The 53,394-nt window shown below is 46.3% G+C and overlaps 1 protein-coding gene across 9 annotated transcripts; it reads left to right on the forward strand.

The window, feature by feature from the left end:
* Positions 1 to 890: 890 nt before the first annotated feature.
* Positions 891 to 46,941, forward strand: RNF152 (ring finger protein 152). 9 transcript variants are annotated; one of them, XM_074576127.1, is made up of 4 exons: positions 1,750 to 1,846; positions 2,602 to 2,640; positions 42,369 to 42,500; positions 45,708 to 46,531. In XM_074576127.1, the coding sequence occupies exon 4, from the start codon at positions 45,903 to 45,905 to the stop codon at positions 46,512 to 46,514; it is 612 nt and encodes a 203-aa protein (XP_074432228.1). In that variant the 5' UTR covers positions 1,750 to 1,846; positions 2,602 to 2,640; positions 42,369 to 42,500; positions 45,708 to 45,902; the 3' UTR covers positions 46,515 to 46,531. The 9 variants fall into 9 exon arrangements, with proteins under 9 accessions (XP_074432232.1, XP_074432228.1, XP_074432225.1 ...); XM_074576133.1 differs by lacking the exon at positions 1,750 to 1,846 and adding an exon at positions 1,962 to 2,335 and having other exon boundaries at positions 45,708 to 45,904; XM_074576124.1 differs by lacking the exon at positions 42,369 to 42,500 and having other exon boundaries at positions 1,753 to 1,846; positions 45,708 to 46,941.
* Positions 46,942 to 53,394: the final 6,453 nt, after the last annotated feature.

Raw genomic sequence — 53,394 nt, forward strand, 5'->3', positions numbered from 1 at the left:
TTACACAAGTACCAAATGTGAATTTGGCGTAAGGATCTCCTTAAATTGTAAAAACAACCGCGCAGCCCCATCCCCAGCATCTCAAAGGCTTTTTCTGAACAAAACCTGGAGAACCGTGAGTGGCTGGGGTGGGATGCTGTGGGTCGGGGCACATGCCATGGGTCATGGCCCGTTCCCAAGAGTTGAGGGGGGGTGGCAGGCAGCCCCGTCCCCCTGCCCAGCTGAGGGAAGCCTCTGGAGAAGCATTTAGTGTTTGCTCTTCAGATTAATCAGCTGGGCAGGGGGAGGGGAGAGCAGCAAAATCTTTCACACAGACCTTCTAGCCGATCAGCAGAGAAGCGAAAGTCAGCTGCATGTGCGAAAATGATGCCTGTGGTGTAAAATACATCGTGAGAGGTCAGAGATGGTAGCGAGTAATACTTCAGAGGCAGACATGAAGGAGGAACCAGACTCAAACTGGTGGCTGAAATTTGGCCTATTTTGCTTCTGTCTTATCTCAATTATTTGATTAGGAAGGTTTGAACCAAGAAACACTGTGGGATGTGAAAATCTGCTTTGAATGTTCATTCTGAAAGTGGTAATTGAGTTTTAAATATTTATGGCAGAACCTGGAGTTGCACCAGTGAATGCACTGTAGTCTCTCCGGAGTGATAAGCCTGGCTTGCTGGAGACCCTGCTCTGCAAATAGCCCCATTGCAGAGGAGAGGGGGGAGAAGGAAGGGGAGGAAACCAAGTAGACTTTTGTGAAACTGCTTTTTTTTGCTGACTATAGAGGCCTTGCTCCTCCACAGGCAATGCTTTCAGCGTGGAGCTGCAGAAGCTGGGGAGGAGAGGGCTCTTCTAACCAAAGCCAGCACCTGGATAACCTTCATGTCTGCTTTCACACCTGTTTGCCCCAAAACAATGCTGGCTCTGCAGAAAGACGAGGCAGTGAGGAGTGGAAGGACGCATGTCTGCCCTTGCCATTTGTAGCTCTTGCTCTTTGCCATCACTGATCCCGTGTGAGGCACTAGGAGGTACATATGCATTTTTTTTCTTTCACCGCTGATGTAAATAGGATTGTTTTCTCTGCAGGCAGCGCAGAAACAAGTCCGTGGTCCTATGCTCTGTAGCAGGCATAGGCCATGGTGCAATGAATAAAAGGGAGGCCTTATTCCCTCACCCAGCTCTGGGTCTGCTATGGTCAGACAACGGCTGCTACGCCCAGACAACATGCCACATGTACCTACTACTTGCTCTAACGTGCAGCAGTAACACAGATCTAAGCCTCCAGCTGGGAACGAAGGTCTTCAGGGCTGGAAGGCACCAGTTACTCCAGCCTGGGAACCTGCCTTGCGTGGGGTCTTTAACAGCCCCCTGTACCTGGTGGCGGCAGCTCTGGTGGGTGTGTGGGATGTGCTCGGGTGCGGTTACCCCTCGCCCTGTGCCGACAGGCAGAACACGCTGCATTTTACAGCCGCAGAGCCCTTCCCAACCACAGAGCTGCCCCCCGACCGCCGCATCTTCCCTCTCCCGGCCGCCGGGACCGGGGTGTCCCGGGCTGTGGCCTCTCCCCGCCCGGTTCGGCGGGGGGAGTGTGGGGGGTGTGTCTCGGCCCCGCCGCTCTCCGACGGGCAGCCGCGCTCCCACCCGGAGCTCCCACCCGGGCAGAGAGCGGGGCAGCGCACCGGGCTGCGGGGCGGCTCCGCCGCCTCGGCCCCGCACCCCGGCGGGGCGGGGGTGGGGACGGACGGACGGACGGACGGGGACGGGGGGCGGCGCCGGCTGGCGGGGCGAGGGCGCCGGCTGCGGCGGGCGCGGGGCTGCCACCCCGCGGGCAGGCACGGCGGCGGCGGATGGCGGCAAGGTCAGTGGGCGCCCGCTCCCCGCCGGCGGGGCTCCCCTCCCGGCCGGCCCCCTCGGGGTGCGTGTGTGGGGGCAGCGGGCGATGCTCGTCTGCGGTAGATCCAGCGGGTGGTTTTCCCTCCTCCCCGCCGCGGGCGCGGATGCCCCCCACCATCCCGCCCGCCCGGGCGAGGGGGAGACGCGGGTTTCGTAACCGCCTGCCCTGCCCGGCCCCGCCGCGCACGGCTCCGCTGCGGGCAGAGCGGGGGCTCCGCCGCCGCTTCCTGGCTCCGGCACCCGCCTTTCCCGCGGCGCCGGTCCCCCCCCGCCCCCGCCGCGGGGAGGACGAAGGCGGGCGAGGTGCGGGAGATCGGGCGGAGGGAGGGTGCGCGGTGCTGCCCGGGAGGGCGGCGGGGCGCGAAGGGTACTTTGAAAGCCGGCAGGGTCGCGCCTGCATCGCATCAGCGCGGGCTTCAAGCGGAGGAGGGTTATCCCTGTGCTTCGTGAGCAAGTAAATTCGGATAACTTATAGAAGGGTGGGGTTTTATTTTTTTTGGAGGGGGGGTGGGGGGTGTCCTTTGTTTCTGTTGGAGGTTTGGTGTTGGTTTTAGGTTGATTTTTTTTTTTTTTTTGTTAATTTCCCCTCCCTTACGCTGGCAGTTAGCGGAGAAGATATGCGGTAACTCGGGTGCTGTCATGAAGTGCTAGACATCTCGCCGGGTTTTTTGAAAAAGGCTTTAATTTTCTTTTTTTTTTTTTTTTTTTTTTTTAAACCAGACAAGAGGAGAGGCGTGAACCCCCCCCTCCCCTGGCCAGGTAGGATCCCCGTTCCGCAGAGTTTGTTACGGCGTTAGGTGCTGCCTCCCGGCTGAGGTCGAGCTGCAAAAAATGTGATTTACGAACCCTGCTGACATCCATCTCCCGAGCGCTTTGTTCCGACATGCCGTCCGGTGGAGGGACTTCTTCGGAAACAGCTCTCTGCCTCTTCTGAAATGTGCATACGCTTAAGATGTGTGCCACAGGCTGTGAGCTGGGGAGGCATTAAGGGTGGGTGTTTGTGTAATAGGTATCTACAAAAAAAAAAAAAAAGCAAACAGGCTTTTGATAAGGTCCCATTATTTGAAGTATAAACATAGTGATTCCTCTGTTCTTGTTTTCTCGCTGAAACTCTTTTCCTCCCTCTCACCGATATGGTTTGTTTGGGTTTTTTCTTTGGTTTTTTTTTTTTTTTTTTAATAGTACGTTTCAGAAATGTTTTCTTGTGATACGGATTTGCTTAGGTTTTGGGTCTGATTGAGGCCATTGGAAAATATTTGTAACCTCCCAGCTCCTGATGTATGTGAAGGTCCTGTTTCTAGCCTTTCTGTACCCAGGCTGGGGTCACGGGCCTTTTTCAAATGCCCACTGAGTCTGAACTAATGCAGAGCTCATGGGATGATAATAATAGCAACTTGGGAAAAAAAAGCTTCTGCTGGAAACGCCGTTCTTGGCTATGTAGCGGTTCGCAACTGGATTTCTGCTTCTTGTTAATTGCATGAAAGGCAAAACGTAAAAGTAGCCCTGGCCGAGGACTACGGAGCTGGGACAGCCTTGTGCTGCTGCTGTCCCCGTGGCACTGGTGGCACTGGTGTGTCCGTGACTGTCGGGACCGGGCTGTGTGGAAAATTCCCGCCACGCACATGCTTTTTTTGGCAGTGTAGTTACAAAGCCCAAACCTCTGGTTCAAACCTGTCGGAGGGTTTGGACAGCTTGCCAGGTATGTGAAGGCAAATGACAAAGGTGTTTGTTTTCTGCTGCTTGTCTGGGGGGAGGAAAGTTGGTTGGGTCACACCTGATAGAAGTTTTATACGCGTGTTATGAAGCGTCTTTGACAGTGCTGTGGAATATCCAGATTAGAAATGCCAGCAGGACAATAAATATTATTTCGGCCTTAACATAGTGTGCTTAAATTATACATGCAAATGTAATAACTCAGAACGAGCCGCTCACCCAGAGATATGCTATGGCTTAGCAGAGCGTGCAGGGAACGGGCAGGTAGATGTTTCTGGGTGCTGGTCACCCTTCCCTAAGTGACTCACTTGGGCCTCCAGCTTTGCCAAAATCCCTGCGTATGTTTTTGTCGTACCTGTTCCTGGCTTCTGTTCAGGGTTCTCACCTTGACCCCTCGATGAACTGGAGCAAGAGCTCCATCAGTCAGAATCTGACTGAGGCTTCAGCACAGTTTTAACTTTGGTCATGTGTGTTGTACCAGTGAAATTAAAAAGGGATACTCACAAGCAAACTTGCATGCAGAGGTTTTAAGCTCGGGGCTGCCTCTCGTAAGCTTTCCGGGATGTGAACTACACACCTTTTTTACTTGCGTGGTGCTGAGAACAAATGCCATATCGTGTTTGGGTTCCGTACGGAAGAGCTGACCTTACCTAGGACCAATACTGACAGAGTAGGAGCAGTAGTGCTTCTCTGCTGGAGTTTTAAGGAAGATTAGTTTGCGGTTGGGACCTGAAGTCTTCCTGGAGGCTAATGAAGCTTATACTCTTAAATGCTCAAGCCATCCTTTCAAGCAAAACTTAGTTTTCTAAGTCAGTGAAATATTTTTCAGACTGTGACCCTCATCAGTTGATGGTGCCTGGTGAGGATACAGGTCTAGAGGGATGCATGTGATCTAGATGATGCCCTGAGCAGCTGGCACGACTCCACCAAAGACCCAGTGATTTGTGGGTTTGACCACATGGCCGTTGATTTCGGGACCTGGCCGAGGGCACCAGCCTTTTAAAAGGGTGGTCTTACATTGCCTTCTGTATACTTGTATTTATTTGTCAGCCAGTTCTGCGGCCATTCTGTGCATCAAGTGGCAGTTATTCAGGCAAGTAATTCCAGTGGCTTGAGCCTGGTTATTCAGCTGAGTAAATGGTGTGCAATCCAAGTTCAAGGCAGTAGATTTTGTGCATTAGTGCTCTCTTTTTGTGGAGAACGTGGGAAACTAATTCCCGGAGTCTGGGATCCTGGCATGCCTTAAATTCTCTCCTGTTCTTATGTTTTGCCTCTATCCGGTGGATGGGTGGGCTGGAAGTGGGATGGGAGGCTGGACTTTCCTGCCCTTTGCTCTTCCAGAGAAATTCCACAGCTGTTTCTGAGTCCGTTTCTGAGTCTGTCCGGAGTTGCCTGCTTGCTTTGCCGATGCTATTTTCTACACAAATAGGTTTTCTGCTGCTGTGCTGGGCTCTGGGAAGGGAGCAGAGGAGCCCTTGGAACCGATGTAGCTCTGTAGCACGGTCTGTCAAACCAAGCGGCGTTAGAGGAAACCCTCCCAGCCCTCATCAGTGCAAGCTGATGCTGCAGCATCCCCCCATGTCCTGGGTTGGCCAAGGGCTCAGCATTTGCTGGTCCGACTGCTGCAAAATGGACCCCTGCCAAGGCACCCTCTTGGTGCAGGTGGCCAAGCGCCAGCAGCATGGGCTGGGGGACGCCAGGGATGGCGAGGAGAGAGATTCTGAAATCTCTGGGATGAGATCACATCCAGGGCTGGGGCTTCTGAAGGAGAGAGGAGCCCCAGCAGCTTCCACGGTTTAAGCTGTGTAACAGCCCTTCAGCTCTGACAAGGCATTTCACCCCTTTCAGATGCAAATGACACTGCCCTCCCTGTCTTCCTGCTGCAGAAATTGCCCCTTCAGACTAACAGGGCAGATAGATGTAAATGAGTTTGTAATTTGCCCCTTCCTGCTCCAGATGCACAAAACCCAGGCAGTTAGAGAGCTTCACTGCAGTGTGTGCTGTGCAGCTCGCTTGATTGAGCAAGGCGACAGAACAAATCATGGAAACGCCACTAATCAAGCACACCACAGTTTTCATCTGGTTTTGCTTTATTTCATTTTAACTTTGTTTCCCCAGGAAACGAGTGCTGTCTGTCTCCTGCCCTTTTCGTTTTGCCAGTTTCAACCAGATTGCACCAATGGTTGGCAGTCTTGGAAGACCATTAATTTCCCACTTGTTTTTGTGTAAGATCAGTGGCTGGCTGGGAAATGTTTAAAGCAGTGCTCTCTGAAGAGAAGGAGATGGGTTTCAGTCGTTCCCCGTTCTGCCTGCCAGCAGCTGCCCGGCCTGGCATCACGTGTATGGTGGTGAAACATGCAGCACCTTTGTAGCCCTGGCCACCTCGCGAGGTGTGCGTGGTCTCCAGGGCAGGGGTTGGTGTGGGGTGATGTTGGAGGGAGCTGCAGTGGCTGTGATGGAGGGGCAGGAGGGCAGAGGAGACATATCTCCAGCAGATGGGGCCTTCTTGTTATGCCTCCTTGCAGAGCGGCTACCCTTTTATTTGTCAAGCTAAAGCCACTTGAGATTTAGGAAGGCTGGCAGGCTGACAGCCATAGCTTGGAGCCTGCTTTCCTTGACCTCCAGGACACCTTGGGCTGAACGGAGGTGAGCATCGGAGCAGATGGGAACGTGCAGCCTGGGCAGGACTTATGCAGAGGTGTGTGTGTGTGCACAAACTTGCACGTGTGCTACGGCAGCGTGATTATCTGGGTGTTCACTGGCGTCATCCTGTTGAATTCAATGCTAATTTGACACTGATGAAAAGATGATGTTCAGCGTCAGACGTTTCTCCCCAAAATAGCTTCCATGAGCGAATACAGTCTCCCATTCCCATGCAGCCCACTCCCCATGGTTACTTTAGGCAGGTGTGTACCTGGGCTGATGCAGTGCTGTGACATGTCAGGGACACGCTTCCGTATTGCTGAGCACCCCGGCGTAGCTGCTGCTGGTCTGGCATGGGGGTCTTGGGTGGTCTGCCTTGGAAATCTGGGCAAAACTATACTAGGAAAAGCAGTCTTAACTTTCACCCAGGCTGTGCTTGAGTTAGACAGCTTTTCAGTATAGCTGTGCGGTGGGCACATTTCTTCCCGACCTGGACTGAAGGAAAAGTCAGGCATCTGTTCAGGCAGCGATGTAAGAAATAAGAGGGTCAGGGTGTCAAGGAGCACATGTGGGATGCACATGCAATTCCTCAGCCAGTGCATGTTTTGTTACCCTCTCTGCTGCTGCTGCTCTTCAGACGATGCATGCCTGTTGTCCTGGGGCCTAGAGCGTGGCTCTTCAGAGATCACCAGTGTCACTCTCTAATGTCAAAATATTAAGTGTCACCCCAGAGGGCCTAGAGAGTTGAATCTCAAACACCCGTATGCCACTTGTTTTCAGACAGCCTGTGATGCAGCTAAGATCAGATGCATCTGTCAAGGTGAGATGAAGGGAAGAACTGTGTAGCTGGCTCCCCATCGTGGGTTATGCAGGATGTGGAGCACCAAGCCGTGCCAGCAGGGCAAAGGAGGATGCTGTTCTCTCCCCCCGCCCCCCTCCCCCAACTCTACCTGCCGGAGACAGGGCTGGGCACCTCCGGCATCCGAGCATGCTGCTAGAGATGTGGCACTTAGTGAAGGAGAACGTTTCTTGCACCCCTTCCTTTCCCTTCCATGGGCACCAATGCATACCACTGTCAGCTTGGCACATTAGATGGCTGGTAGCTAAGAATGGGCTCTTGGCTCGGACCAGACAAGGTCCCTCCTCTGACGGTGCTTTGGTGTGAGAAATCCTGAAAGAAGCAGTTGTGGGCCAAAATGTTGCTGCTGTAATATTTCTGCCTGTTCTTAACCGTATCGTGCTAACTATCTACATTTAGCGATGATGTACTGCTTTCTCTGTTAGGTTTTAAACCAAAGCGAGCAGGTTGCAGGTTCCACCACCACGACGGACTTTTTTCCAAAAGATGTGCACGGGAGAGGGCTGGTGTGGCCCGAGCGCCTGGGTCGCTGCAGGCTCTGACTGGCTGCACCTCAGGGGCTTGATAGCGCCGGGTTTTGCAAGCTCTGCTCTCTGAGCATGGGGAAAGATGGAAGCGAAGCGTGCTTTGTTAGGAACAAAAGAGCGTCTAAGCTTGTGATAGTAGCTGCCAGCACCCGTTAGACGATGTAAAAAATACTACTTAAAAGAAAAGGGGTGTGTGTGTCTTTGTTAATGGGGGCATACAAAGACAAATAAGACTTTTTAAAAAGCATGAAGGCTACATAGCGAGCATGCTGTCAGGCGCGCTGCCTCTTGCCAGCTAATATCATCCACAAATAAAACAAGTTAGGTTGTTGCTGTTGCAGCTGCTTTCCCTCATGAAGCAGGGTGAGCCAGACTCGTCTGACTCTGAGAAATGCCTTGGCAATTTGCCTGAAGTCCGAGGCGCGCAGGGTAATTTACTTAAAAAACCCAATATAACAGTTATCCGGGATGAACACATGCAACCCTAACGTTTGCTTGCAGTTGTATTTTCTCTGACACGCTCTCAGAAGTTGCTCCTTGACTGCATTTACCGGCAAACACAGCCTGGAGGAGATCGGCTTCTTCCCTGACCTGCAGTTAAAGGCAATAATTATACTTAAAGCAAGTTTTAATGTGGGAGGTAGGAGGGATTCGGCGGCTTTGGGCAGAAGGCTGTCAGTGGGGTCATTTGGGACCCAGGCCTTGGGAGCTTTCCTTCTGACCTTGGGCGAAGCACATCAGCTGCTCAGTGCCTCCGCTCTTTAAATTTGATCCGTTATGATTCGTTTCAGACCAGCTGATTGATATTGGCCCTGCTTTCCTCCTCTGAAACAACCCCAAAACCCCCAGATGTTTGTGCACGGAATTGAAGTTTAAATAATAGCCTCCCTCTCTCCTCCCTGCTCTTTACCTTGGATAGAGGTGGAAGGAAAAGAATCGTTCACAGCCATCTGCTGGAGGCATCAATCACGCTGGGAGCAGGGTCTGCCAGTTGTTCCACATGTTATTAATGATGAAAAGATATAAACATATGAGCTCATAATTATGCTGCGTTTAAATTACTTACAAAATAATGACATTAGGAGAACAATGGGGTTACAAAATCAGGCGGACAAAAGCAAGGAAGTGCCAGGACTAACGTTGCATAGCTCCCCTTTGCATCTGCATCATGATATAATCTTTAATTCTATAATTGCATCATTTTTCCCCTTTCACAGAGTCCCTCTTTCAGTGGATAGGTAATTACTGCATAATTCATTGTCTCGTCCTCACATTTACTTTCTGCATGTGTCTCCACATCTCTCCATTTTACACCCCACCCAAACCTTGAACTGAGCAGCGCTGCTAATTCCTTCCCGGGGGCTTTGCAGACGGGGAAGTTCTTATTCTTGCAACATCTCAGGTACAGGTACTGTCTTCATTTTCATAGCTGAGGAACGGAGGCGATGAGCATATGAACCTCAAATGACTGAAACACCTTCAATTTTGGCTGCCTCAAAGAGATGCTTAGGGATGATTTTAATTTTCACTCACCCTAGAATACCTGGCATGATGTAGTAGTTCATCTGCTGGAAGCACAGGGATGATTGACCTTGGCTGTAAAGTCTCTGCACTCTTGCAGGTTAGCTCTAGAAGTCTTGGCTTTGCAGAGGGTGGGGACTGCCCCCTTAGGGGTCACCTGAAGAAAAACTGGTTTCAGGGACTTGCTGAGCATCTTACAAAGGTTGTGGGGCCAAGAAAGAGGAAATTCCTGCCTGCAGGTGGTGTGTCCAGCTTCCTCAAGCAAGGTGGTTCTGTCTCTTCTCTTGCTGCGTTGCCTCGTTCACTGATCTTTCTGACCTCCACAGAGTGAGGCAGCCGTCACTTTTGTCGCACAACCCCGTTTTTTTCCTGAAGCAGTTGATTTCCAGGACACAAATGATTTATGACCACTATTGGAGACAGAATCAGTGCAGATCTATCCAGGAGCTGAATGGAGGCTGTATGAACAGTCTTCATTATGGTACCTCTTTATTTTGGGCTGCTCAAGTTTGCAGTCTTTGTATTAAAAATTTAACATAGCTAGGTTTTAATGTAATGTACAAGGGGAAAAGGGAGAGAAAACAAAAAAATTAGTCTTCTCACCTGAAACTGCAGTGACCTGGGTCATCCAGAGGGTGAGGACCATTGGGCTGTAGCGTTAATTTCTAACCCATGGGATAACAGCCTGCTTAGGAGCACTGTTTGGCTGTGGATGGTCATAGTCACCAGAGCAGGGTGACATGCTCAGCCCGTCATCTGCTCCTGTATTGGGGTTTCACAGCCCTGAGCCAGCATTCCCTCAGATCCCGTTTAAGAATGGAGTGGGCTGAACTCTGGTGCTTCCTGAACTCGTCTCTGACTTGCCTGTGTCCATCCTGCGCTTCCCTCTGTGGCAGCCGAGTTTCTCATCCCCTTAAACTCACCCTCCACAGCTCCCTATCCTTCCCCTCTGTCCCTGTGCATCCCTAACAAATGCCACCTGCTTCTTTCTCCCCTTGCTCTCTGGTACCATCTCTGTAGCCTCTGCCCATCTTTTGTTTTACTGCCAGTGCCACCTACAGTTTTGCAGAGGTTGCAGATCTAGATAACCTGGTAGGGTTGTGTGCAATCTTGATTCCAATTTAAATGTGCAATTTTTGCATGTTCAAACTGTAGATAAAGACCAGCGCCAATACCTTTGAATAAAGCATTTTAGGGGATTCATCTTCCTGCCTTTTAGTCTAGAGCCATTACTGTGGGCATCCCCTTGGATCAGACAGTGGGTAAGCAGCTGCTTTAGGCCAAGTCTATAAAAATAGTTTACACCTAAAGAATATGCTGCGTTCTGCCCTGTTTCTCAGTGTTTTATTGTATGCAGTCTTGCTTGATCCCACCTACCTTCCACAATTAAGCGTAAGTGGATGTGCCATTTTATGGGGTTGAATATGAGATTGAAATTACATCAGTTCATTAAGAGTGATGGTGCTTTTTTTTTTGTTTTCTGGGGATGAATAGAGACATGACAGTGCAAGCAAGAGTATGCAGGTTCTAGAGGCTTCCAGCCTGAAATGCAAGTTGGTGCGACTCAGCTGCTTCCTGGAGAAGTGATGTCTGTAGTCTCAGCAAGCCATTAGATGCTTTTGGCCTGCATGTCAGTCTTCTGACCAATTTACAGTGAATTTCTTCCTACAGCTTTGTTTGGAGGAGGGGAGGGTGGTTAGTATAAACCTCATACTGCAGTCAGAGAGGAGGAAGCAGAAATTTCTGATTATGCTCAAATGAGCATAACAATTGGCTTTCTTTATGTATTTTGGGCTTTTTTTTTTTTTTTCATTAAACTAAATGAGGAAAAGTGGATGATACCAGCAAACAAAATGCAGTTGCCAACAGAGTCTGGTCTTGGAGTGGACCAGACTGACCTGCAATGAAGCAGTCGGGGTGAGGATGATTTTAAAGTCAGACTTGTGTTCTTGGGAGTTTGTGATATAAATCATGGCCATGATAGACATAAACCATGCCAAACTAGGTTAATAAAATAATGACAGAACAGAGCATCTTAGAAAGTTTTGGATGACTCAACGGCTTGTAAACCTTTACAAAGTAATTAATAAGCCAGATGCTAAAAACTTGCACCAAATAATTCTCCCTGCATTACCACTGTGTTGAATAAATGCAGTAAATACTCAATTAGCATTTCAGTAATGAACTTCACGTATTCAAAAAGAAGAGAAATGCTAAAAGGAGCATGGGGCTAGTTTTCAGCTTTGGTCTGCAGGTACTTTGGGTCAAGGAGGTTGTCTAGTCTGGGAAAGGTAACTGAGAGAAATGGCTTGTATCAATAGAGAGATCGACACCCAAAAAAAAAAAAGGTTTTGCAAATCAAAAAAAGCTTGCACATCACTGGCCTAGCCTTCTCCAGCGTGGAAGGTGGCATTGAGCCTGTGTACCTAGGATTTGATCTGAGTTTGCAGTAGGGCTTGTGCGTTGGCTTCAGTCAATCCCTGACACAACCTTGTTCTCTGTAATTTCTGCGTGTGTTTATCTTCCGAGGGAAGCGTATTTGGGCAGATCTTCAGGCATCGTAAGCTGCCGTAGCTCCCTGGGGACAGATGCAGCTCCTGTATGGGGTGGCCCCTGTGCCGGGTGTGCCCCGCTGGCCTCTTCCCACCCCGCCTTCTGCCTCCCCCTCTCCTCTTCCTCACAGGGCCCGTGGTCGGATGCTGAGAGGCAGGGACAGGGCCTCGAAAAAGCTGGCTCAGCAGAAGAGGTGGAGAGCCAGCTGATGCCAGTATTAATATTCTTTCAAAATTGATGGATGAGACGATTATAAAATTGCAGAGGGAAGTGAAACTTAACAGAATCCATGTTTTAATTGCATTCTGGATTTTTTTCAGCAGCCAGCTTCTGAGGGGCAGGACAGAGCGAGCATTTTTCGTGTGGATGTTGATGTAGACTGCACAATGCATTGGTTTTTAAAGGAAGGAAAAAAACCAGCTTGGGCCAGTCTGTTTTCCACGCTCCGGTGCTCTCAGTCTTCTTCAGTTGCACCGCGTGGTACCATGCTGTGTCTAGACAGTAAATCAGATCTGAAATACTGTCCCGATGCAGCTGAAGGGAAAAAAAAGTCTGTCACAAGCAGCTCCAGATCTACCTGTAGCGCTGAGACACCCAAACGTGCGAGGGGTACGTAGGTCCTGGACTGGTAATTTCCCCTGTGTCCTTCATCCCCGCGGGGAGGAGTGAGGTCGGTGGAGCCATTTGGCTTGCGGTGACTGGCAGCGTGGGTCTGTGTTTCCTCCACGCTGCATGCCAGCCTGCCGGCACTGACACCCGCTTGCCTCTAACCTGGGGAAGATCCTTTTTCAGCTGAAGAAACCCCCGGGCTCAGCCTGCGAGTAGCACTCCGAAATGGATATGACCTGCCTTGCAATGGGAGCTTTCTTCCACTTCAGTTTATACCCTGCCTTCTCGTTTTCCTTATTATTACTCCTGTCACTGCTGTGAGGAATGCCTTCCCGGCCCCAGGGAGGGTCTGCACTGCACATCGGGTGCCGGCACAGGTTGTCCATGAACAGGGGTGGAGGCTGCACCTGTGCCTGCACCCGTTGGGGCCGCTTCTGCCCCTGTTGGGGCTGTCGCTGGGCTGTTGTCACTGAGTTTGGCTTTTGAACCCCGCAGTGTGCAGTGAAGGTGCAGCAAGCATGCAGTGAAGTGTGCTTGTAGGCTCGGCATGAGACAGCGTTTCCTTTTTTATATTTGACGGCTTTCCCAGATTTGTTCAATAATTTTGGTAGGCTGGCTTGCGTGGCTAGAGTGTGTCTGTGCCATGTTTTGTGCAGTCCTGGTAGCCACTGTGGTCAAACGCTTTCCTCTAAGCAGAAGTAGTATATTTAGGTGGTCTGCAAAGAAAAAGGGAAGGTTCTGACAGCAGGAAAATAATGATCACGATTTTAGGCATAATGGATGTTGTTGAACTGGAGGCAGCGCATAGCTAACTCCTAATGAGTGCTGTCTTAAAAATATGGCCCAGATTTTGCATTTTGCTATTAAATGAAAAAAATGGGTAAAATACATTTTTTTCATGGAAGTTTTGGGCGTTTTGGAAAAGGCATTTTCCATTTGAACTAATTCAGGCGGCTGAACATGTTACAAATACTGAGAATAAATAGCTTTGGACCAAAGAGCCTGACCCCTTGATTTCACCTATTGGAAAAAAAAGGATAATTCTATTAGAAGGAAGGTAATCATCAGTTCTAAACTGATGTGTAGGACTTTGTGAAGTTTTCTCATGGACAGGTATTTTGCTGGAGTATGTTTCATCAAGGAATGGACCAAAGCACTCTCCATCCAGTTTTGTTTTTCTTCAGGCTTTAACAAAAACACTGCTGTAGTATTTTTCCCTAGCCATTTTTTTCCTCTGTGACCGAGAACTTCTCTCCAGAGCCTCCTTAACCCAAACACAACTTGTCCTAACTGGGCATATTTTGAAAAAGTACATGCGTAGGTGGTTTAGTTAAGAGGAGAAAGCATCAGCCTTTTCTCTTGCCTCCTCCTGCATTCTCCCAAGTCAAAAGCTGAAAAGGAGACATCTTTCAAGATATTCCTGTTCAGGGGTGGGCTCTTAATTAAAGTCCCCATCATATGAAGTCCTGGCATCTTCGGCAGATGAGCCTTCTGCTCCCATCAGCTGCAGGTGAAATTGCCTAAGAGGAGGTATGCTCAGGGCCTTGGAGGGCTGCTTTGTTTCTAGAAGTGTGTAATTTGGGGTGGAGACGATCTTCTGCTTGAGTGCTTTAGCATGTCTGTTTTCTCCATATCTCTCGTACCTCCAGAAGGATTTCTGGGGTCTGATGGGGCTGTGAGGAGCTCCTCGTCTTCCTCTGCTCACCTCCCTGGGGCAGCGGCTGCAATCCGTGTGGTGAGGTTTAGAAATTAGTTCCTCTTGCTGCCTTTCCTGCTCTGGTGTCGGATGGTATTTTAATGGCTTCAGGCTAACATTAGGGAGAGTACCGCACCAAAGAGCCAGACTGCTGTGAGAGGAAAAGTTTCTTGGGTTCTCAAAGCTCTGGTGTCCTTGCAGGTAGTAAAACGGGCTCGTGAGATGTGGTTGCGATCCTGGTGAGTTACAGGGGCGTCTTAGCTGAGCAAGCAGCTAAGTGCTGAAGGTGAGCGGTGGATTATGATGGCCTTTTGACATCCTAAAGGACTCAAAATCTTTGCAGTGTTTACTCTGAAAGCATTCTCCGCTTTTCCAGAAGCGTGCTGTTTACACACGTGCAAATGTTGAGATTTTGCTGGGTACGTGCTTGCGGTTGCTGTGCTTTGGGCACAGCTGGTAATGCTGATAGGAGGATTTCTATTATACAAGCACTTGCTTGTAAGTAGAAGTAAGAGTTTGCTGAGAAGTGGCACTGGAAGCCCAGCAATTCTCCCTCCAGCGAGGAAGGGCACTGCCGGTGGCTGAGCCGTGCTCAGCAACGCGCCTTTTTTTCCCCCCAGCAATACTTTCCAAATGTAATTATTTGAAGGTAAACCTGAATTGTGCTATTTTGCAGATGCTCGCTCGGGAGCCTGTTTTCTTCCTTCTGCCACAGTAGATCTGTTAGCATCAGTCACTACAGCTGCAGGTTGCTTGTCCAGGTATAGCTTGTCTTTGCTTTTGTGGGATCAAGGCCTATTTGGTATTTTTTGACTTGATTCTCGCAGGATTTTCTTCTGTTTGCTGCACTGTTCGGTATGCCGGTTTCCCTGTAAATGTTATGGGAACTGGCCATATGGGCCTGATGCCAAGGGTAAGGGGCTAATACAGATAAATTTCTTTTTATTTTGGAAGCTCTTGCGATCCACACTTCCCTGGCAGGGCAGTAATGATGTTTCACAGAAGTATGCCTTTCTCATCATTTGATTTCAGAGTGCCCTAATGGACTCCATCGACAGCCCTAAGCGGGGCAGGTGACACACCAGGGCCAGGGTCCATCAAGCAGCAGGAGATGGGGAAAGAGATGGGGCTGGGGACGTGGCTGCGAGCATGAGCCTGAGGTCCATCCAGGGACAGGGCTGAAGAACAGCACTGTTGCTGCATCCCTGGGGCAGGGCCCTGGGGGGTCTCAAATGAGGTCCTGTTTCTTAAGTGCCAACGTGGTGCTGTAGCCATTCTGCTGTGTTGCTTATTCAGCGTTTCGTTTTAGAAGGCCTGAAGGAATGTTGCTGTAGCCGAACAACACCTCCTCCGTGAGATCCCTGCATTTACGGCACCTGACACTTCCGTGTGTGCTGAGCGAGGGACAGAAGTGCTCATGGGGGTACCTTAGGGTAGCTGGGGGGTCGCTTGGGCTCCCCATAGGCGGCTGTGCTCAGCAGGCCGCTGCCCGCTGCCACGAAGCGTGACGTGCGTAGCGTTGTCATGCCAAGGTTATTTCAGAGGGACGTGGCAGCTTTTGCACCCAGGGCTGTGCAATCCAAGGGCACATTGTTTAAGCTGGAGAGACACTTGATGAGAGGCCAAGACGGTTATTTGCATTGCCGATGAGATGATTAGTAGGCGGTGTTTGTGATTCTTGTTGGAGACCTGTGGAAGGCTTGGATCAAACAGAAAGGATTTGTGTGTGTGTGTGTTGCTCAAACCTCCATTATTACTCTTATTTCCCCACACTGGCAGTGGGGAAGGGAAGGTGGAAAACGCTAATGGTGTTGTGCACTCTCGAATGGAAACAAAAATGGCCATTGCACGCTTTCCACAGAGGCTGGGATGCTCCTGGGCGCTGGTGTCACGGGGGATCAGCAGCGTCCTGTGGGGACAGTGTAGGAAGAGTGCAGGGGGATCTGATTTTCATATCAGTTTAGAACTGATGATTAGCTTCCTTTGTATACTTTGTATAGAAATATCTTTTTTTTTTTTTTTTTTTTTTTTTTTGCAAAGGGTCAACCTCTTTGGTCCAAAACTATTTATTCTTGGTATTTGTCACATGTTCAGATGACCGAATGTGTTCAAATGGAAAACGCCTTTTCCAAAACTCCCCAAAACTTCCATGAAACAATGTATTTTACCCATTTTTTCACTTAAAAGCAAAATGTAAAAAGACTCTTCCTGCTCTTCCTGTCTGCTCCCTCTTTCTTCTATGTTTCTTTTAGTGGCAAAGTAAGAGAAGTAAATGGTTGAAGAAGTTTGCATGCTCATACATGTACATATAGAGGGAAAAACAAAATATATGGTATATGGACATTTTTGACGTACCAAAAAAAAAAAAGCTAGGGAAAAACCAGTGATTTATGAAAATTAACTCTCATAAAAAGATGCTTTTAGCAACTTGCAGTAACTTTGCAAGTTATTCTGCCTTGTATTCTTGTGGTACACAAATGCGGGCTTGATTCTCTACTTTCTTGCCCTTGCTTGTCCTTTACTCACTACAGCACAGTTGTACTGATTTAAAACTAGTCTAGGGTATTGGATAGTCATGCCCAATTATTTTTCTGTTAGCTGACTAGCTTTTTTTTTTTTTTTTTTTCATATTAGTTAGTACCACAGGTGGTGGCAGCTCCTAGCTCTGAAGTGTGCTGTGCAGTTTGAGCGGCCTGACCTGTCTGATGTTTAGCAGTCCCTGCATCACAGTTCGGGAGCTCCTCTTCTCCGTTCCCTTCATGACACACGGGTTTGAGCAAAAGCCAATGACTGCTTTCAGAGGTCTGAAGTCACTGGTGTGATAGGCTGCATACTCTTGAGACGTATCAGCTTTGCTGTTTTGCAAATCAAATCAAATCAAAGAGGGTAATGTGTAGATCCTGTTTTATTCCAGCATGGCTTGCTCTCATGGTTTAACCCCAGCTGGCAATTGGGACCAAGCCGCGGCTTGCTCATTCCCACCTCCCCTCACCCTCCCCCTGGCAGGGCAGGGAGAAGAGGGAGAAAAGGAGGGTGAAAAATACCTCGTGGGTTGAGATAAAGACAGTTTAATAGACCAGTAATGGAAGAGGAAAATAATAATAATAATGGTGAAAGAATATACAAAATTATGATGCACTACGATTACTCACCATCCGATGATCGATTGCCCAGCCCGTCCCGAGCAGCGATGGCAGATTCCCGCCCCCCCGGCCAACCCTCATTTATATAATGAGCATGACGTCTGTGGTATGGAATATTCCTTTGGCCAGCTTCTCCTGTCTGTGCTCCCTCTCAGCTTCTGTGGGAAGCTGAAAAAGTACTTGAGTAATGTAAACATCACCTAGCAACAACTAAAAACAATCCGTGTTATCAACATTATTCTCATACTAAATCCAAAACACAGCAGCTACTAGAAAAAACATTAACTCTATCCCAGCTGAAACCAGGAAAAGGACACAAGTGGTGCTTATGCAGTGGGAAGGATGCAAGAAATGCATGCTGTCATCTATGTGGATGAAACTACCTTTGAATGTTTCAGTAATGTCACACATAACAGAAATGCTGACCACCTGTGTTAAATAAATGTGTCTCTTCCAAGTGGGAAAATCCTTGACAGTACTTAAAAAAGCTATGGGGAAATTGTGGGTTAAATGACTACCTATCTTGACCACATTAACTCTTTATTTTCTATTCTTGCCACTTTTCAAATTTTTCTGGAGCTTGAAGTGAAAACTGGGAGTCACCTAGGCATTAGCTGAAGAAGAAAACGTCTTAGGCCACTGCAAAAATCATAAGCAAAAGAAATACAAGTTGCAGTTCTTTAGTGCTACATAAAAGGAAACTGCTAAACATGTTTCTTTAGTAAGCAAACCAGTTTGTGAACTGTTTTTTATTACTTTTTTTGTATATGTCCCCATTTCGTCAGCTCCTGTTCTAAGGTAAATTACTGGTAGCTCACGTTCTGCAACCAAAAAGCTGGAAGAAAGAGGTTTGTCGGAGTAGCAGTTTCAGGAAATTGCTTAGAATCTCAGACTGCTTATTAGGTTTCTTTGAATTATCAGGTGATGTATTTGGTACCTGGTATTTTGTTTCAGAAACATGTAAATAAATTCAATTAGAATAGTGCCCATACACTTTCTGTCAGTCTTTTCTGGCGTGGTAAAGCACAAAACTCCAGGTATTGGCAAATTCTCTTCCTGTGAATGCCTTTCCTGTGAAAAGCTGCTGCAAAATGGGTCTGTTCTAGCAAAGGGAGAGACTAGTGGGTGTGCTGCACCTCGCAAGCCCATACAGCTCTCTGTGCCACTTTGAGGATGCACGCATGCGATTCAGCCATTCCTTCATCACAGGTCAAAAAAGTCCCTTCTTTCACCGTGCCTCGGTTGCAATTGCGTGCCCCGCTTACAGATCTCACGCCAGTAGAGGAAGGCAAGCGTAGCCTCCACCTACCCATACCTTACCTGTTAAGGGGCACTTGGCGTCTGGAAGGCACAAACACCACCTTGCAACCCTTGCTCTCTCCAGGAAAGCTGGCACAAACCAGAAAGAGCTAGAGAAGCAGGGTCCTGCAGTCCACACATTGTCAGCTTCTTAGGTCTTAAGAGCACGGTGGACGTTTGGAAGCAGTGAAAATAGGTGGCCATGTGCCCAGTGCAAGAAATCATTATCTCCGCTGTGTTTATTTTCATAGTGAAATTGCATTTTCACATCTCCTCGAGAGAGACTTTAACGGGATACAAGCCCAGCAAAGCGTTTCTTTTTGTGGACGTGGTGCCTTTGGCACAGATGTGGTGAAACTAGCTGCTCTGCTGATGAAAACACACTGAGCTGGTAATACTGCAGTTTTGCATCCTCTCTAAGGAAATTTGGCAATGCGGCTATGGTGGATGGACGTCGTATTTCTTTACACTCCAGATTGACATTGCTGTGTGGGAAAAGATATGTCAGACAGGCATAGCTTTAGCAAAGTTAAGTGACTGTGATTTCGGAGTGAAATATGGGATTTGTAACTAGAAAATAAGAGTATTATTTGATGGAAATTTGATTTCACCTTTTAGTGACTCAGCAGTGTGAACACTTAAGATTTGAGTCATGGTTTTTAAAGGTGTTTTAACAGGACTTTCAAAGTTAAGGGTACGTTTCACTGCATTCAACTTAATATGCGTGTAAAAGCTTGAGAGCACTAAGTCTGTGCTTGTGAATTGGGCAGTTAGTGGCTTGGCCATCTGCATTTTGTGTTTGCATGCAAAATAATTGGCATTAGCAATAGAGCATTCTGTGTGCACGGAGCGTGTGTTATAACTAAGCTGCATGCAAACAAAGTAGGTCTGGGAAACGTTACTGTAGGAGGCCACGTAGGTAAGACTGGATACTCGCTGGGGGGCCGCTAGATTGTGTCTTGTCTTAAAAACAGAAGGGGAAGAAAAAGAGGGTGGGGTTACCTGGTTATTGCAGTTCGGATCCAGTCCGCTTCAATCAACACAGAGCACTGTTGATGTTAGAGCATTATGTAGGGCTCTGTTTCAACTGGTCTCCAGAATGACTCAGTGTAAGAACTGACAGTCAGGTCATGTGGATTTTTTTTAAAGGACCTGTTGGACTAATTAGGCTATGTTATGTGGCTTAGTATTAGTTAAGCACGCCCAGAGTTACTGGTAAGAGTTCAACCTTTAATTTTCTGCTGGAAGCAACTTCCCTGCAAGATTCAGAGATGGACAGCAGTTGTCATTAGAGATTATAACATATTAAACCCCAAAGCGCTGTAGAAATTACGGGGGAAGGAAAGAAGCTGCAGAAAATAGGAGGGGGATTAATTGTATGATGAGGGCCATGCTGAACAAGTGGACGGCATAACACTCCGGTGTGGCAGGGAGAAGATCGCTTGTATCAGTGTTTATTAACTACTTTCACTGAGTCTGTTATGTGCATATATAGCATATATAAAAAAAAAAGTGTCTGCTGTGATTATGTATAATGGCTTATTATATAGTTGTTTGAACAAGGCAACAGAGAAAGTAAGACTTCCAGACTCTTAATTTCTTTTGCTTGTTACAAATATTCAGTTCCTCCCTCTCCACGTCCAGGCGCTCTAAACGTTACTTGGGCGTTATCTGCATTCGCCCTTGCTTCCTGCTCGCTCCCTGTCCTTATCCACTGCTTCCTCCTGTTCCTGCCCTGGCCTCCTGCTCCCCTAGGGAGTCCGGTGGCTTTCCTCCTGCTGCTTTCTGCATCCTCTCTGTAGCCTCCCTAATCTTCAGTAATGGCAATCAAACAGATTTTCAGTTCCCCCATAATTTCTGTAGCATATGTAAATTAGAAAGAATATTTTTTTTTTATATTAAAAAAAGGCGTTTGTCCAGTATTCGTTTCCAGATACTGTAAATGATGGCTAGAGAACTTAGAGTATTTCTACAAGGGAACTGTCAGTATAAATCCTGCCAAAGTTTATATGGCTGAAAAAATCTTTATCTCTTGACCTGTAATTCCAGAGGGATAATTTTATTGAGGTTCAGACTCTCAGGTTTTATATCCTAGAAAGTTTGCGTCCACTAAGGAAAAGCCCTCATCTCTCATATACTGTTGACTGTTTAAAGTCCAGATGCAAAGTTCAAGACTGGAAGTGTGAGGCCGTGTGCCTGTGGGAGGGCTCTGTCTGTCAAAACCAGGTCTTTGTACTGCCAGACCATGGGACAATGTGATCAGATTAGCCAGGACATGCAGTGGGGCGGTTTTAGTGATTTTTGCCGACTGCAGGAAGACAGAGGACTACCTGCCTGGTCACAAATGACCAGGTCATTTGTGGGCAAATGCATTTAACCAGCGAAAAGAGTTTGAAGTGATGCTGTGTTGCATGTCTGTGGTATCGATGAATGGGTGTTGGGTGCCTCGGGACCAGCTTTGCTTTTGTGTGACACATTGGCCGTGTGCTGGCAAAGGGTCCAGGGTGGCATTGGGAAGTCTCTCCCAGCGTAGCGTTCAGCTTGGTCTTCTTCCTCCCTCTGGTGCAAGACTGGCTTGTTTTTCTGGTTGGGTTTTGATCCTGAAAAAGTAACCCCCACCATGAGTGAGCCACTGGGTGGGTGCAACATGCATGTCAGACACGACGTGTCCCAGGAGCATGGCATGCGCAGCTTAGCAGTGGTGGCCAGTGTTGAGTCCAGTGCAGTTCTTTCCCTTTGAGCTGCGTCTGGTGTTGGCACAGCCTAAGCTAAACTTAAGCCGCCTGAATACTGGCTTAGCTAACTTGTTGTTCTTTGGGACTATTCAGCCTTCCCACTCCAGGCAAACATAATTTCATTCCCACTCTCCAAAGGCTGTTGTTACTCTTTGCTTTTTTCTTGTCTTTTTCTTTTTTTTTTTTTTTTTTTTCTTCCCCCAGGACTAACAATTCTCAGTGGCACCTCCGGTAATGTTTCATTGCCATGCGAAAGGAGGAAAGCACTTTGTCAGCAGCCTACTTCAGGCAGAGAAATTTGTATCTGTGAGAAGCATATGTACAGAACAGCAATTACTCAGATCATCAATATTTATACAGCAGATAATAGTCATCATGGACAAGATGAATATTGTCACAACAGCAATAGCTGCTGGGGGGGGGGAGGATGCAAAATATAATTGCTAGGTTTCTTTAAACGGGATAATTATTTAACTTTCAAGTGATGGGTGAAAATAGCTTAGAGTCTGAATTAAATATTCAGTGGGAGCTCACCTGGTTCTAGAAGGTAAAGGAAATGCCTCTCCTGTCTTATCCTCATGTCACAGAGCAAAAGCTGCCTGGGATGTCGTCCTTTACATGCAGCTTTTGCTGAAGGCAATGCTGATGCCAGTTGCTGAATGAGGAATCATAAAAAAAAAAAAGCAAAACACACACGCACAAAAAAAAATCAAGCAGCTTGTTTTGCAAATAAGTTTTTGTTAGGTCCACTGCGGACAGACACATGTTTGTGGATGAGGTGGAGGCACGGTCCCACATGCTTTGCCTTTAAAAGCGGTACCCAGTGTCCAGTGGGAGGCAGCCACCCTCAGGGCAGGTGTTTTTTTTTACCAAAGCTTTCCAGCATCCCGCTTGCCAGCTGATGTGATGCCAGTCACTTTAGTGGTGCCTGGCTGGACAGGCAGCCCAACGAGTCCCTGTCCTGGCTCCTGCTCGGCAGCCGGCCGGAGGGACGGCCTGGGTGGTGGCCTCCTGTTTGCACAGGAGATGCAGCTCCTCATTTCTGCTGAGAGAACGGCTCCTTCCACCCACCCTTTTTAACCTGTGTGTGGCGGTGTGATTATTCGGAGGGCTTACCTTCGCCAGCAAGAAAGTCTGCTAGGTTGCCCTGTTTTTGAGAAGTATTAAATCAAAAACTACTTGCATGTGAGCTGTTTGCTACAGATAATTTACTTGCTGGCTTTTTTCTTCTGCTTGAGAAATGCATCCGAATAGCTCAATTTTTGCCTTACACTGTCTGATTCTTCAGATGTGACTGAGTATTTGAACCCCTGCGCCCCCTCTACTTCTTTCAGTTGAGGGGGAACAGTGGACGGGAGCGTGCAGCACTTGGTGTACAGCCTTTAGCTCCATGAGGTTGGCTGTCATTTGCAACGTCAAGTCACACAGCTTGAATTTTTAGAAACACCAAAGCCACCTAAAAACATTTTCCACAGAGTAGATCACAAAAGATCTTAAGTACTGCGGTATCAAACTTCCAGGCGCCGTATCCTATGGGATGCAGATAACGAGGCTTCTTGTGCAGTGCCAGGAGAAAAGTTGGCTCAAGAGTGGGATTTGCAAAAGCCGGCATCCCAAATAAGGAGACTCATGAGCTGGCTACAACAAGGGAAAATCAAGAGGGGGTCTTTTAAGTCAGCAGCCCTCTTTCTGTTCCAGGAAAACATGCTGAACTGCTCCTTTTTATTCCTTTCTGGAGTTAGGTACCTTCTGCTGAGATGTACGCAGCGGAGGAGCCAGCGGTTGCTCTCTCTGACTTAGGGCTGATGCTCAGCCTGAAGGAACCTGTGACTGAGCTCCCACCTTTGTCTGGCGGCATTTGATCATGGATCTTTTTCTCTTCATAGGTAAACCCATTAGACTGCCTGGATTCTAGCCCTTCTCCAAATGAATTTTTAATATAAAATAATTAAACATTCATTGGAGCAGGGACAGGAACCCAGGTCTCTGCCTTCCCCTCATACTTACTTTTCCTTTCTGACCTGAATATTGAATTATGCACTTCAAAGCAGAATGGGTTCAGCAGGAGGCATTGGTGGAGCTCTGCTGAGCTACTGAAATCGCAGGTAGCTAAAACTTTCATCTGGGAGAAAGGAAAGAATATTATTTTGTCAGATTCACCCTTAGTGAGGGATTGTTTCCTTCTGCGATGAGCATACACAGGTTCTTGCGTGGATTCACTGAGTCTGCCCCTCTGGCGTGTGGCTTTGGGAAGTCCTGACCCTGTGGCGTGAAAATTCACTTGGATTGAATGTGTGTTTGAAGCTAAATTTAGGTCATCTTAGATCTTCCTGATGCAGGTAAAGCTGAGATGTTCAGTAACAGCAGTATTAATGCTTCAGATGCTTATCCCTGGTGCGTAAGCAGATCACAGACCCAGTACTGCATCTTGAAACTTTTTCTTAAATAGTAGCTCCTAATTTTTTTACTGGTGGTGGTGTAATCTTTGCTCAGAATTTAAGCTTGCGGTCCACAGACTTACTTTCTTAGTTACCTTCCCCAGATCCCTTTGAGGCAGCCACTGCACGAAGAGATCCTTGCTGTTGAGAGTCTGTTGAGGGATTATCTGCTAAGGTGTTAATCCAAACTTTGTTTCTGCCTGAGGTTTTGCCTTGAGGAAAGTAAGGACCGAGCACCTCTTGGAGAGATTGCTGCAATTTATAAGGCAGCCCCTTATGTGTGTGACCCAGCCCTATGACAGACCCAAATCCTCAACACATTGCTCCTTCAGTTGTATTGCACCTCAGAAAAGTTTTTTTTCAGAGTAAGGAGAAGAACAAGGGGACATGGAAGAGAGCAGGTAATCAGCACTACTGATGTTCCTGATTATTGAGTTGTGTTGAAATAATGAGGTTTTTCATCAGGCTAAATTGTTTGTACCTAATTCTCTGAATCTTATTTTTTGTTGTTGCAGTAATTTACACTGGGATTTGGAGATTATGAAAGGGATTGATTCCCCCCCCCATTTGATGGGATACTGTGTTTCAGCCTTCTTGTCCCATTGCTGAGTAAGCCCAGACCCATTTACATTCTAATTTGAGGATGACGTGTTAGCGGCGTGAGGAAATGGGGTGCTTGCAGCATCCAGAAGCCGTGAGCCCCTCTTAATTCTGTTTCACTTCAATGTCAAGCGCTGGGGCACCATTGTGAAGACTGTAGATCGAGGTCTTTCTGTCATGCTGGTGAAACCTAGCTAAAGCTTTGGGGGGTTTTGATGAATAAGGGTTTAAAGATCCAGTCCTGTGTAGTAGTAGTTTTGTTTTAAAACTAAAAATGGGAACACTTGTGTGGGGAAGGATGGAATCAGGGAAATACTGGAATGAAGCCTCAAGAATGTTCCTGGAGCGGAAAAATCTCTGCTTCTGAGCAGTAGAAGGGTGAAGCTGTTTGCCTCTTCACTTGGTTTTACAGCTGGTTTGATGATTTGTCCTGCGTTGCCTTCTGGAAGCTTTGTTAGCATCCTCATTTTGTCAAAGTTCATTGGTTTATTTTATGGAAGGAAAAAAACCCCAAATCTCGTTTCACTGAAATATGGGACTGAAGGGTTAGGTTTAGGAATGCTAGCACCATCTCCCATGGGAACTGTAATTAGCATACGTTTTCCCATTCTTCCCTCGGGGCTTGGCTTTATGGCTGGCTTCCATTTCCTCTTCTCATGTTGAGTTGCCATTGTGGTTATGGGAGATGTAATCTAGCTGGGAAACCTAATCTGTGTTGGAGAATGGGAACGTGGCTCATCCCATATGCAAGTACCTGCAGTCGGTATGGGCAGCATTTCACAGTTCTGAGAACGAGTTGCCAAATTTCCGTTATTTAGTAGGAAGGCAACACTTCCCTTAGTGCAGGTGACATAGCTGTTCATTTCGCTTCATTCATAAGGTGTTCGTTTTCAACCCCACACTTCCAATAAAACTCACTTTTGTCTAATTTTATTTAAAATCAGCATCTTGGCTTGATTTGCTAGCATAAAACACCATTTCTTTAGGGGCTTGCCTTGCAGTAATAATTGAGATACTAGGATACTGGAATTTGTTGTAAGTTCGAAGTACAGCAAGTAGGAGATGGTGATTTGATTTGCCTGAGGAGACTTCTCTTGCTGGTCTGTCATAAATATTTCTGAAGTGCGGAATGGAGCTAGACTGGGAATAGGAATAAAGTACACTTCAAATTTTACTCTCTGAAGTAGATTCCCTTCTTAAAATAGAAATCAACAGAAATACTGGAGCTGTGTTGATAGAAATGTGTCGGTGTATGAATCACAGAATCACAGAACGGGAGGGGTTGGAAGGGACCTCTGGAGATCATCTAGTCCAACCCCCCTGCCAGAGCAGGGTCACCTAAAGCAGGTTGCACAGGAACGCGTGCAATTCAAAATCCTGATTTTGAATGTCTCCAGAGACAGAGACTCTACCACCTCTCTGGGCAGCCTGTTCCAGTGCTCTGCCACCCTCAAAGTAAAGAAGTTCCTCCTCATGTTTAGGTGGAACTTCCTATGCTCAAGTTTGTCCCTGTTACCTCTTGTCCTGTTGCCAGGCACCACTGAGAAGAGCCTGGCCCCATGCTCCTGACACCCACCCTTTAAGTATTTATAAGCATTGATATGATCCCTCCTCAGCCGTCTTTTTTCCAGATTGAAGAGACCCAAATCCCTCAGCCTTTCTTCACAAGAGAGGTGTTCCAGTCCCATCTTGGTAGCCCTCATGAAGTTTTAGGAATGTCTACAAGACAGAAGCTCGTCAGTAATAGCAAATTGGTGAGGATTCAGTGAAGTTGTATTGTTCCCAAGTTTACTTTTAATAAGCAGTGAGCTATTTTTACAAGGACAGTGTTGCTACAGTTACAGTTGGCTAATTAGCAACCCCCCTTCAGAAAAAACCCCTGACCCTCCTGAAGGTCTTCAAGTGCACAGAAACTTGTTCTTTTTATTCTCTCAATTGCACGATGTCTTCTGCCTTTCAGTTTACAACCTCTTGCAAGCTGCCACTCTCCCTGTTTGTGTGACTTCCACAGAAAAAACAAGTAATAGCAGTTGAAAGGGAATTTTAAAATAGATCAGGAAATCTAGGGCATGTCAGGATGATTTTAAGGTGGTCTTAAAAATCCAGCAGTTGCCTTTTTTGAAAGCTTTTGCTGAGTGTTTTGAGATTTAGCCTCCTCTTTCTTTATCTAAAGGTCAGGAAAAGTGAGGCTTTCCTCTCAAACAGAGCATGTCACATACGTTTGGTGGAAGCGGGACTGCTCGTGGGATGACCTGTTCTCCAGTGGAAGGATTTCTGGGCAAGTCTGGCCAGACAACAGTTATCCTGAGAGAGGCTTTGCCCGCCTCAGTGGAACTGCTTCTCATGGGGGGTCACTGGCGCAAAGAAATGCTTGCTGGACTGGACCCGGGCTGGTTTTCGCAGCTTTAAAGAAATGAGGCTTTAAAGAAATTGTTTATCTGCCTGCAAAGTCTTTGTCATGTATTTTTTTTATCTCGTATATAAATTTATAATTATTTTCATATGTAAAATAAGTGAATTAATGCTATCATAGTGGTGTTCCTGAACATCCTTGCAAAAGGGCAAGGTAAGCTGGTAAAGAGGATTTTGATAAGTGTGTATTTCAAGAAGACATTATGTCCATGATAAAATACAGTTATGGGAAAAAAACCCCTCATGCTGACTTTACTCTTGGAGTCCTGATTTATAGTCCATGTCTTCTGTCTTCTCATGCAGCCACATCCCTGACACAAGGAGGTGTGAGATACAGGGCTGCTTGTGGTCTCACCTTCGTAATGAGGAGTTATTTAAAGAAAGGTTACAATTTTGTGACGTTTGCTTTCTTCCTTACCTCTACTTGTTCGGAGTCGGCATGACCCAAAAATGAGTGGTGGCAGTTGGTGAAGGCCAACGGGAACATGACCCCACGACTAAAGGAACTTTGTTGTTGTAGCCCTTGGAGGAGCTACAGCAAAAAACTCTTCAAATTTTGAGGAACCTGACTCTCATTTTCTCCAACGTTTGGGTTTCATTCCGGTGCTGGCTGAAACTCCTCTCTGTGGTCCGTTGGAGAAACACTTACCTCTTCATGTTAATGGCTGGTAATGAAACAAGAACAAAAAAATTAAAGTTCATGTACTGGCAATTTAATGAAGTGATAAGAATCTACAACTTTGTCCTTTAATAAGATTATAAAACTGTTGCTTTTTCAAATGAAGAGAGACACAGAGGTGGCTGTTAACATGTACATGTGCAGTTTTAAATCGGGATATCATGCCGAGTTGGAATTTTTCAGTTAACTCCTTTAAAGGTCTAATTTTCTAGCATTTGTGCTCATTTCTTTTGTGTAATTTTAAACAATATACAATAGCATTTTTCCATCAGCAAAGGCTTGTGCTTTCCAGTGACCTTTACTGCTTTCTTTAGAGGGGTTACGCAATCAGACAGAAGGGAAGGAAAATATTTAATGATTTTTTTTTATTTAAAAAAGGTCTTCAGCTTGTGCCTGTATACTTATGATTGTACTGCTCACATTTAGAGCACCTGTGTTTTGCACCTGCACTTTTTATTTTGAGGAGTCTGAAAGTCTACTTGCAAAAACTGAACTCATTTGCGAAAATGAAGCTAAAAAAAGAATATAGGCGGATAGAAGGATCGTTTTTAAAACAAGAAGCTTTCATTCTAATGTTCCTTTCCTCTTTGGTCCCTCAGCTCCGTTAAATACATGATGGTTTCTTCTAAATTTAAATTCGGAACTAATAAGAGGGATTGACCCTTTCCACATCTATTGACTAGTCAGTGCTGGAGAATTTTGCGTGCCTTTCTGAACCCATTTACCAGCACTTGCCTGCATTTTGCTGCTTGGGAACGTTAAAGCTCCCGAGAGTCCACAGTAATTGCAGTGTCCTCTGTCAAGAGAGGCTGCTCATTGGAGAAGGTGGTTTGTTGTACCAAATAGCAAGGAGAATACCAAAGGCTGGGCACCTCTTAAGTTCTGCTTCTCGATCGTGTGGGTGGAATATCAGGGAGACCATGCGTCTTGTTCAGGGAGATTCATGGAAACAGGAGATCCAAATAAGTTCTTGGAGTAACAACTGTGCAATTTGCCAACTTGGAAATAATTTCTGATGTCTCATGATGATCACCAGACAGTTACACGCTTCATTGCTGCTCAGTGTTCAGATTGGTATGGCTTACAGTTATGCTTCATGACTTGCTTTTCCACATGTGAATATTTTATGAACCAAATCCACATTGGGATAGCAGATAGGAAGGCAGAGTAAGCAAGAACAGTTGCCCCATTCCTCTTTCCATGCCATCAGCCCATCATTGTGTATTAAAAGATAGTTGCTCTAAAAACATATATAGAGTAAACTTTTGTGCAGTGCGTATAGTACATAAACCTTGAGCTGAATTGTGCCTCTTTCAGTGGGTCATGTTTGTGAACCATCAAGAAAAAAATGTGTTTATTGTTTGTGAGGGAATGAGTTTGGAATTCTAGATATAAATTAATTTCCTAAAACATAACGGATATTGTGTGGCATCGATTGTGAACCCTCTTCTGCAAGAAGGGCACATTACTTTGCCTGGTTTTGTTTGGTTTGTGTGTTGCTCATGTCCACAGAGAGGACCTTAAACTTTTCCAGTTTTGTGTCTATTTATATTTGGGGTCAGTTCAAGGGGGGAAATGCCAGCGGTCCACTGACATATACAGGAGAGGAAAGGAAATTACTTTCTGACAGATCTTTTCTGCTATTTCCACATGAGGAGATGGATCCCATGGTACAGGTTTGCCTTTAAGGAGAGTTTAAGCAGTATATACTTCTGCTTTTTGCAAGAGGGCTGGTTATTTTCCGTGTTTGTATAGCTTTTGGGTAATTCATAAAGACTTCTGATAAAAATGCAGGCGTTTTTTCCACCCAGTTGTATGACCTTCAGTGTTTTAAACTCTAAACTTTTCCAGTGGAGAATGATGTCGGAATTGTACTCTGTCAACTGAGCCAGTTCGTTACCTCTCTAAATGTTGACTGCTATGCTTGATGCCTAGAGTTGGACAAAACAACTGGCTTCTACAGTTTTTCTTTAAAATTTCATTTTCTAAGAGAATAGCACAATCTTCCTAGGGTTAAGGGTGTACCTCTTCCTGTGTCCCCCAAGTTGCACAGTGTTTTAAAGGGCCTCATTTTGAAGACTGAAGGATTGGGAGGGTTTCCAGTAAGAGCAAAAAGAGCTATCACTCTTACAGCTGGGTGAGAGTTGCAAAGACCAGGTGAGGCACAGCTCTTTGAGGTGGATTTTATTTTTTCTGGCTGACGGGACTACTAGACAGAGGCTTTCTTGACAGTCGGTGTTTGATGGGAAGAAGTGCCGGTTTCTCTGACCTTGCCGCGGGAGGAGTGCGAGTGTTGGGGTGAGGCAGAAGGCTCAGAGAAGGGTGGGAGTCGTCACCATGCCTCCAGGAACCGTCTGTAGTGATGCTTCGTAACCCTGCAGGTGAACGCTGTATGTGTGGTGCGTAGCCAAAAATAAGCAGAAGGGAAACTGGTTTCCTAATCGTTAGGGTGTGTATTTTGTTGTTGTTGCTGTCTTAAAGCAATAAAAGCCAGCATTATTTCAGCTATATCCCAGCTTGCTGCCCGTGTGGAGGAGTGTAGGAAAGTGGTGGGAGGCAGTAAGACGCTGCCACCTCTCCATGCACAACATGGGAAGGCAACTCTGCCTGCCCTGTGGGAGCCCTCCCCTCAGCCAGGGAGCAAGTACGAGCTTTGGGCGTGCTGGTAACCTACTCTTTTAGAAAGGATTGCACAAGGTGCGTCTCACCTGGCTGATGCATCCCACCCTGCACCAGGGTAACCTGATGGTGCTAAAAGCTGGGACTGGCAGCATTTGTCCCTGCTGTTTGGGAGCAGGAAAGTGGAGGTGGTCATCCTAAACCAAACCAAACCTCCTGAAGGGTGCTTAAAGCAAGCTAGTGGGACAGCCAAGCAGAACTGGCTCTCTTGGTCCTGCAGGCCCTGGTGCTTAATTGCTTTGTATTCTGGAGTGCCACCTGCTGGCACTTGCTCTCCTCACTCTCTTTTCTAGAGGCAGCTGCTCTAGAAGATGAGAGGTCAGATTAAAGAGCATGGATATTAGTAATAATAATATTACTGATTATTTGTATTGATTGTTACATTATTTTTTTAATTGTCATAGCACTCAAGGACCCTTTTTATTGGCGAAGACCTCACTCTAGCAGATGTTCTGCAAACTCAGTGTGAAGGAAACTGGCAGAGACTTCACTGCTTAAAAACCACAGAGCACAGTATGAAGGAGTGTTTTAAAGAATAGAAGGGATTTTTCCGATCCATGCTGTTACTTGGCAAAATATGAAATATTTCTTTTCTTTATGTCTTGATTTAGTAAAATATTTTGATCATTTCTGTGGTTGGCAAAAAACCAAAAGCAGTAATCATTAAAGTGAAAGACACCTGACAGTGAAATCACTTAAGCAAAAGTTAGGAAAATACTGACTCAACTCTAAAAAGTAACAATGATGTCAGTAAACTAAATAATTCTGAAAGCCTTTTGGCTGGAAAGCAAGGGATGTTGCAGTTTGTGGCACAATGCAAATCTGGGTCCACAGCTGAAATTTCTTTCATCCTACTTGAGAACTTGTTTTTGCAGGAGAAAAGAGGTATTTTTTTGAATCTGTTTTGTAACATTGATTTTCTATCTGTGGGCCAAATCCTCAATAGGCTTAAGTCAGCGTGGTTTTTTTGGCATCAGTTTGGTTGTGTGCGTTGATGTTTCCAATGTTCAGTGCACCACTGTAAGGCCCTGTCCTCGTTTCAGCTGGGACTAGAGTTAATTGTCTTCCTTGTAGCTGCTGTGTTTTGGATTTAGTATGAGAATAATGTTGACAACACGTATTGTTTTAGTTATTGCTGAGCAGTGCTTACACAGCATCAAGGCCTTTTCTGCTTCCCACACCACCCCACCAGTGAGCAGGCTGGGGGTGCACAGAAGTTGGGAGGAGACACAGCCAGGACAGCTGACCCCAACTGACCAAAGGGGTATTCCATACCATATGACATCATGCTCAGTATATGAAGCTGGGGGGAGAAGAAGGAAGGGGGGGACAATCCGAGTGATGGCATTTTGTCTTCCCAAGTAACCATTATGTGTGATGGAGCCCTGCTTTCCTGGAGATGGCTGAGCACCTGCCTGCTGATGGGAAGTAGTGAATCAGTTCCTTGTTTTGCTCTGCTTGTGTGGGCGGCTTTTGCTTTAGCTGTTAAACTGTCTTTATCTCAACCCACAAGTTTTCTCACTTTTACTCTTCTGATTCTCTCCCCCATCCCAGTGGGGGGAGTGAGCGAGTGTCTATGTGGTGCCTAGTTGTTGGCTGGGGTTAAACCACGACAGGCACACAGGTATAGTCCTGTAACAAAAATGGAATAAAGACCTCAACTGAGTGGAATCTGGTTGAACCCTGCACAGATGTGTAAAGCTATGTGCATGCACGCTATGTCTTCTTAGATCATCTCTTCCAATGCAGCACTTTCTCGAGTGGCGACACAGACTTTTCGGCTTTTCCCTCTTTCTTTTAGCAGTCCCTAAAGTACCTCATTGGTCCCTGTTCTGTGTGATGCTACATGGAATACATGTTGGAAATAAGTGGTGAAGCTTATCTGATGTAAGTCTGCAAAAGCAATTATTGACTTTGGGATGTACTCTTGAGAACGTTGGCATGAATGTGACTTTTTTTAGAAAGCCCTGAACCACCTGCCCTTTCAAAATAAGATCCTTTAGGTCCTTAGCAAGAAACCCTGTAAAAGCCAGTAATCTATCAACCGCGTAGTCCTCTTCAGGCTTTGATCATATTGTGAAACATGACTTGTCTGTTGAAAATGCCCCATGTTGTGATTTTTTTTTTTTTTTAAGCCAACAGCCAAAAAAACCTGAATTAGTCTTTGAGAACATGCTGCTATGAAACTGCTGCTGATAGTTGGAGTGTATTTATGTCATTTGTTTTTTCTAGACTAGGAAAGAAAAAGAAATGGTGTATCGCTAGACTTAGGCATTCCACATTCAGCAGTGGAGCGATGTGAGTAAGGGATACTTCTGGCTTACTGAGTGTCTGACCACATCAGAAGAAAAATTGTTAGCAGAGTCAGTACAAAAAGCTTTGTTTGCCTCTTGTGTTACCTTTTTATAAATTTCTTCTTCTGAAAGAAAGCAGTCAAATTGAAATGAAAGTTGAAATGAGCTGACATTTTAACGGAAACGATCATTTTTGCCTAAGGAGAAAACTGCCAATGAATTTGTTCACCTCAAAACTGCATTTCTATAGTTGGCTCTAACTCACATGCAGAAATCATGAGACTGGCTTGCAAGACAGAGACTGAAGTTTAGGGGTTCCACCTACCTAACTGGGATTTGGGGCTTCTGAAGTTCATGTTTTCAGGCCCTTCTTCAGAAAAATTGGTCTCACAGCTTTCTTTTACCTGCATACTGAATTGATTGTGTGTAATCCTGTAAGCTTAGGACTCACTGTGGCCGTATACTTTCAGGGTGGCGATGAAGTCTTGAGCATTAGCAATATTATGCTAGTTATGTTTTCTAAGTTTGTTCTGCTGCTGCATTGCAAGGACTGCAGAACTAGCCCGAAATTAAGAGATAAAGCGGTTTGCTTCGTTTTGATTGTTTTGGTGTAATGTAGCGTAACACAGTCCTTTCCCAGCATTTGCACTCCTTCATACAGCAAAAATGCTGTATACTGTTAGTAAATGCTTCCAAATGGAGAGCATTTTCACACCAAGATGTTTCAAAAGAAGCCAGACTTTTGACTGGCAGAAGTATGATGGGTGATGTCTGGCCCGAACTTTGAAATTTGCTGTAAAGAATGAAATACAACCTGACGAAACTTGGCAGGTCTGATAAACTTCTTGCAGCTACAGAAGGTGAGTGGCTCTTGGAATCAAATACCGTCTCTGTGAAGGAAGGCAACAGTAGCTTTCTCATAACGTGGGCAGGAGTAGTTTATCTGCCTGTGCCTGAGCATTTGAGCAGCCAATTGCCGGTCCCCATCACAGCCTGGCTGCCGGAGCAGAGGCAGCAGCTCTGCAGCTTTGAGCCCAGTCTCCCAGACCCGTAATTTATCTCAGCCCACCAGAGAGGGCTGTGGGGGGGCTAACCTGAGTTATGATCGTTGACCTTGAGAACACGGCATTGCTTAGCTGCGAGACTACTTTTGTCTGCGCACAGTGCTGGTTCATATGAAGGAAAGACTCGATGCAAGTCCCCTCACTCTGTCCCAGGCTTCATCCTAGAAGTCCATTCATGGGAGTTTGCTTGTTTCTCTCACGGGGCATGCCCGTGTCTGTGGGCATGAAAGAGAGCGACAAGAACCTTTGCTGGTGTCAGTTTGTTGTCTCGCCAGTAGTCTGAAATTTTCACTGGTGGTACTGGGGCTTTGAGACATGATGTGGAGTTGATCGGGTTAGTTGATGTGCAGCCAGTTGCAGCTGTTTTGGGAAGGTTGTGTTGTGTTTCCTCAGGTTGCACGTTTTCAGGGTGGTGCAAGGGAAGCGAAGGCATCTGCACTTCGAGATTACCTTGGTCTGCCTGTGGCTGCTGACACCGGGTTTTGTGTTGGCTGTGTTGATGGATATGTGTTAAATATGTAAATGTGCAACTGACCTCAAGAGGGTGTGTCATCCCATTAACTTCTGTAGCTAATGTCAGGCCACGTGCTTCATAACTTGTCCGAACTGGAGCTTGTGGAGTTTCTATAGTCAGGGGTAAAAACGTGTGGTTGGGAAAAGTATTAGAAGAAATTATTTATCCAGTATAGCCTGCTAAATCTCTTTTGGAGGATTTTACTTGGTGTAAAGACAGAGAGATAAATCACAAAATAGGAAATCATCAATATATATGCAGTTCAGGCTTGGTCTAACTCTGCTTGTGATCCATATTTGCAGTGGGAGTTGGGCTGTTCCCAAAATTCAGGAAGCGAGGGTGGTATTAATACTACTAGCTGCCAGAAGTGTTACAGGGTGAATGATTAGTTTCCAATAAGAAAAGGGCTTTTGGACCAGTTCCAGTTCCTTTTGGTTTAGTCTGCAAACCAGAATGACCAGTGCCGTGACCTGGAGTAGCTGTAGCGCTTATCAGAGGCTGAAAATGCCTGAAGATCATGATTTGTCTGCATTAGGAAATGACATTGCAGTTGACCTTGAGGAGGCATATTAGTTGGCTATCTTCCACCCTCTTGTGAAGATAAGCTCTTGGAAGTGGTTCTTCAGTGTTAGGACATCTGTTACACCTTTTCTCTTGACAAACTGTCTGGCTTTGAGCAGCCTGGGCTGGCTTTGAGTAGCCTGGTCTAGTGGGAGGTGTCCCTGCCCATGGCAGGGGGGTTGGAACTAGATGGTCTTTAAGGTCCCTTCCAACCCGAACCATTCTGTGATTCTATGATTCTATGAAACAGGGGGCTTTACTCCCTTGTGCTGCCCACTTGGCAGGTTGCATGAGAAAGGTAGAAAGATGAAAAAAGCTCCTCCTGCCCTGTCTAATCTCCTTCAAACCTTATTCTGCTTCTTTGTGGTCTATGAAAGAAAAATTTCTTACTTACTGTTGTGTGGCTTCTCATAAAATATTTCCCAATTTCTTAATCTCATCTATTTCAATGTAAAAGGATGTAGTATTTTGATTCCTGTAGGTGTGTTGCACTTTCCTTTTTCCTTTTTCTGAAAAAAAAAAAAAAAAAGAAGTAACCCCTTCCCACACCCAAACAAAAGGACCCCCAAACCTTCGCAGCCTTGAGAGCAGCGGTGTGAAGGTAGCTCTTCAGTGGTGTGGGTCGCAGAATCACGTCCTCAGGATGAGTGCAGGGAGTGCAGGGCACGTTAAGCAGGTGGGAGGTGGAAGCACAGAGCAGAGTCGCAACAATTAAAACTCTCATTTGAAAGACTTTTGTTTTCTGAGGTAAGTGTGAAATTGAGTTTTCAGTTTTCGCATTGTACAGGCAGCGTATGAATGTGTGAGTCTCGATTCCTTTCTCTCCTCCACTGTTTGGGCCCAGAGGCAGGGACGTTTTGACCTAGTTTTATTAAAACCCACTCCATGACCTCAGAGAGCTGTAGCACTCTCTCCTGTAATTATAGACTGGTGTCTTAATACACTAATTCAAGCTGATTCCCACTCAATCACCCATTGACCTGCATCAGTGACAAACGCCTGCATTTGAGCTTTATTTAAAATGACTTTTTTTTTTTTTGGATGTTGTATTTTGTAAGTCTAATACCAAATCCTCAGGGGAGGGAGGGAAGAATCTTTTAATTAAGTTTCTCTTCAGGTATCAGGCAAATTCTATCAATGGCAGATGAAGCATAAAGCTCTAATGGGAGAGCACAATTTGTCGTTTAAGTGATCAGGTGCTTCATGCCTCTCTCAGCATTTTGAGTGCCACTGAATTCTGTCATGTTGCCATAAATGAAAATCTTTTAGGAAGAAGATGTTGCATTGCATTTAAAAGCTGTTACTGAGAGCGAGTTTAACACCCATAGCTCCTCCTGTAAGGCTGTAGTATTTTGGCCTTAGTGACTGAAGGTATGCAAGTCTATGGGACCTGATGAAATCCATCTGTGGGTCCTGAGGGAACTGGTGGATGAAGTTGCTAAGCCACTGTCAATCATGTTTGAGAAGTCGTTGCAGTCCGGTGAAGTTCCCACTGACACGTAACTACCGTTTTCAAAAAGGGAAAAAAGGAAGACCTGAGGAACTACAGACCAGTCAGTCTCACCTCTGCGCTTGGCAAGATCATGGAGCAGACCCTCCTGGAAACTCTGCTAAGGCACATGGGAAATAAGGAGGTGATTGGTGGCAGCCAATGTGGCTTCACCAAGGGCAAGTCATGCCAGACAAATTTGGTAGCCTTCTATGATGGGGTTACAATGTTGTAGATAAGGGGAGAGCAACAGACGTCATTTACCTGGACTTATGCAAAGCATTTGACACTGTCCCACACAACATCCTGATCTCTAAATTGGAGAGACACGCATTTGATGGATGGACCACTAGGTGGATAAGGAACTGGTCAGATGGCCGTGCTCAAAGATTTGCGGTCAATGGCATGATGTCCAAGTGGAGACCAGTGATGAGTGGCATTCCCCCAGGGATCAGTGCTGGGACCAGTGCTATTTAGCATCTTTGTTGGCAACATAGACAGTGGGATTGAGTGCACCCTCAGCAAGTTTCCTAACGACGTCAAGCTGTGTAGTGCGGTCGACACGCTGTAGGGAAGGGATAACATCCAGAGGGACCTGGACAATCTTGAGAGATGGGCCCGTGAAGTTCAACCAGGCCAAGTGCAAGGTCCTGCACCTGAGTCACGGCAATCCCAGGCACTAATACAGACTGGGAGGAGAAAGGATTGAGAGCAGCCCTGAGAAGGACTTGGGGGTGTTCGTTAATGCGAAGCTCAACATGACCCAGCAATGTGTGCTTGCAGCCCAGAGAGGCAACCTCATTCTGGGCTGCATCAAAAGAAGCGTGGCCAGCAGGTCAAGGGAGGTGATTCTGCCCCTCTACTCCGCTCTTGTGAGACCCCACATGGAATACTGCGTCCAGCTTTGGAGCTCTCAGCACCAGAAGGGCACAGACCTGTTAGAATGGGTCCACAGGAGGGCCATGAAGATGATCAGAGGGTTGGAGTACCTATGGTTTGAGGACAGGCTGAGAGAGTTGGGGTTGTTCAGCCTGGAGAAGAGAAGGCTCTGGGGAGACCTTATAGCAGCCTTCCAGTACGTAAAGGGGTCTACAGGAAAGATGGGGAAGGGACTCTTTATCAGGGAGTGGAGCAATAAGATGAGGGGTAATGGTCTTAAACTGAAAGAGGGGAGATTTAGATTGCATATCAGGAAGAAATTCTTTACTGTGAGGGTGGCGAGGCACTGGAACAAGTTGCCAAGGGAAATTGTGGATGCCCTATCCCTGGGAGTGTTCAGGTCCAGGCTGGATGGGGCTTTGAGCAACCTGGTCTAGTGGGAGGTGCCCCTGCCCATGGCAGTGGGGTCGGAACAAGATGATCTTTAAGGTTCCTTCCAGACCAAACCATTCTATGATTCAATCACTTAACTTGTGACCTCACTTTAAGTTAGGGAAGCAACTTCTAAATCTCTCTTTGCCAACCACCTGATCCTTATGTCCTGGTCATAAATAACTACTGGTGCTGCTTTTATTCAGGGGGTGAGGGGTAGATTTCTTTTCATGCCACCCCTCCCACCCCTATTCCTTTTGATGTCAGTTTGAATGGCAACTGGGTCTCTCACTTGGTAGTGGAAAAACCTGGCTTTTAATTCCTCTCACCCTGGGAGTGAGTCAGGCATAATTAAGAGCAGCCAGCAAAACTGAAGAAGCGCTAATGGCCCTGCAAGTGTTGTGCTCAGAGTGGGCTGTACAGATGAGAACCATCCCTTGGGATGCTTTGAATGCTGGAGATTTTGTTTATTGCAAATTGAGAGGGAACCTTTTGATAGAGACAGCAGGAGTGGTGAGGAGCACCTTCACGCCTTTTCTAGCGGGGCAGAGCTGCACTTGGGGGTCCCCTGTGCTCTGCTGGGCTGGAGGGAGCATGGGAGTTGTAGGGAACTGTAGCTCTGGGGCAGCTTGACCCAGAGCTTTCGACCTTGTTGCCGAAAACCTGCAGATGTGTCAGAGTTGGGCTGGTGAGGAGCAGGTTAGGCTCCCACAGCCTGGGCTCCAGGAGCACCTGTACGGAGAGCTGCCGAGGGGCTGGGTGGGCAGGAAAGCTGTTGGCTTTCTGTCTCTGCCTGTCTGAAATGGGCACGTTTCTGTGGAATATTTTGATTTCACACAGTGTTTCTCACTGGTAAAGCACCTCGTGTGAAACTGTCTGATGAGCGTAGGTGTAGTGTTTTGACTCAGCAGTAAGAAACTGTACCCGTCGTTTGCTGACCTGGCATGTTGCAGGTGATTAGTAGTGTTTGCTGTTGGAACAAAGTGCAGCTTATCCTGGTCATATTTGACCAAAATAAGGTCTTTGGAGCCAGGGAATGTGGACATGTCAGAGTTTGCAGATAAAACGAGGTAGCAGTGCAGCTGTCGATGTGAGATGGAACAACGAGAAGCATGTGAGTCTCTCTCTGTTTTCTATAAACACCAAAGGTTGGTGTTTTCACCTGATCTGTTTTTGCTCCAAAACCGTAAACTTCTACATCTAGTTACATTCCTGTGGGTGACCTTTCTGCCTCCGTCTCCTGTTGCAAGGGCTGGCTGGTGACAATTTCTTAGGTAAATGCTGTGGGATGACACCTTGCAACTAGGCTCCTTTTTCCATGATCCACTTCCAGTCGCTCAGCTGCCAAAGAGGCAGGATGACTGCTGTTGTGTTTGATCTGTGCTGTTGAGATCATCCAGAACAGATTCTCCATCAGTATGGATCTTCTGGTGCTGGTTCATAGGATGTTGTAGGCTCGTATATCACAGTTTCACTCAGCTTAATTTTTTGTGGCTTTATGCATCCGGGAGTGTGTACATCTGATTCTTATCTTGTCAAGGGCTGGACTAAAGCTAAAGGAAGAGTGCCAGCTTGCACTGGCTAAGGACTTGGCCAAATTAAAAAACTTTTACTCTGCAATATTTCTGTGCAGTTGTGAATAACTGAATGGAAAGGATGGTGGGTGTAGACTGCGTGGCTTAGTATAAGGTGCCTGGAAAATAGGTAATTCTGGAGAGAAGAATGGATTAACTTTATTGTCTTATTGTTAGCTTTATGTGCCTTGAAATGCGTATAGTCTCTCAGTTAGTTGTAAGCTACATGGTGGATGAACTGTGTCCGTGGAGGTACTTTAACTTCTGGATCACAGGTTCTCATGATTTTCACGGTTTGTGGAAAAACTGGTATGTTCAATGAAAGCCACAAAAAATCTCAGGCATACCATGGAGATGTTGCCAGCTGGAAGAGATGGGGAGAAGTGGGTGGTTTTCTGAGCTTTGTTGATTCTCTGTTGCAAAAAAGAAGCTGTCCACAATCTGTCGCCTCTGCCCGGTAGCTCATGAGGTGAAACATGGAGCTGCGATGAAGTTGTCCAGGAGCTTCGAGGCGATCTGGGTGGTGCTTTGCTTGCATGACCTTGGACCAACTGCTTTGTCTCTCAACACTTCTTTTCTTAGATGATGAAAGGATATAATGATGATAATGCTTCTCTCTTAACAAGGGTGTTGTGATGAATAAATTAATTAATCGTTGTGCTGTTCTCAGTTACTATGGTAATTAGTGCTACAGAACAGCCTAAAAATAAATAGGATCATTTAGTGAAGGATATTCAGGGGGAATCAGGTAGTACGTCCTGGGCATTTGAAACAGCCCCAATGTGTTTTGTCCAAACATGAATTTGTTGAAAACATATACAGATGCTGAATTTTGTAGCAGAAATCCTTCCAAATATTATATGTGTTCCTTCTTCCTCACCAGCAGTTTAAAGCGACTCTAGCACACGTTTCCTTCCATATCTGTGGGCGAATGATTCTTGCAATTAGTTCCCCTATTGAGAACAGTAGCCCCCGCCTCACCCCCATCTCGTTTCCAGCCTAAGGGCACCTGAAACGAATGGATCTTTCTTCATCATAAATCATACATTCTCAGTAATACTGTCAAAGAATTCTTAATGTGTTTGGGGAGTTTACGTAATGAACCTTCCTTCAGAAAGGTGAAGTATCGTCAATGGGCTGCCTTGCTGAAAGTCTTGTTATTAACCTTGCCGTACAGCAAGTAGAGCATGCCTAAATATGTGCATAAGTCTGTGCAAAGTTTTTGAGGCTTTCTTTCAGTGATCAGATCACATCAGCATGCCCTGAAGCCAGTCTTTAAAAATGTGATATGATGTTTAATCTTCTGTGAATTGTATTAGATTCCACAGGCGTCATTAAAGTATATTTTTGGAGCTTTCAAGTTAATATAATTTTGGGCCCTAATAAGTTAGGAAGTACGTGTGAAGGTAGTTCTGAGTTCTCCAGTGGAGCAGCATCCCTTCAAGGCTGCGTTTTCCATTGCTTAGTATCACTGGGGCTGGCCTTACATAGAAAAAATGTTATGTCAATAGCCAAGGATTTGCCATTACTCTGTTCTCTGACTTCTTGTGCTCCTGTCATGGATGTTCAATGTCTTTCTTTGCACTGGGTTCCAAAATCAGCTGTCTTTTCTGACCTGGCCAGTTGGGGACCACTTTATAGTTAGGGTTTGTGCAGAACTTTCTCTGCAGCAAGCCTGTGCTTTCTTCTTCCTCTCGCCGTCTGTAGCTGTGCTATACTAGCTGCAGCACCCTGCATCTGTTCACCTCCTGCAGCACCTCCATACTTTGTGCTGGCAAGCTACGAATTGCAAGAGAGCAATAAATGCCCCTTCCCCCTTCTTCCTGGGGAGTAGGAAGCTGATGCCTTGGCATTCCTGGCCTCTTGCTCACCCCACAAAAGGGAGCTTGGGGCTGTTACCAACAGATAGCGTGACTGACAAACAGCTGAAATACCTACCTGTTTTATTCTCCAGACCTTTATTGCTCTTGAGTCATGCAGTTGTTTCTCAAATCTTAGAACCTCTTGACTCACACAGAGGGCAGCCCAAACCTGCAAGAAGGACCTTTGTGCCGTGCTCTCAGCCACCAGGCTGTACCTTGATCTTCTGCTGCAGAGGTCATCAGCTTTGCAGGTCCCTCCCTGTGCCTCTGTAACCACTTGCGAATCTCTCGTCTCGCCATCCAGCGGCAGCCCTGTGGATGTTGGGCAGACCCGCAGCAAAGGGAAGAGGGTGCTGGTGAGGCAGAGAGGTCTCCCGGTGCTTCTTTACAAGGCCTGTCTCTTCTCGCTTCCTTTGCTCCTGCTGCACCTTTCTGACGCTTGAGTTTTGGAGCTTGTGGTTTTTCATACCCAGTTAGTTTTCATTTGTGTCAGCCCTGAAGAGCTTCCAGTTGCGGTGAGGTTTGTGCCAGGCAGTCACTACTCGCAGTTGCAGTTGCCTGTGTCTGTGTGTATGGTTTCACTGTCATAGTCCCCAGCTCTCCCTTCCACATGGGTGCCCATTTCCACACATACGTATACGCTGTCTCTCTTGCAGAGACCTACAGATATCCCCTACAGATATTTGCTGACTTTCCCCCCCCGTTTTCCTGTAAACAGTCCCCTCGCCCGCCTTGGGCATCACCCTGTCACTGGGTGACAAGCAGATAATGGCAAAGTAATGCTTTTGGCTGATGCTGATGTTAGTTGTGCACGTGCAGCCCAGCTGCCTTTTGGTCTTTGTTCTCGAAGCACCGAGAAGAGCCCAGTCTGAGTAAGCTTTGAGCGAGGTGTTCACCTGTGATAGTTCAGTACCTCCAACTTGTGTGGGTGTAAGCTGAGAACAAACTAGAGTTCTGATCCCTGTTGAAGAGGAGGTCTACTGTGGTATGAAATCTTGGCATTGTTTTTAAAGTGAAGTGGTAGAAGAGTACGGAGAGAACTCCCGTGGCTTTTTGCTTCCTAAACTACATACTGCAAAATGAATCAAATAGATGTTAAGTAGTTTAATTATGACTGTAGGTGGTGGCTTGACTTTCTTTTATCCCCAGACGGAGCTGTGGCAGAGTGCAGGAGAGTTGTGGGGCTTTCAGTATTGTTGGGAATAAAGTTACGTTGCACCCATGAAGCGAGATAACCAACCTTTGAACAGGCAGTGTCAGCAAAGGCCAAGGGGTTAGATGGCTGTGGCTACTCTTTAACTTGTCTTTAGACATATTTTGAAGGAATCATACTAACCTCTCTGTGTACGGGATGTTGCCACTGGTCTGTCAAAATACACTTCTAATCATTATTTGAGACATTTTGGGAAAGTAAGAAATGTCATAATTATATATACGCATATATGCACAGTGTAACCTTGTTACCTGGAATGATGTTTACAGTTCTTTTGGCGGGGGGGGGGGAAAAAAAGGAAAGGAAAAAAGTACCTTCAAGACACATAGTTGGAAGTGATTTTTTCCTTGATTCTGCACCAGGTCAAAATGGGGATGTCAGTGTGTTTACAGCTTCTGCAAATATATCTGCACATATCTGGACAATGTATGTCATCTAGGTGGTAAGCCCTATCTTAACTTTTTAATTTGGTCTACTCTTTTCCTTTTTCTTCTTTTAGATTGCACCAATGCTTTAAAACTTTGACTTCATGGAGAAGTGCTTCACAGCATTACTTAGCATTCGAACCAGCCAAGATCTTCTTGTTGGGATGGATTTTCTTCTTTTTCCTTAGCACACTGTTTGCCTGGAGGTGACTCTTGTTTTATTCTTCAGTACCGAATACCTCATCTCATTCTCTCCTAGTCTTCTACTGTAAGGATGTCACTGGGACAGGGATGAGGGGCTTGATAGCGCACGACTATACGTATATGACTCCTGGACAAGGATATGAGGTCAGAAAAATGATCATGATCCCAGTCACATTCACATCAATAGAAACTGGTTTATCTTTAGCACCGTAAATGGAGATGTTTGTAGGTGACAGCTAAATGAGGTCAGAGAACTTCACCAGTCAGTTCACTGACATCCAAAATGTGGAGGGCAGAGCTTCTATGCAGAGATGCTGATTTACATCTGCACAAGGAGTACTTCCACTCTATTTTTAAACATAAGCCTTACCATCTGAATTTCCAGGCATTAATGCTTTTTCTCAGTAATAATACTGTAGTAGTGTTATACTTGGGGTTTTTTGGTAGGTTTGTAGTTACAGCAGATCAGAGTTGCGTCTTGTAATGTCTGAGCTCAAGTTTGGCTTGGGCAGTGCGTAACTGAAGATTTTGTATGCATACTTCTGTGCAAAATACAGAACTGCTGGGTTGCTTGTTGCTGAAAACTGGATCTAATGGCTTCAGTGATCCCTTCCTGAGTTCCTATAACTAATTTCTAATCTGGCCTTTGTCTCTTAATGTTTTTCAGCTGGGAATTGCCCTATTTTTCTCTCTCAGCTGCATGCCAGTCTTCTAATGACCCTTTCTGACAGTCTTCCATTGTGCCTGCCTGTACCCTAGGGATGTGGAGATGGTAATGGGAAGGAGAGGATAAAGAACATAAAATCTCTACTCATTTTCTTCCGTTTTCCCTCAGCGTGGCCCGCATGCGGGCGGTGAATGCAAAGCCCCCTGCCTGGCAGTGCTAGGCTCCCTCTCCACACAGAGTATTTGTTTTAACGCCATGTGTAACACTGGTGTAGAGCAGGCGCCACACGGACCTGTACTGGCTTCATGCTGGTGGGAGTCTCTCCCAGCAGTGGCCTCTGTGCCACGTTCAGGCAAAGCATCCCCAAAGTGCCGTTTGGGCGGCTGGCACGTGCCGTTTCCCCCTGCAGCCATCTATTGCCTGTGTTTCACAAGCTCCTGCCTTCATAACTGCCCCAGCTCCCTCCTGAGTCAGGGTTGTCACTGTGTGTTTGTTGAAGTGCCTGCTGAGCCAAAATCCGCTGCTGTTACAAAATCAGCAGCAGGGCCAGTTCTGCCAGTGTCAGTGATATCTCAGTCATTGGCATCTGAAGAGATGACGTGTATTTTGTTTCCCCTATTCAAATACCGGCAACAGCCAGAAGCAGGACACGGGACAGTGTGGTGCAGGGGGCTGTCCCACATTGCAACCCCACGTCTGTACCTGCTTTCTCTTCTGGAACTATGTTATTTCTGGTTTATGGACGTCACAGATCGATTAGTATGTTGCAACCTCATTGCTATGATTGGGAGGGAAGCGCAAGAAATTCTGGCCTGTATCAGGAACAGTGTGGCCAGCAGGGCTGGCGAAGTGATTGTCCTCTTGGACGTGGCACTGGTGAGGCCGCACCTCAAATACTGTGTGCAGTTTTGGGCCCCTCATTACAAGAAAGACATTGAGGTGCTGGAGCATGTCCAGAGAAGGGCAACAAAGCTGGTGAAGGGTCTAGAGAACACGTCTGATGAGGAGCGGCTGAGGGAACTGAGGTTATTCAGTCTGGAGAAAAGGAGGCTCCACCTTACCGCTCTCTACAACTACTTCCACAACCTCTCCCAACAAGGATGTTGTAGTGAGGTGGGTGTTGGTCTCTTCCCCCAAGTAGCAAGTGACAGGACAAGAGGAAATGGCCTCAAATCATGCCAGGGGCGGTTTAGGATGGATATCAGGAAAAACTTCTTCACCCAAAGCGTTGGCAGGCAATCTAGCAGGCTTCCCAAGGAAGTGGTAGAATCGCCATCCCTGGAGTTAGTTATTTAAAGGACAAGTAGACATGGTGCTGGGGGACATGTTTTAGTGGTGGACTTGGCAGTGTTAGGTTGGTGGTTGGACTCAGATCTTAAAGGTCCCTTCCAATCTAGATGATTGTATGATTGTATGAAATAATTGTATGGAATGGAAAAAGTCCTCTGACAGCTGCGGTCCTCTGGCGTTAATTCTCTTTTGGGGGTCACAGTGCAATAAAAGAATATCAAATGTCATCGTGCAAATATTTTGAGTTTTCTTTATTGTATTCTCTGGATGCAAATTCAAACTGATACTTCTTAAATACAGCGGGGAAGGCAATGCAAAGAGCTGTAAAAATGTCACCCTCTCCATATTTATGATGCGTTGGAGTGACCAAAATCAAACAAAGCCAAACAACTCGCTGTGGAAGTAAACACAGCTGCTTTTTTCCCCATAGCTGTAAGAAATACGTGGGGAAATGCAAAGAATCCCTTTATAATGAATAGTGTAGAAGAAGGTTAGTAACAATTTGCCTTTAATTCAGTGCAGGAACAGATTGTTCTCCATGGTTTTCCATGGTCCTGGGCCTTTTGTCTCCGGTAAAGTTTTCATCACTGAGAAGGCGTATGTTTCAGAGGGCCATGTTCAACAAGCTGCTCGTGTCACCAGGCAAACAGTTAATTGGACTGAAAACCATGCCATTCCTTTTCGTTGTGTGCAAATGTGGGTGTTTCAGTCTAGTTACTTGGTTGCTCATTCATGCACAGGCATAAGTGCAGGGGCCTGTGCAAATGCATCCATTTAAACATATTTTTTCTTTCCCCCCACCTTTCACACAGACTTAGCATTGAGCCAAATAGCTAAAAATCCTCAGGGGTTTAAAGGATTAAATGAGAACAATTGTTAAGGTGCAGGAAGGGCTGAAAAGTCGTGAGAATATGACAGGAGGTAGATGCCGAAGGAACTGCTTAGTGAACTGCAGCCTCCCCTGTTACGGGTATAAATATAACTGTGAGTGGCAGACTGGTGGGTTGGTAGGGGTTTTGAAAAAAAAAAAAAGAAAAAAAGGGAGATCTAGTGATGGGTGACCTCAAGGTTTGCCGCTGGGCAGTTTAGTGAAGGCAGTGGGAAGATGCTTTCTTGTTAAGGGTCACAAATTTGTTTCTCCTGCCAGATTACGAGGCCAGTGCTAGTTTTCATTCCCCCTTAACTGGGCTTTTTTATTCCCACTGGTTCCTGTAACTAACCTGTTCCTTCACATTTTTCTGTTTTGTCTCAGGTACTGAAAGGTTCAGGCCGGAGGTTTTCCTCAGCTCTCCCTAGCTGCTGCCCGCCATTGCCCTGAGGAGAAGTGTCGGGAAGGCGGGCACTGCCCTGAGGAGAAGTATTTGGAAGACGGGCGCTGCCCCTTGCCTGCGGGGCGCCGGGGTGAGGCTTGTTGCGAGGGCCGCTGTGCCTCCCTGCGCCGGCCGCCATGGAGACCCTGTCCCAGGACTCTCTGCTGGAGTGCCAGATTTGTTTCAACTACTACAGCCCCCGCCGGCGGCCCAAGCTTCTGGACTGCAAGCACACTTGCTGCTCGGTGTGCCTGCAGCAGATGAGGACCAGCCAGAAGGACCTGCGGTGCCCCTGGTGCCGCGGGATCACCAAGCTGCCACCGGGGTACTCTGTGTCGCAGCTGCCCGATGACCCCGAGGTGATCGCCGTCATTGCCATCCCCCACACCTCGGAGCACACCCCAGTCTTCATCAAACTCCCCAGCAATGGGTGCTACATGCTCCCCTTGCCCCTCTCCAAGGAGAGGGCGCTTCTACCGGGAGACATTGGCTGCCGCCTTCTGCCCGGCAGCCAGCAGAAGTCCCTGGCGGTGGTGACGATCCCGGCGGAGCAGCAGCCACTGCAGGGCAGCCTCCCCGCCGAGGGGGGAGCGGAGGAGCCGGACCGGAGAGGCGTTGTGAAAAGCTCCACCTGGTCGGGGGTTTGCACTGTGATCCTGGTGGCCTGCGTCCTGGTCTTTCTCCTGGGCATTGTCCTCCACAACATGTCGTGCATTTCCAAGCGCTTCACGGTGATCTCCTGCGGCTGAGGCGGGGAGGGGTGTGTGTGCTCCCTCGGGGGGTTGGGTCGGGTCGGGTCGGTGGTGGTGGTGGTGGGGTCGAGGGAGACAATTCGCCGCAGCTTTGCCCAATGACTGCAGAACGCTGTGCACGGGGGCAGCGGCGCACCGGCCGGCCATGGCCCCCGCTGGGGTGGCATCAGGCCTCTTGGCAGCGTGCGGAGAAAATCACGTCCCGTGTCTGGCGGCAGTGGCACCGAGGAGGACTGCATGCGTCACCATAATCATTTATCAAAGGGACTGCAACTTACAGTGATTTTTTTTATCGTGTTACGAGATTTAAGACATCTATGTAGCTGGTTATACTGTGAAGTATATGGTATGAGCTCTTCTCTAAACACAGTAGATTAAAATCAAAACTGCTCCATGTAGAATTAAAAGGAGAATTGGTGCGCGACTCTGTGCAAGGTGTTCAATACCGGTCCACACATGCATTATTTTTTAATGCGGGGAGGGAGACAGACTTGTAAAACCAAGAAATCATTTAGCTGCTAAGGCATTTTGTATGTTTTAAACTGCACAGTAATTAAACCAAGTTAGGAAGTTGTACAGTAGTTTTTAAAAGGAAGCATTTTACAAGCAATTCATTTTGTTCCGTGGCGTGTGTTTTTTGCCTGTCTGTTTTTCCCCATTTTTTTCAGCTACAGGGAAGCGGCACTTCCAGCATCTTTTATTTGAAGGAGCTTCTGAGCAGGGAAGCAAAGTGGGCTGGGAGGAATACCTAAAAATGCAGCCAAACACTTCTGCCTAACGGGCTTCATGCAAAGGATGGCTTTGAACAGCAAACACTGGACATGCTGTTTTACCTCTGATCTGGCAGCAGGGCTTTCTGATGACCTGGCCTTTATAGTCATTAGTGAAGAAATGGGTCATGAGAGGTCCTAGGACTCCTTCCTGCAAGGATGTGATAGAAAATTGTTCTTTATCTTTTTCTAGAGGTTGGGTTTTCTTAATTGTTTTTAAAGAATTTAGACCTATTTTGCCCCCCTCTTTCCTAGGCGATTCCACTGTGCATCCGTGAATGGTGTAACGCAGAAGTTGCTCTAAGGAAGCCTCACCATCCCAACTGAGACCAAGGACCCTTATGTGCAATCATCTAGTAAGAGGCAGTGACATAGCTGGGAGGAGAACCGAGGCCAACCTAACCCTCTAGTGGGTGGGCTACCCCTCCTAAACCACTGTGGGTGTCCTCGTATCAAAATGTCTGTCTGACCATAATGGAGCCTTTTCCCACATTCCAGCCTTATGAATGTTGGTGTTTGTAAGGACAGATTGGAGAAAAACACAGCTGGTGTCTCCCTCCACCTGAGTGTCATGAACCCCAGTCATTTGCAGTTCACTTCTTGGAAAGAGCCAAATTCCTCAGCCTTTACTGCAGTAGCGCCTTGCTCTAGGCAGTCCCACTGGCTTTAGTAGTGCTGCTCGTAAGTAAAATAGAGGTCAGTGTGAATTTGGGTATTTGGCAAGTCTGAAAGCTGAAATTTGTGTGAGATTTAGGGATTGGATCAAGGGGCACATGACAGACCTTTAATAAGACAGAAAAAGCTATTGATTTGCACGGGTTCTTTTTGCAAGTACAAAGCGTAACCTCCTTGAAGCGTGACCTCCGCTTGTCGTCTTACCTGCTGCCCTTTCTAATAATTTACTGGAGATTGCTCAATGCCATATAACACCGGAGAACATAAATTTTGACTATGCAGTGCCCAAATTGGCCCTGTAGACGTCGGTGGTTTGCTGGTTATGTCACAAAATCCAGTTGCTGGTTCACAATAAACATTCTCAGCTAGGACTTCTGTTAGGAACATACCTCTAACTTCATGCTGGATTTCTTCCTAGCCCTGTTCCCAAACCACTGTTTTCTTCCTTGATTCCTGTTAACTAAAGAATAGCGTATAAGGTGCTTAATTGTTACTGGGTCATGTACGGAGAGGAACCATTGTGCTGATTTTTATCTACTGTCGTATGTATGCATAGCACAGCAAAAAAAATAATAAAAAAATTTCCTCAGATAACACATTCAATGCCTATTTCGTGCAAGGCCCATGTGCAGTATGCCTTGAACCTGACTTAAGAGTATTGTAATTACATGGACACCTCTCTGCAGCATGTTTAATTTGGTTGCAGTAGGGAACAGCAGGTATTCCAAAACGTGTCTTGTGAACGTCCAAGTCTCTTGTTGCCGGTAGGTAACCATATTTCTCCTGCTATCCGCGCTATGCTGCTTCTTGTGTAAAGGAAAGCCAGTTCACAAAAAAAAACCCCTTGCCTTTATAAGACTCTTGAGGAAGTGACCAGATACAGGACTCGACCCTCTACTGCCTTATCCCCTGTAGCGATTGCTGAGTGTACCGGGGGCGTAGAGCGTAGCTGGAAGATGCTTTGAGGACAAGGCACTGGTGGATTTTGCACCAACTTCTGCGTTTGTTTATCTGAGTTGTCGATGACTGCACAAAATCCCCAGGCAGTCAAAGAGCAGGTCCTGGAGAACCAGTGCTGATAACATTAACCTCCCCCTGGCTGTACCTGCCCGACCGAAGCTCTTGAGGCCGAGGTTTCTCTGGCGTTGGCAGAGAACAGCTGTCTTGAAAACCACCCCTCATTGGCCCTACACGGAGGGCGCAGTACAGAAGTGAAATCAGAAATTAGGTTAAAATACCACACTGCATAACGCATTATGCAACAGGCAGACCTGGAGTTTATCCGGTATTAATGACGCAAGTATTATATTAGCGGAATACCATCCTGTATTACGTAACACGGCACATTGTTTCGTTAATATGAATTTCCGTACTTTTCGTGCCTGCGGAAATGCATGTTTGACCTAATTTCTGATCCAGACATTTGCCTGCTCCCAGCCTTGTGTAAGAGCAATAAGTAAAACCTCAAGATTTTGTTCTGCGTGCGCATGTGGTGCATACGTTCATTCCTTTCTTATAAATAGGAGTTCTGGAGATGTTTTTGTTCTGGCTTTAGACTGTGACTATCATTTTAAATTTGCAGCTGCCATATCAAGTCGGATCACCTAGCTTTTTTGCTGACTTGTGTAGAAGTGAACTAAATAGTTTGTTGTAATGTACAGTGTTAAAATGTTTCTCAAGTACGCTGATAGTCATGCTACTTTAAAAATGCAGTGCAGTCTGTCCCGTTCCTTGGTCCAATACCTGGCATTAACAAGTGAAGCTGCTATATACACCTCTAAATTTTTTTTTTATTATTTAATTTTTTAAAAAACAGCCTCGTCTTTGTGTTTTTTCTCTGTGGAGAAACAGATGATGACTTGTGTCAAAATCATCAGGTTCTTGTCTAGTTTTTGTTCTCTGGTGTCCAGTAAGAAATCACTGCCCAGTTCCACCAAAAAAAAAAAAGAAGGAAACTTATTGTGACTCTAGTACTGTTTGGGCAACCAAAATTTACGCTAAAACTTGTGGGTAATTACTCAAGCACCTGCATTTTTAGAACAAATTACTCTGTATGAATGTGTATTTATTTGCTTGTTTAATGGGAAGGATGTATGCGTTGGGGCCCAGCTTTGTTTTTTTCCTGGAGGGTCCCAACTTCCATTTTTGGCTTGTGCTTTCCTGGCAAACAGGCTTTAGGGTTCACTCTGTGAAATTTTGTTTAGTGAATTTCAAAAAATTCAAAATATGCAATTTTGGTATGCGGGTTTTTTTTAGGGAGTTGTGTGTTCGGTGATTGTTCATGCTTAACCAAGATGTAAAGGAGCCTGGATGTTTTGTAAACATGGAGCAATCATGAGTCCGAAGTTTCATCTTTATCAATGAAGCTCAGTCTCAATAAAACATTAGCAGGAAAAGAATGATATCAAGTGAATTATGGTACCTCTGTTACTTTACCATCAAATGAAGAGCGTGGAAGGAAGTTTGGCAGAATTGCTCTGCATTTTAGGAGGGGGTGGCTGAAATTTGGCTCTCTGCATTTTAAGGCAAAGTGTTAAGTGTGGGTTGTGGTAAAGAGTAAAAGGTTTTTTATGTTTTAATTACCTTGGACGCAGAATTATAGCTGGTGACTAGAGCCATACAACAGATTTTTTTTTTTTCTTTTTTCTGTTTTAATCAGATGACTTAAAAGTTTTAGGTGAAGTTTTTGCTTATGGAAGTGAGGGATTATTGGCCTTGACTTAAGCATGGATAGTACAGACTCGCACGCCGGCTCCCTCGTCCCCTCAAGCCTGCCTTACCACTCACGTTATTGTTGCTGGAGCCCTGGGCAGCCAACCTTTCCGATACTGCAGATGCGTTTCTGGAGCAGAGAGGGCTGATGTTGCGCTGGTTTTATAACATTCACAACAGGGATAAACCAAAACCAAACAATTCATACATGATTTGAGGTCTTCTGTAGGTGTCCTGCTATCAAAAGCTCTTGGCGCTGTGTAAGCTGCTCCAAGCCTCTGTGTTCCCTGGATCTTCTCAGAACAGTGGCACGTAGTGGAGGATGTTGTCTCCTCCCAGTCAGAGAGAGGGGCCGTACTCACCGTCCACAGGTAACAGCCCCCCTCCTCCCCAGGAACAACAAGACACTTGGGTGGGTACTGCAGGAGACATTCACGTGTCAAGTGAACATCTCTGAAGTAAACGTTGGTGTCGAAATGTTCCTTATCCTTGTTGCACAGAAAATGTGCCTTGAGATTTGTTTTTTCCAGACATTTTCTGTGGGTGGATGGAGCCGGCGCAGGGAGGGAAGGAAGGAGAAGGTACATGGCAGCAAATGAGTCCCGGCATCATCTGGGAGGCTGTTGGAGGATCTGCTGGCCCCGAAGGCAAAGGTTTTCATGCAAGAGCTTCAGCAGGGCAAGATTATCTGGAAATGCTGCAACGGATTTACAGCATGTTCGTGACCTTTCTGGTGCGGTACACTGTCTGTAGGCCTGACAGCTGGGGCTGTTGTGTTCTTTGTCACTTTACCTCTTGCATGCTCGTGTCAACAAGCAAAGCTGCTTGCTTCATCCTCAAGTTGAGCAATTATACAGACATTTCTTAAGTTGCCCTGAGCATCTCTAATGAGAAAAATTACCTTCCAAGTTCAGTGAAATTTAGTACTTAATAAACGTTCAGAAAAGGTGTTTTTTCAAGCATTTCCTTATGCTTCAATACATTTTTATTTTAGTTCTAAACAATTCCTGTAATTTTTGTGCTAAGCATGGTCCTGAACATCAGAGCCAATTCAGAGGGACTAGGTAAGATCTACAACCAGAAAAAACTATTTCCTATCCCCCCCTATCCATCCCACAGTTCCCTTCAGATCTACACAGGTCTGTTTTCACTCTCCTCATCTATGTCACACTGAAGCACCGAAGCATGGGGATGGAATGGGGACTCGGGGGCATGCATGGAGCCCCTATACATAGATAGGAGCGCAGGTTCGTATTTCAATGCACGGGGTTGGTATGTCAACAGCACATGCTCACAAGGAGCAGAGAGAGGCCAAGTGGATTAGTAAAAGGGCCTCAAGGTCTTGTATCTCAGGAAGGTCATGTGCTTTATGGTGCTGGAATGATGAGGTGGTGAGATAGCTCGGTAGCACGAAGTCGTGGTATCACTAGCTGGATTTCATGTGAGATGAGTTGCTGCCTCCCCTGTCCTGATCTGTCTCCTGCAAATGACCTACTGCTGGTGTGTGGGACTTGGCTGCTCCACAGGTGACATCTCGTCTGGGCTTCAGGTGAGGAGCCACATCATTACTCTGTGCCTCCAGGCTGGGATGTCCACCCAAAAGGGAACAGCCAGATGGCCTGGGCTTTTAGTTTATCAGGGGTCTGTAAGTTCAAGTGGAGGTCTTTTCGAAACGCAGCTGCATTAAGCACTCCTGAAAGCTTGAAGGCAACACACAGACTTGGCCTGAACTGATTTGAAAGAGAGAAGAAAGGGTGCAGAAGGAGAAGGACACCTGGAAAGGAGCAAATGATTAGGCAGTAGCCTGGAAATTCAGATCTGTATGTGCAAAAACATCTAGTGGGAATGGTTTGCAGTGGCCTGCATATGTAATTTCTGCCAAATTGTACCTCGAGAATGGCAGCGAAACTCCAGGTCTTGCTTTTCCTTGAACACCTTTGAGCTGGGAAGCTGCCTATTTCAAAAGTGCAGTTTTCCACCTAACTGAAAAACTTGATGGGTGTGCAGAAATTTTTGAGGGTGCCAAATCATCACTGAAGCTCAGGATTCGGACACAAGCTGAACAGGAATTTAGTGGTAAGAAGCTGGGATGAAAAAGCAAAGTCTTGAATTCTTGGTGTGTGCAAATGTGTCACATTGCTTAAAATAAAAACTTGTTTTGTTTGCATGTGTATTGACTGAACGTATGAAAACGGGTGTCCATCTTCCAGGACAAATAATGAAGTTGACAACATTGGTAATGCCAAACAGCTAAAGACAGGATTTATTGAATCTATAAGATCTGAGAAGCTGAAAACAAAAGAAGTGTCTATTTGGTACAGCTATTGCACTCAAACAGTAAGATTAGGTTAGGGGTTTGTAGCTTTCTGGCTTGGTTTTCAAGATGGAGTAAATAAAAGAAATGAGAAAACTGAGTAGTTTCAGGCTGAAGGTTATTTACTTGCCTATCTTAAAATTACAGAAAGATGTGTGTGGATCGTCACCGTGCTGATCAGTTTTGGAAGCGTTGCCCTGTAGGTGCCAGCGTGCACTGACTTGGTCTGAATTGTTGGGGTTTGCATCTGCTTGAGAGAAATCTGCATCTACCTCACGATCTGAAAAAAAAAGCTTCCCCCGCAAGATGGTGTGAATTCAGGTTGACATTGTAAAGAGTGTGATCTCACTTTGAAGTATTTAAGAACGGTGGTGGATCTTTCAAAGCAGCATGCCCTGGGGTAGAT

Source organism: Larus michahellis, chromosome 2 (genome assembly GCF_964199755.1).
Source record: "Larus michahellis chromosome 2, bLarMic1.1, whole genome shotgun sequence".
Classification (NCBI taxonomy): Eukaryota; Metazoa; Chordata; class Aves; order Charadriiformes; family Laridae; genus Larus; species Larus michahellis.

Coding starts and splice junctions, on each gene's coding strand:
- RNF152 (XM_074576131.1), top strand. CDS start 45,903: ATGGAGACCCTGTCCCAGGACTCTCTGCTGGAGTGCCAGATTTGTTTC.